At 49.6% G+C, this 71,044-nt stretch overlaps 1 protein-coding gene across 1 annotated transcript; it reads left to right on the plus strand.

Annotated features, from left to right (window-relative positions):
• Positions 1-5,002: 5,002 nt before the first annotated feature.
• utp18 (UTP18 small subunit processome component) lies at positions 5,003-34,760 on the plus strand. The gene is made up of 9 exons (XM_038777436.1): positions 5,003-5,158; positions 5,356-5,530; positions 13,770-13,870; positions 17,894-17,984; positions 18,735-18,858; positions 23,411-23,585; positions 31,905-32,047; positions 33,668-33,704; positions 34,529-34,760. Exons 1-8 carry the CDS (start codon positions 5,039-5,041, stop codon positions 33,690-33,692), a joined length of 954 nt encoding a protein of 317 aa, XP_038633364.1. The 5' UTR covers positions 5,003-5,038; the 3' UTR covers positions 33,693-33,704; positions 34,529-34,760.
• The last annotated feature ends 36,284 nt before the right edge of the window (positions 34,761-71,044 follow it).

Genomic DNA, 71,044 nt, shown 5'->3' on the forward strand with positions numbered 1-71,044 from the left:
GCTGTAGAAGGGGGAGGTTGTTGGGTGAGGACAGGAGTCGGCCATTGTTGGAGCTCAGCCGTGGCAGAATAGCCCCTTGGAGGAGGTGTGTGGGTTGGGGGGGGTTACTGTCACCAGTAGGACTGTCTGAAGGGTCCCTTTACAAGCGGAGGGACTCTTGCTTAATGCAGAATAGATGTCCCTGTCACCCATGTACCAGTAATCACCGCCCTTCAAATTCATTGACTGTGACCCTGTGACAAGTCTCTGTCTGCTGGAGCATCACATCAGGACAGAAAGATAGTCCGTTTAGCATAGTTGGACAATTGATAAGATAACTCCTGCGTGTTATTGCTGGACAGTTGGAGGAGCAGTTTTTGCAATAATCCCAACAATTCTGTTTGATTTTAATCACTCCGTTTTGAATTGAGATGGTAGAATCATGGTGCAGAAGAGAGGCCATTTGACCCATTGTGTTAAATCAATTAACCCGACTATCCTCAAACCTGCAAACGTTTCCCTGCCAATTCCCTTCTGAAAGTTGCATTCATAACTTGTATAACAAGTGTTATCCTCTTGCATCAGATATCAGGCAGGAATAGATGGATATCTGGGAGTTATTGTTGGCCTCTGCTAACTTTGAGGTTGAAGGGCAGGTCGCAGTGTGCCACCTGCTCTGCTCCACATGCGTGTGAGAGCAGCGTAGCCTGCCAACACCCGGAGCTTCCTTTCCTACTCACTGTGGAGAAGATCCTGTCCAGGCTTGTTGGCTTTCCTCCGTGATGTTGCTGAGAAAGTCAGTGTTGTGCTTGGGGAGTGCAGTGTTTGGAATTATTCAGCACATTACACCAGTTCTCTCCTCCCAGTTGTGACTCTCGAGATTCCAAACAACGCAGTTTAGGCGATGTCACAGAGTTTAGAAACATGTATTTAACTCGCACCGTTCTTGTACGCACCTGTACACCTCCCTGTTGTGTAAACTGTGTGGAGTATTGTGCCCTCTGCTGTATATAACAATGCTGATCCTGTAAGTGAAGAACAGGTTTGTTACACATTATGCTGCTCCCTCACCTAGGCTGACCAAAACAAATGATGAAAGGCCTTTTGGGATGCTCTTCACACACACACACACACACACACACACACACACACACAGTTCCATTGACCCAAAACAGTTTCCTGTCTCTCGTGGACTCTCGCCACCTCTGCTCCCTTTGTCTGATTTTTATTCTCATGTCAGTATTTTTCAGGAACTCTTTCTCGCTCTGTTATCTGCATTGAAAGGAATGCATAGGCCAGTGGCTGCTGTTCTGGGGCAGGTTTCACAGTGATGTTAGGCTGGAGAGGGCCATTCTGTGTGGGCTGGAGAAGGAAGAGACTCCCCTTGGGGGAAGCTTTTAAAGCAAATCTCCTCACGTTAAAAATAATGAACTTGCATTTCTATCGCAACTTTCACATCCTCGGGATGTTTCAAAGTGCTTCACAGCCAGTGAAATACTTCTGACTCGGAGCCACTGTTTAGGCAAATGTGACAACTCATTTGTACATAGCAGGATCCCACAAAGCAAATGAGAGAATTATCCAGTCAATCAGTTTCTGGCTGAGGAACAGAAGTTGGTCAGGACATGGGGCATCACCTTTTGCACTTTGAATAGTCACCTGTGATCTGTTAACCTGAATAGGCAGATCAGCCCTTAGTTTAATGTTTCATCTCAAAGACAGTGCCTCCAATGGGGCAGCCTCGGTACTGCCCACTGAGCAATGCAATATTCCTTCAGTACTGACCCTCTGACAGTGCAGCACTCCCTCAGCACTGACCCTCTGACAGTGCAGCACTCCCTCAGCACTGACCCTCTGACAGTGCAGCACTCCCTCAGTACTGACCCTCTGACAGTGCGGCGCTCCCTCAGTACTGACCCTCTGACAGTGCGGCACTCCCTCAGTACTGACCCTCTGACAGTGCGGCACTCCCTCAGTACTGACCCTCTGACAGTGCGGCACTCCCTCAGTACTGACCCTCTGACAGTGCGGCACTCCCTCAGTACTGACCCTCTGACAGTGCAGCACTCCCTCAGTACTGACCCTCTGACAGTGCAGCTCTCCCTCAGTACTGACCCTCTGACAGTGCGGTACTCCCTCAGTACTGACCCTCTGACTGTGCGGCACTCCCTCAGTACTGACCCTCTGACAGTGCAGCACTCCCTCAGTACTGACCATCTGACAGTGCAGCACTCCCTCAGTACTGACCCTCTGACAGTGCGGCTCTCCCTCAGTACTGAACCTCTGACAGTGCGGCACTCCCTCAGTACTGACCCTCTGACAGTGCGGCACTCCCTCAGTACTGACCCTCTGACAGTGCAGCACTACCTCAGTACTGACCCTCTGACAGTGCCGCACTCCCTCAGTCCTGACCCTCTGACAGTGCAGCACTCCCTCAGTACTGACCATCTGACAGTGCAGCACTCCCTCAGTACTGACCCTCTGACAGTGCGGCTCTCCCTCAGTACTGAACCTCTGACAGTACGGCACTCCCTCAGTACTGACCCTCTGACAGTGCGGCACTCCCTCAGTACTGACCCTCTGACAGTGCGGCTCTCCCTCAGTACTGAACCTCTGACAGTGCGGAGCTCCCTCAGTACTGACCCTCTGACAGTGCAGCACTACCTCAGTACTGACCCTCTGACAGTGCAGCACTCCCTCAGTACTGACCCTCTGACAGTGCAGCCAGCACTCCCTCAGTACTGACCCTCTGACAGTGCAGCTCTCCCTCAGTACTGACCCTCTGACAGTGCGGCACTCCCTCAGTACTGACCCTCTGACAGTGCGGCACTCCCTCAGTACTGACCCTCCTACAGTGCAGCATTCCCTCTGTCCTGACCCTCTGACAGTGCGGCACTCCCTCAGTACTGACCCTCTGACAGTGCAGCACTCCCTCAGTACTGACCCTCTGACAGTGCGGCACTCCCTCAGTACTGACCCTCTGACAGTGCGGCACTCCCTCAGTACTGACCCTCTGACAGTGCGGCACTCCCTCAGTACTGACCCTCTGACAGTGCGGCACTCCCTCAGTACTGACCCTCTGACAGTGCAGCACTCCCTCAGTACTGACCCTCTGACAGTGCGGCACTCCCTCAGTACTGACCCTCTGACAGTGCGGCACTCCCTCAGCACTGACCCTCTGACAGTGCAGCACTCCCTCAGTACTGACCCTCTGACAGTGCGGCACTCCCTCAGTACTGACCCTCTGACAGTGCAGCACTCCCTCAGTACTGACCCTCTGACAGTGCGGCACTCCCTCAGTACTGACCCTCTGACAGAGCGGCACTCCCTCAGTACTGACCCTCTGACAGTGCAGCTCTCCCCTCTGTGCTGCAGCTTTCTGCCGTCTTTCTCCATTTAAATACCATTCATCTCCTTTATTCTTCCTACCAACGTGCAGAACTTCACATTTCCCTACATTATATTCGATCTGCCACTTATTTGCCCACTCCTGTTTCTAAAATATTTTAATTGAAGATTTTCCATTTTTACAATACATTTTGCAACAAAACCAATATTTCTCTTGGGTGCTACACAAACCCCACATATCCAAATCACCAACCAGCCGTACTCACTCCTTTACCATGTTAACATCCCCAAACAAACAAAACAATCCCAAACCCCCCCAGCCCCCAGTAACTGATGGTAACTAAACCCTTAATGAACGGCTGCCCTTCAACTGACCCCTTGACGGTGACCGTGACTTTCTCCAGGTATAAGAATTCCATTAGATTCCCCAGCCATACCGATGCGCTGGACGGAGAAGAGGACCTCCACCCCAGCAGAACTCGCCTCCGAGCAATCAGCGAGGCGGAGGCAAGGACATCCGCCCTCACTCCAGTCTGCACCCCAGCGAGGCCGACACCTCCAAAATGTCGACCAGCTGACAAGGCTCTAGCTCAATATACAGAACTCAGCCTGGGAAGGTGCTGACCCCACACCTCACTATCTATAGGTCCCATCTCACTCTCCCACTTCACCATCACTCCTTTCACCAAATCCCAATCCTCCAACGCATCTACTGGTTCGCCTTCATCTATCCTACTCGTTACCACCTCAAAGAACTCTAATAAATTTGTCAGTCATGATTTCTCCTTCGTGAAGCCATGCTGACTCTTTGAATATATTATGCATTTCTAAATGTCCTGCTAATACCTCCTTTATAATGGACATTTTTCCAATGAAGAAAGCTATGCTAACTGGCCAATAGGTACTTATTTTTGGTCTCCCTTATTTTTTGAAAAAGAGTGTTACATTAACAGTTTTCCAATCCTCTGGGACTTTTCCAGAATTTAAGGATCCTTGCAAGTTAACTACCAGTTCATCCACTATCTCTGTAGCTACTTCTTTAATATCCTGGGATTCAATCCATGTCGGCCTTTAGCCTCATTAGCTTCCCCGCTACATTTTCCCAGTGATAGTTATTGTATTTATTTCTTACCCCTCTTGATTATTTAGTATTTTTGGAATGTTATTAATGTCGTCCACTGTGAAGACTGATGCAAAGTATTTGTCCAACTCCTCTTCCATTTCCTGGGTCTCCATTATTATTTTCCCCATCTCATTCTCCAAGGGGCCTATGCTCACTTTGGCGCCTCTGTTTTGTAACTGATTCCCAAGCGTTTGATTGCAAGAATGGTTGGGTGAGAAATACCTGACTTTTGGAGTAGTGCAATGTGGAAGTCAGCGCAGTGAGGTGTGAGTGTCTATCTCAGCTTGGACACGGTAAGGGCCAATACCATTGGCCTCACCCTCCTGGGTTAGGACAGGTAGATCAGGAGGAGTTAACTAGTTGACACTGCTGTGAGGCGTTAAAGGGACTGGCTGTGCTGCCCCTCACTGTTCAATATCTTTCCAAAATTCACTAGACTCGGAGATGAAGGACGGCTGATTGGATGAGCTGTTAGTACCTATGGGGCTATGTCCTGATGCAGGCAGGTGCCTTTGGGAAGATGTTACATGTATCTGTATGTGTGATTTCTTTATACTGATGGGTTTGATTGCTTCTCAATAGATAAAGATGTGTAAAAATGCCAATTACACTCGACCGTCAGATGCAAAAGTAACGACCACTCAGTTCCATCCAGCTGCTCAAGTGATACTAACTGCCGGTTTTGACCAGTCTGTCTCACTCTTTCAGGTACGATTCCCTGTTCTATCAGTACATTGACCACCGATACCATAACCTTGCAGTCTGTGTCCTTTCACATTGCAACATGATGTGAGTGAGCACAGCTGACGGTGGCCTAGGTGGGCATGTGTGGCCCACGGCGCGGGTGGATGCGGATTGTTGTGAGCCACACTGACTCAGACCAGCCAATGTTCATTCCGTTTCAGGTGGATGGAAAGACAAACCCGAAGATTCAGAGTATTCACCTGGAACGGTTTCCTGTATACAAAGCTCGCTTCAGCGCAGATGGAGAGCAGGTTATTGCCACAGGCATGCAAAACAAGATGTTCTACGTGTACGATATGATGGCTGGGAAGGTGGTTCCTGTCCACAATATCCGAGGTGAGAATTTCTGCCCATCTGAAAATATTGTTAGCTGAACAGCCAGCAATAATTATCACACGTTTCAATCCGAAGCCGCTGTTAATCTTTGACCCCTGAAGCTTGAATTTTTACAGAAGTCCTTTGTCAACTGGAAGTTTGTGCTTTAGATCAGAGAGAAGGGGAAACTACGCATACACAGCAAGTTTATTTAATTAATTTTTTTTAAACAAATGAATTTAGAGTGCCAGTGATTTTTATTTTTCCAATGATGGGGCAATTTAGCGTGGCCAATCCACCTACCCTGCACATCTTTGGGTTGTGGGGGTGGAACTTGCGCAGTCACAGGGAGAATGTGCAAATTGCACACTGACAGTGACCCAGAGCCGGGATCGATCCCGGATCCTCAGCGCCGTGAGGCCGCAGGGCTAACCCACAAAGGAACTTTAATTGTGGAGTGAACACAGACAGGTTTTGAAAGCGATGTTTGAAGAAACAGAGTGCAACAGAAAGGCAAAGTGGATTGAAAGGAGAGTTCTAAAGAACACAGGTGTGGCCAGTAAGAGATTGGCCTCGGGTGTAGCAGGGGGAGACCATGAGACCAGAGACTCAATGGGGGTTGCCTTGAAAATGCAGCAAAGAATACATTTCAGAAAAAATTAGATATGGAAAGAATGAGAATTATCTGCATCATTCCAACACAAGGGTATGTGAGTAACTGAGCTCTGAGTAATACTGAGCTCTGAGTAATACTGAGCTCTGAGTAATACTGAGCTCTGAGTAATACTGAGCTCTGAGTAACACTGACCTCTGTGAGTAACACTGAGCTCTGTAATACTGAGCTCTGAGTAACACTGAGCTCTGAGTAACACTGAGCTCTGTAATACTGAGCTCTGAGTAATACTGAGCTCTGTAATACTGAGCTCTGAGTAACACTGAGCTCTGAGTAACACTGAGCTCTGAGTAACACTGAGCTCTGAGTAATACTGAGCTCTGAGTAATACTGAGCTCTGAGTAATACTGAGCTCTGAGTAATACTGAGCTCTGAGTAATACTGAGCTCTGAGTAATACTGAGCTCTGAGTAACACTGACCTCTGTGAGTAACACTGACCTCTGTGAGTAACACTGAGCTCTGTAATACTGAGCTCTGAGTAATACTGAGCTCTGAGTAATACTGAGCTCTGAGTAATACTGAGCTGTGAATAATACTGAGCTCTGAGTAATACTGAGCTCTGAGTAATACTGACCTCTGAGTAACACTGAGCTCTGAGTAACACTGAGCTCTGAGTAATACTGAGCTCTGAGTAACACTGACCTCTGTGAGTAACACTGACCTCTGTGAGTAACACTGAGCTCTGTAATACTGAGCTCTGAGTAATACTGAGCTCTGAGTAATACTGAGCTCTGAGTAATACTGAGCTGTGAATAATACTGAGCTCTGAGTAATACTGAGCTCTGAGTAATACTGAGCTCTGAGTAACACTGAGCTCTGAGTAACACTGACCTCTGTGAGTAACACTGAGCTCTGAGTAATACTGAGCTCTGAGTAACACTGAGCTCTGTGAGTAACACTGAGCTCTGTGAGTAACACAGCTCTGTGAGTAACACTGAGCTCTGTGAGTAACACTGAGCTCTGTGAGTAACACTGAGCTCTGTGAGTAATACTGAGCTCTGAGTAACACTGAGCTCTGAGTAACACTGAGCTCTGAGTAACACTGAGCTCTGAGTAACACTGAGCTCTGAGTAACACTGAGCTCTGAGTAACACCGAGCTCTGAGTAACACCGAGCTCTGAGTAACACCGAGCTCTGATTAACACCGAGCTCTGAGTAACACCGAGCTCTGAGTAACACCGAGCTCTGAGTAACACCGAGCTCTGAGTAACACCGAGCTCTGAGTAACACCGAGCTCTGAGTAACACCGAGCTCTGAGTAACACCGAGCTCTGAGTAACACCGAGCTCTGAGTAACACCGAGCTCTGAGTAAACTGAGTGAGCTCTGTGAGTAACACTGAGTGAGCTCTGTGAGTAACACTGAGTGAGCTCTGTGAGTAACACTGAGTGAGCTCTGTGAGTAACACTGAGTGAGCTCTGTGAGTAACACTGAGTGAGCTCTGTGAGTAACACTGAGTGAGCTCTGTGAGTAACACTGAGTGAGCTCTGTGAGTAACACTGAGTGAGCTCTGTGAGTAACACTGAGTGAGCTCTGTAACACTGAGTGAGCTCTGTGAGTAACACTGAGTGAGCTCTGTGAGTAACACTGAGTGAGCTCTGTGAGTAACACTGAGTGAGCTCTGTGAGTAACACTGAGTGAGCTCTGTGAGTAACACTGAGTGAGCTCTGTGAGTAACACTGAGTGAGCTCTGTGAGTAACACTGAGTGAGCTCTGTGAGTAACACTGAGTGAGCTCTGTGAGTAACACTGAGTGAGCTCTGTGAGTAACACTGAGTGAGCTCTGTGAGTAACACTGAGTGAGCTCTGTGAGTAACACTGAGTGAGCTCTGTGAGTAACACTGAGTGAGCTCTGTGAGGAATACAGAGTGAGCTCTGTGAGGAATACAGAGTGAGCTCTGAGTAACACAGAGTGAGCTCTGTGAGGAATACAGAGTGAGCTCTGTGAGGAATACAGAGTGAGCTCTGTGAGGAACACAGAGTGAGCTCTGTGAGGAATACAGAGTGAGCTCTGTGAGGAACACAGAGTGAGCTCTGTGAGGAACACAGAGTGAGCTCTGAGTAACACAGAGTGAGCTCTGAGTAACACAGAGTGAGCTCTGAGTAACACAGAGTGAGCTCTGAGTAACACAGAGTGAGCTCTGAGTAACACAGTGAGCTCTGAGTAACACAGAGTGAGCTCTGAGTAACACAGAGTGAGCTCTGAGTAACACAGAGTGAGCTCTGAGTAACACAGAGTGAGCTCTGAGTAACACAGTGAGCTCTGAGTAACACAGAGTGAGCTCTGAGTAACACAGAGTGAGCTCTGAGTAACACAGAGTGAGCTCTGAGTAACACAGAGTGAGCTCTGAGTAACAGTGAGCGAGCTCTGAGTAACAGTGAGCGAGCTCTGAGTAACAGTGAGCGAGCTCTGAGTAACAGTGAGCGAGCTCTGAGTAGCAGTGAGCGAGCTCTGAGTAACAGTGAGCGAGCTCTGAGTAACACAGAGGGAGCTCTGAGTAACAGTGAGCGAGCTCTGAGTAACAGTGAGCGAGCTCTGAGTAACAGTGAGCGAGCTCTGAGTAACAGTGAGCGAGCTCTGAGTAACAGTGAGCGAGCTCTGAGTAACAGTGAGCGAGCTCTGAGTAACAGTGAGCGAGCTCTGAGTAACAGTGAGCGAGCTCTGAGTAACAGTGAGCGAGCTCTGAGTAACAGTGAGCGAGCTCTGAGTAACAGTGAGCGAGCTCTGAGTAACAGTGAGCGAGCTCTGAGTAACAGTGAGCGAGCTCTGAGTAACAGTGAGCGAGCTCTGAGTAACAGTGAGCGAGCTCTGAGTAACAGTGAGCGAGCTCTGAGTAACAGTGAGCGAGCTCTGAGTAACAGTGAGCGAGCTCTGAGTAACAGTGAGCGAGCTCTGAGTAACAGTGAGCGAGCTCTGAGTAACAGTGAGCGAGATCTGAGTAACAGTGAGCGAGCTCTGAGTAACAGTGAGCGAGCTCTGAGTAACAGTGAGCGAGCTCTGAGTAACAGTGAGCGAGCTCTGAGTAACAGTGAGCGAGCTCTGAGTAATACTGAGCTCTGAGTAATACTGAGCTCTGAGTAATACTGAGCTCTGAGTAATACTGAGCTCTGAGTAACACTGAGCTCTGAGTAACACTGAGCTCTGAGTAACACTGAGCTCTGAGTAACACTGAGCTCTGAGTAACACTGAGCTCTGAGTAACACTGAGCTCTGAGTAACACTGAGCTCTGAGTAACACTGAGCTCTGAGTAACACTGAGCTCTGAGTAATACTGAGCTCTGAGTAATACTGAGCTCTGAGTAATACTGAGCTCTGAGTAATACTGAGCTCTGAGTAACACTGAGCTCTGTGAGTAACACTGAGCTCTGTGAGTAACACTGAGCTCTGTGAGTAACACTGAGCTCTGTGAGTAACACTGAGCTCTGTGAGTAACACTGAGCTCTGTGAGTAACACTGAGCTCTGTGAGTAACACTGAGCTCTGTGAGTAATACTGAGCTCTGAGTAACACTGAGCTCTGAGTAACACTGAGCTCTGAGTAACACCGAGCTCTGAGTAACACCGAGCTCTGAGTAACACCGAGCTCTGAGTAACACCGAGCTCTGAGTAACACCGAGCTCTGAGTAACACCGAGCTCTGAGTAACACCGAGCTCTGAGTAACACCGAGCTCTGAGTAACACCGAGCTCTGAGTAACACCGAGCTCTGAGTAACACCGAGCTCTGAGTAACACCGAGCTCTGAGTAACACCGAGCTCTGAGTAACACCGAGCTCTGAGTAACACCGAGCTCTGAGTAACACCGAGCTCTGAGTAACACCGAGCTCTGAGTAACACCGAGCTCTGAGTAACACCGAGCTCTGAGTAACACCGAGCTCTGAGTAACACCGAGCTCTGAGTAACACCGAGCTCTGAGTAACACCGAGCTCTGAGTAACACCGAGCTCTGAGTAACACCGAGCTCTGAGTAAACTGAGTGAGCTCTGTGAGTAATACTGAGTGAGCTCTGTGAGTAACACTGAGTGAGCTCTGTGAGTAACACTGAGTGAGCTCTGTGAGTAACACTGAGTGAGCTCTGTGAGTAACACTGAGTGAGCATTGTGAGTAACACTGAGTGAGCTCTGTGAGTAACACTGAGTGAGCTCTGTGAGTAACACTGAGTGAGCTCTGTGAGTAACACTGAGTGAGCTCTGTGAGTAACACTGAGTGAGCTCTGTGAGTAACACTGAGTGAGCTCTGTGAGTAACACTGAGTGAGCTCTGTGAGTAACACTGAGTGAGCTCTGTGAGTAACACTGAGTGAGCTCTGTGAGTAACACTGAGTGAGCTCTGTGAGTAACACTGAGTGAGCTCTGTGAGCAACACTGAGTGAGCATTGTGAGTAACACTGAGTGAGCTCTGTGAGGAATACAGAGTGAGCTCTGTGAGGAATACAGAGTGAGCTCTGTGAGGAATACAGAGTGAGCTCTGTGAGGAATACAGATGGGCTCTGTGAGTAACACAGAGTGAGCTCTGTGAGTAACACGGAGTGAGCTCTGTGAGTAACACGGAGTGAGCTCTGTGAGGAACACGGAGTGAGCTCTGTGAGGAACACGGAGTGAGCTCTGTGAGGAACACGGAGTGAGCTCTGTGAGGAACACGGAGTGAGCTCTGTGAGGAACACGGAGTGAGCTCTGTGAGGAACACGGAGTGAGCTCTGTGAGTAACACGGAGTGAGCTCTGTGAGTAACACGGAGTGAGCTCTGAGTAACACGGAGTGAGCTCTGAGTAACACGGAGTGAGCTCTGAGTAACACAGAGTGAGCTCTGAGTAACACAGAGTGAGCTCTGAGTAACACAGAGTGAGCTCTGAGTAACACAGAGTGAGCTCTGAGTAACACAGAGTGAGCTCTGAGTAACACAGAGTGAGCTCTGAGTAACACAGAGTGAGCTCTGAGTAACACAGAGTGAGCTCTGAGTAACACAGAGTGAGCTCTGAGTAACACAGAGTGAGCTCTGAGTAACACAGAGTGAGCTCTGAGTAACACAGAGTGAGCTCTGAGTAACACAGAGTGAGCTCTGAGTAACACAGAGTGAGCTCTGAGTTGAGTAACACAGAGTGAGCTCTGAGTAACACAGAGTGAGCTCTGAGTAACACAGAGTGAGCTCTGAGTAACACAGAGTGAGCTCTGAGTAACACAGAGTGAGCTCTGAGTAACACAGAGTGAGCTCTGAGTAACACAGAGTGAGCTCTGAGTAACACAGAGTGAGCTCTGAGTAACACAGAGTGAGCTCTGAGTAACACAGAGTGAGCTCTGAGTAACACAGAGTGAGCTCTGAGTAACACAGAGTGAGCTCTGAGTAACACAGAGTGAGCTCTGAGTAACACAGAGTGAGCTCTGAGTAACACAGAGTGAGCTCTGAGTAACACAGAGTGAGCTCTGAGTAACACAGAGTGAGCTCTGAGTAACACAGAGTGAGCTCTGAGTAACACAGAGTGAGCTCTGAGTAACACAGAGTGAGCTCTGAGTAACACAGAGTGAGCTCTGAGTAACACAGAGTGAGCTCTGAGTAACACAGAGTGAGCTCTGAGTAACACAGAGTGAGCTCTGAGTAACACAGAGTGAGCTCTGAGTAACACAGAGTGAGCTCTGAGTAACACAGAGTGAGCTCTGAGTAACACAGAGTGAGCTCTGAGTAACAGTGAGCGAGCTCTGAGTAACAGTGAGCGAGCTCTGAGTAACAGTGAGCGAGCTCTGAGTAACAGTGAGCGAGCTCTGAGTAACACAGAGCGAGCTCTGAGTAACACAGAGCGAGCTCTGAGTAACACAGAGCGAGCCCTGAGTAACACAGAGCGAGCCCTGAGTAACACAGAGCGAGCCCTGAGTAACACAGAGCGAGCTCTGTGAGTAACAGTGAGCGAGCTCTGTGAGTAACAGTGAGCGAGCTCTGAGTAACAGTGAGCGAGCTCTGAGTAACAGTGAGCGAGCTCTGAGTAACAGTGAGCGAGCTCTGAGTAACAGTGAGCGAGCTCTGAGTAACAGTGAGCGAGCTCTGAGTAACAGTGAGCGAGCTCTGAGTAACAGTGAGCGAGCTCTGAGTAACAGTGAGCGAGCTCTGAGTAACAGTGAGCGAGCTCTGAGTAACAGTGAGCGAGCTCTGAGTAACAGTGAGCGAGCTCTGAGTAACAGTGAGCGAACTCTGAGAGGAATACTGAGCGAGCTCTGTGAGGAATACTGAGCGAGCTCTGAGTAATACTGAGCGAGCTCTGTGAGTAACAGTGAGCGAGCTCTGTGAGTAACAGTGAGCGAGCTCTGAGTAACAGTGAGCGAGCTCTGAGTAACAGTGAGCGAGCTCTGAGTAACAGTGAGCGAGCTCTGAGTAACAGTGAGCGAGCTCTGAGTAACAGTGAGCGAGCTCTGAGTAACAGTGAGCGAGCTCTGAGTAACACAGAGTGAGCTCTGAGTAACAGTGAGCGAGCTCTGAGTAACAGTGAGCGAGCTCTGAGTAACAGTGAGCGAGCTCTGAGTAACAGTGAGCGAGCTCTGAGTAACAGTGAGCGAGCTCTGAGTAACAGTGAGCGAGCTCTGAGTAACAGAGTGAGCTCTGAGTAATACTGAGTGAGCTTTGTGAGGAATACTGAGCGAGCTCTGAGTAATACTGAGCGAGCTCTGTGAGTAACAGTGAGCGAGCTCTGAGTAACAGTGAGCGAGCTCTGAGTAACAGTGAGCGAGCTCTGAGTAACAGTGAGCGAGCTCTGAGTAACAGTGAGCGAGCTCTGAATAATACTGAGCGAGCTCTGAGTAACACAGAGCGAGCCCTGAGTAACACAGAGCGAGCTCTGAGTAACAGTGAGCGAGCTCTGAATAATACTGAGCGAGCTCTGTGAGTAATACTGAGCGAGCTCTGTGAGTAATACTGAGCGAGCTCTGTGAGTAATACTGAGCGAGCTCTGAGTAACAGTGAGCGAGCTCTGAGTAACAGTGAGCGAGCTCTGAGTAATACTGAGCGAGCTCTGTGAGTAATACTGAGCTTGCACTGTTTTCTAACACTTAACTGTCATTCTTCATCACCTTGTTCATGGTGTGAGTTTTTGCTGAATGGGCCGAGGAGGAGGGAGAGCTTCCTGACACTGGTCCCTGCAGAATGGGAGCCTGCTCTGTTTTCCACAACGTAGATGAGAATGTGTCTTACTGTAAAGGGATTGCTCTGTGCATGTGTAGTAACTGGAGTGTAGTATTTAAAAAGCGTCATTCCCATTCAGGTGCCCTGATAGTCCCCTTCCTGATTATTCTAGGAAGGGCCAGGTTGCCACAGCAACACAAAGACATGTTGGTGTAACGTTAGAGCATTCAGACAGGTCACCAAGACTGTCAGCTGGGATTACTCAGCAGGTCTGGCAGTATCTGTGGAGAAACTGAGAGATAATCACCATGAAACGTTCATTTTGCTTCTCTTCACAGAAGCTGCCTGACCTGGTGAGAATTTCCAACATTTTCTGCTTTCCGATTTCCATCATCTGCAGTATGTTGATTTTGTACCCTGGCTTGCTGCTTTTCCCTGATTCCTGTGTTTGCTTTACTCTGCCGTTAAAGCTCTTTGGTGTTTGCATTTGTAGGGCTAAGAGAATGGAAAATTACCGAGTTTGAAGTTTCACCAGATGGCTTGTTTCTGCTCCTCATTGGGACCTCCGGGTATCTGCACCTTCTCTCCATGAAGGTAAGTTGCAAAGGATCAACTCTAATCTACTGGGACTGTGTAACACTGAGTTTAGTATAAGTGTGGCTATGATGACACTGTTTAAGTCACTAACTTCAGTAGAAAGCAGCAGATTGCACTTATATCGCCCTTTTAACTGAATAAAATATCTCCAGGCACTTCACAGAAGTGTTGAAGAACAACATTTGATTCCAGGCTGTGTAAAGAAATAAAAGCTTGGTTAAAGAGATAAGCTTGAAGAAACATCTTGAAGGAAGAAAGCAGTAGAGAAACGGAGTGAGGTTTAGAGAGGGAGCTCCAGCGCTCAGGGCCCAGCAGCTGAAGGCACGGCCGCCAATGGTGGAATGATTAAATTCAGAATTGCTCAAGATATTAGAATTGGGGGCAGCAGTGGGTAGCATCGCTGCCTCACGGTGCCGAGGTCCCAGGTTCGATCCCGGCTCTGGGCCACTGTCTGTGTGGAGTTTGCACATTCTCCCCGTGTCTGCGTGGGTTTCACCCCCACAACCCAACGATGTGCAGAGTAGGTAGATTGGCCACGCTAAATTAGTCATACTTTTTAAAAAAAATTTAGAGTACCCAATTATTTTTTCCAATTAAGGGGCAATTTAGCGTGGCCAATTCACCTAACCTGCACATCTTTGGGTTGTGGGGGCGAAACCCACGCAGACACGGGGAGAATGTGCAAACTCCACACGGACAGTGACCCAGGGCCGGGATTCGAACCCGGGTCCTCAGCGCCGTAGGCAGCAATGCTAACCACTGTGCCACCGTGCTGCCCCTGGCCACGCGAAATTGACCCTTAATTGCAAAAGAAATGAATTGGACACTCTAAATTTATATATTAAAAAAAAAATTGGAAGATTGTAGTGATCTCGGGATAAACTTACAGACAAACAAATTTAACGTGTAATTTTGCTTAAAGAAAGTCGCAATTGGTGTTAAATCTTGCAGCCTTTCCTCGTCACCAAAATTTGGAAACCTGTTGTAAATTTATTAGATGTGTCTCGTCTGAGTGGAGCTTCTGGACATTTGCCCATCAGTTAGTCTGGAGCAGGACTTTGACTTCATCAGTGAGATCGCTGAGAATCTAGACTCGGACATTCTGCTACTTAATCTCTCAGTTTTATTAAGAAAGGCAGCATGGCGGCGCAGTGGTTAGCACTGCTGCCTCACGCCTCTGAGGTCCCAGGTTCGATCCCGGCTCAGGGTCACTGTCTGTGTGGAGTTTATTCATTCTCCCCGAGTTTTGCGTGGGTTTCGTCCCCACAACCCAAAGATGTGCAGGCTAGGTGGATTGGCCATGATAAATTGCCCCTTAATTGGAAAAAGGTAATTGGTTACTGTAAAAAAAAATTTAAAGTTCACAAGAAGGTTAAAGTTCACATGTGCACACCATGTGAATACTGAGATTATGTGCCCTGTATCACTGAGAAAACCCACTACTGACAGGCCAAGTTAATTAGCTTTCAGCATTGCCTTGTTCATTATGCAGGTGGTTACCTAGATTAAATTGCAGTGTTATTACTTTGCTCTGAAAATTACAGGTCATCTGTCACATCAGATATGTGTCACCTGGGAATTGGCACAGCTTGAATTTTTTATGCCCATAGATTAGTTTGGGAATGACTGCTGGAGTTGGTTCTGTATTCATGCTGAGGCTGAGGACATGATTGTGTGGTCGCCTTGTCCTTTCTTATTCACTATGCAGCGCATATTCGCAACCTGTGACACTGCAGGATGTCCTCACAGTGCCTTACTGCTAGTCTGGCACCAGCCACGAGAGGAGGCCGTAAACTGGCATTCCCCCACCCCTCCCCTCCCACACAACCGCAGGATTTCCCCTGAAGGGTGAGGTTGAGGTTCAGAACGCCTGGTTCTCCAGGCGGATGCCTTTACCACTTTGTGTCTCAGAAAGAATCCAAAGTCGTTTCAGAGTTCAGAGGCGTGTCAGGCAGGTACTGGCTGCTCGGAAATGTCGTGATCTCTTTCCTCTACTTCCCAGCAAATGTTACTCGTGTTAGGAAATAGATGTAATTTAAAGTAATTTATATTTGTCTTCATGTGTATTAGGAATAAGATATAGCTTTAAGTTTGAACTTAATTAATATTTCTGCAGTTGAGAAGAATTTCCATTTTAGTTTCACATTAAAAGAGTTTTACAACTAAGGCAGTGCAGTGGTTAGCACTGCTGCCTCACAGCTCCAGGGTCCCGGGTTCAATTCCAGTCTCAGTTGACAGCCTGTGTGGAGTCTGTACGTTCTCCCTGTGTCTGCGTGGGTTTCCTCCGGGTGCTCCGGTTTCCTGCCACAATCCAAACGATGTGCAGGTTGGGTGGATTGACTGTGCTAAATTGTCCTGTGTTCAAAAAGATTAGGTGGGGTTACGGGGTAGGTTGGAGGCGTAAGTAGGGTGCTCTTTCCAAGGGCCGGTGCAGACTCGATGGGTCAAATGGCCTCCTTCTGCACTGTAAATTCTATGAAGACAAATATAGGGTATAAGAAGCTGTGTTGTTGCAACCAGGGGTCCACATAGAGAGCAAAAGCAGTTAGTTCAGTTTAGGGAAGGACAGTGTAATTGGAAGCCGGATTCCTGCCAAAACAGGCAGCAAAGGGACAAAACACAATTCCCAAACTGAAGCAGAAAATTCCAGAAACTAGGGAATGGGAAGAAGAAAGTTCCAGGATGAATATTTTATTTTCTTTGGGATGTGGGCATCGCTGGCTGGGCCAGCTTTTAATCCCCCTCCCTGAGAGCATTCAAGAATCAATCACATTGCTGTGGGTCTGGAGTCACATGTAGGCCAGACCGGGTAAGGACGGCAGATTTCCCCTTCCCGAAAGGACATCAGTCAACCAGGTGGGGTTTTCCGACAATCGCCATGGTTTCACGGTCACTTTTAATTCCAGATTTTTAAAAAATGAATGAAAATTTCACCATCTACCTTGGTGGGATTCGCACTCGGTGGGGCAGGGGCAGAGCATCACAGTGCCAGGGACCGGGTTCAATTCTGGCTTTGGGTGACTCTGTGCGGAGTCTGTACGTTCTCCCCGTGTCTGCGTGGGTTTCCTCCCACAGTCCAGAGATGTACAGGTTAAGTGGATTGGCCATGCTAAATTGTCCAAAGGATGGGGCAGGGTAGTTGACCTACGTAGGGTGCTCTTTCAAAGGGTCGGTGCAGAGTTGTTGGGCCGAATGGCCTCCTTCTGCACTGTCGGGATTCTATGAAGAGTGAGGAGCAAAGAGAGACTCCAAAAGAGACAAGTGAGGTGGGCTTGTGATAAACCAGAGATCGAAGTTGACCCAAAGGCTGATGACACTGAACACGGACAGTGGTGAACACAGCTGGGTATCTGAGGGATTGTGTGGAAAGGAAGCTAATTGGATGTGACGACCCAGGGGAGGAACATCGAAACAACAAGTTGAAACCCTGGAGGTGGATCCTTAGTGATGAGATCGGAGATAAAGTGTTGTTTGGCAGAAGATGCCCAGGTGTATTCTTGGAGAGCGGATGGAAACCCTCTTGTGAAAAGCTGAGTTTTAGTGAAAGCAGTTGGGTGGGAATTGATGAGAAATCTGTAGAAGCTGTTTGAGTGGTAACCTGTCAGTTCAGTGTTGGGTGTCTGACCACACAGTTTGCCTATTGGTGTGTACTCGCTGAGAATACTCCAGTATAAGATAAAGTTTGTAACTTGCGATATCCTTAAAATCTGTACGTATCTGTAAAGGTATTGTTGGGTGACAAAGTGGTATATTTTGTGAAAAGGTTCAGTCAGCTGACTCCGGTGACTGTTCAGTAGTTGCGTTCAGATGGGATCGTAACACCAGGAGTGGGTCTTTTCTTCCCTACCCCAAGCTCACACTAGGGATCGGTTCCTTTTTATGTGTTGTTGTGACCTGTGCATTCACCCACAGAGTTGCAAGCTGCACCAATTTTGTACGACAGTAAATGTTTCTGTTCAATTGATGGCCCAACATGTAGTGGCAGAAAATTCTAAATGTCTGTCCATATTCCTACTGCAGACTAAAGAATTTGTGGGTAGTATGAAAGTCAATGGACGGGCAATCGCAGCCAGCTTCTCTCCTGATGGGAGCATGATCTACACAAACTCTGGTAAGCAGATACTATGCTCTGGATTTATTAATAGGCTCGGGTGGGGCATAGGGAGGGAACCGGAAGGTCAGTAACAGACTAGGGGTCAAACTGGGATGTTTGGTATTGCAATGGTTAACCCCTTTCCTAATTAAGCAATTAGGAGATATGAAGGTTGTTTTATTAAAAATAGAAGGGTTGTCCTTTAATCTGAGAATATTGTACATGTAGAAGCATTAGTGGTTCGCTGATTTCTACATAATTTACAATAGTCCGAGATGACAAATTGACCATTTCAGTGTTGTGCTGTAATTTTGCAGCGAGAATCATTGATCCCATTGAACGGTGAAACAGGCTCAAGGGCTGAACGACCCACCCCTGGTTTAGCTCACTGAGCTAAATCGCTGGCTTTTAAAGCAGGCCAGCAGCACGGTTCGATTCCCGTACCAGCCTCCCCGGACAGGCACCGGAATGTGGCGATAGGGGCTTTTCACAGTAACTTCATTGAAGCCTACTCGTGACAATAAGCGATTTTCATTTTCATATTGTACCCGCATTCTTTTCCCAGTGGGACAGCTCATTCCTGGTATGATGCCTCGGAAGTATCAGACATTATGTAGAGCACTGTAAATGGGGCCAATTTATTGAACTTTACTGAAAGAGTGCTCTGGCTGAGCTGGTCTAGTAGCCGGCATTGACACTGATGGTTCTATTGGCTGGGCCAGAATTTTAGTCAATGTTTTAATGCAATACTTTGTGCTCTTGTTCTAGATGAAGGAGAAGTTTACATTTGGGACGTGAAGAGTAGGAAGTGTCTGACCAGGTTCATTGATGAAGGCTGCTTGAGAGGGACGTGTATTGCTGTGTCTCGGAACGGGCAGTATGTAGCTTGTGGGTAGGTGAAGCTTTGTGTCCCTATTTCCAACAATATTTTGACGGTAAAACAAGAATGCAATTGATATCTTTCCATATCTGCCAGTCTTTATCTTTCCAAGGTTTTCAGCGTCCTCCATGGATTCTCTGTCAGGCGCCCCTGATGATTGCGTTTCTCCAGAGCTTGGCTAAAGGTCATCGTAACTGATTCCCGAAACAAGGGTATTGCACCCGATCTAAATAATAGAGGGTGTCAAAACCCACCCAAGTAATCATCATCTTTGACGATCGCTCACTAACAAGAACGATTGTCCACTTAAGAAACTCCATATTATTGGTTATGGGTTCTGTAGGTTCTTCCATGGCTGATGATCCCGATCCTAGAGCAGCATCTTTGACCGCACATAAAACATAGAACAGCACAGATGTTGTGCCGAGCAATGATCACCCCACTTAAACCCACATACCCCTAACCCAACAATCCCCCCATTAACCTTTACACTACGGGCAATTTAGCATGGCCAATCCACCTAACCCGCACATCTTTGGACTGTGGGAGGAAACCGGAGCACCCGGAGAAAACCCACGCACACACGGGGAGGACGTGCAGACTCCACACAGACAGTGACCCAGCCGGGAATCGAACCTGGGACCCTGGAGCTGTGAAGCATTGATGCTAACCACCATGCTACCGTGAGGCCCTATATTCGGCATGTGTTTTCTGGAGATGCGATTGGTCCTTGGATTCAGGATTACTGGTATTCTTTTCTCAGGCTCCTCTTCCAGGCCTCCTCTTGCCATCGGGTATCCTCAAAGAAATATGTCTCTTCAATAGTAGATCTCTTTTGAACAAGGGTCTCCAGGCATTGTTGCCTATGATGCTGGTCATTGACTTCGGGAAGCAAAGTACTGTCCACACCCCTGTCTGCATCAAAGGGGCCGAGGTGGAGGTGGTTGACAGCTTCAAATGCCTAGGGTGCACATCACCAACAATCTGTCCTGGTCCACCCACGTCGACACTATGACCAAGAAAGCACAACAGAGCCTATACTTCCTCGGGAAACTTAAAGAAATTCGGCATGTCCACATTGACTTACCAATTTTTACAGATGCACTATAGAAAGCAACCAGTGGCAGCTGAGGATTTTGAGATTTCACGGTCCTGTCCCCATACGTCTCGTTGATGGCGGCAGGGCTAGTCTGTGTGTGGGGTGTGCTGGGTTCCTTTAGGTAGACACCTTTTAACGTGGGTGTGCCGTTGCATATCAGCAGACACATGGTCCAGTTCCAGTAGCAAGGGAAGCTCGTGACTGGGAATCTCCCTCCTGCTGCAGCCTTCATCCACCATCGCAGCCCTTTATACCATTCGAGTATCTTCCGTCTGATTCACCGTTGATGACTTGTTTTGGATTGCACTTTGTCTGGTTCCTCCCCTCTGACTCTGTCGCCATGGGCGACCCTGATAGGAGTTGAAGACTCCTGACGGCATTGCTCTCGGGATCAACGGAATGTTCAAGCCTCCACCGCGGCAAGGTGGTAATCCAAGGAAAGCACCTTAGTAAATGGGGGTATGAAGGATTGAACCAGGTTTGTGTAACAATGACTGCATTTACTTGCTGTGTCACTGTGGGAGCTCAGCTTCACTTCCTTAGACACTCCAGGTGATTACACTTCCTCCCCATCTCCTTGGTAATTGTCCATTTAAATAGTTTTTTAAATCTATTAAAACAGATCAGAAGTATTTATTCTGAATCCCAGCAGTGAATTGCTATTTGAGCTCCGATACACCCCAGGTTTCGGGAATCCCAGTGACAATTTGTGTCGAGAGATTTTGAGTTCTCTCTGATCCATTCCCTGGCCAGATACAAACCACTCAACAGATTTGATGCTAAGCTTTTTCAACAGGATCAGAAAATAGCACCATAATCCCCCGTTAATCCATGGTGGATCCATTACTTTGTGCTTATTGCTTTCAGACCTTAATAGTGGTGCCTGCAAGAGGATTACAATACAACCGTCTCATTAGAGTTACTGGGCAGGGCTGGGACTTTCTCTCTTCCTGTTACTGAACTGGGATTTAATATTAATTTTACTGTCCTTAATCAGCTTGTTCTAACTCTGCAATTCCATGGCTTCCTTTAATTTATTTCCAAGATAAATATCACTACCTCGCCAACCTTCAACCCCCTATCACAGTCCTTGTGTAAACTGAGCGATTACAGTACTTGCCCTTTTAATTCAAGGTTTCATGTGACTGCAGTTAGAAATGACCTTCAGCTCTGCTTATTAAACATGGAGAGCCACATCAGGGACCAGCTCTACTCGCCACATTTCCCCCACTTTGAGTTCAATTTGAGTTCTCTCTCCTATTGTCTTACTTTACTAGAAAACATGCATCGTTTTTATGTGCTGCAAATCAGCTTAAACTAATAAAAATTCAAGCCTGCACTCCACAGACCCGGTAAGTAAATTCTCACAGGTCAGAAATGTGACTGGATTTGATTGGGAAAATAATGGGCTTTAAGGATGAATCCAGGGCGTGAATCAGTTCCCAGGAGGTGTGTTAAGTGTGATTAGTCTGTCTCACCCAGTGAACCGTTCCATCGCCATTCCTATGTTGCAAATGCCTCTTTGAACATAATAATGGTCAGGATCTCATTGTATAGGTGGGCCACTGGGAAATGTCCTCTTACAGGTTAATACCACTATTAAGGTCTGAAAGCAATAAGCACAAAGTAATGGATCCACCATGGATTAACAGGGGATTATGGTGCTATTTTCTGATCCTGTTGAAAAAGTTTAGCATCAAATCTGTTGAGTGGTTTGTATCTGGCCAGGGTATGGATCAGACAGAAATCAAAATCTCTCGACACAAATTGTCACTGGGATTCCAAAAATGTGGGGTGTGTCGGAGCTCGATTCCTGGGATTCAGAATAAATACTTCTGATCTGTTTCAGTATATTTTAAAACTGTTTAAATGCACAATTACCAAGGAGATGGGGAGGAAATGTCATCATCTGGAGTGTCTATGGAAGGTGAGCTCAGCTCCCACAGTGACACAGCAAGTAAATGCAGACATTGTTACACAGGCCTGATTCAATCCCTTGTTGCTCTTGCCAGGATCTGTTACAATGCCCTTTATTACTGGGATCAGTTCCAAATGCCCTTATTTCAAGGGCTATGATGGCCCTCTGGATAAACTGATTGTTGGTAAGTGCAAATGCACGTCCTGTAAACTTGCCTGCTCTCCAGCATCCCCTCAGGGAGTGCTGCATTGCAGGAGGTGCCATCTTTAGAGTGTAGCCCTTCCAGCTCATGAGGCGCTCTTTGACTTGTTTTATGTTGCCCTTTTTTAAAATAAAGTTAGAGTACCCAATTCTTTTTTTCCCTCCAATTAAGGGGCAGTTTAGCGTGACCAATCCACCTACGCTGCACATCTTTGGGTAGTGGACGGGGAAAATATGCAAACTCCACACGGGCAGTGACCCGGGGCCAGGATCGAACCCTGGTCCTCGGTGCCGTGAGGCAACAGTGCTAATCACTGCACCACCGTGCTGCCCATTCTCATGGTGTCCTAATAACATTCCTTCCTCAACTCTCGCTCCCCAAGTAGTCCCTCGAAGCAAGGAGAATGCTTGCCACAGTGCCCCTGACAACAGTTTGCTTGTGGAGTTTTATAACATACACTGTAGCTATCACTAAGTTCTGGCTGAACCGGGAACTTACTACTTGCCATCCGAAATATTGGAGGGATTTAAAGGTCGTTAATCAACCTGTTTTGCCACCTTCCATGATCATCGGGTTCCGGCGAGGGTCTTGAACCCAGAGCTTCCAGTCAGGGGTAGGGGTGCAAGCCAGTGTATAACAACACTTTCCTCTACCCTCAGCTAACAAGTTCCCCAGGTTATCCATCACTGAGGATTTACCTGCTCTCCTGTCTTGATTTGTTGTAGACTAGTAAATTGATGAAGATTGTTCACTGGATTAGCTAACAACTCCATTATTATTAAACCATACGACTATCAGAAAGTGGAGCAGGCTCAAAGGACCTACTCCTCCTATGGTTTATTAGTTTAAAGGGTCGTTAGTGCGTGGAATTCTCTTCCCCGGAAAATGGTGGAGGCTGGGTCTGTAAATTTATTCAAGGCTGAGTTACACAGATTTTTATTAGGCAACGGAGTCGAGGGTTATTGTGGGGGCGAGACAGGAAAGTGGTGCTGAGATCACAACCAGATCTTCTGGAATGCTGGAGCAGGCTTGAAGGGCCGAATGGCCATTCCTCGGTTTCTAGATGGATTGTGGTCTTCGAGTGCGTCCTCTGTTCCTAGTGAACAGTGAAAAGAAGCTTCTTGTGCATCGAGTATGTTTAATTAGGTTGACTATGGAACCATGGTAATTCATTGCACATGAAGTGTTTCATTGTCTTCTGAGAGATGTGATAAGTTGCTTCATAAATACAGACTGGTTGCATCTTTCTAACCCAATGCTCTGGCATGGTTTGTGTTACTGTTATTCCTTCTAAATTTCTTGTTATTTAGTGGAAAGTTACATTTCACTTTGCTTTTACTGGCAGGTCAAGTTCTGGAATTGTGAACGTTTATACCCGCGATGCCTGTCTGCACCAGACTAACCCTAAACCTGTGAAAGCCATCAAGAACCTGGTTACTGCAACAACGTCATTGGCCTTTAACCCAACAACAGAGATGTTGGCAATTGCTTCTAAAGCCGCAGATGATGCGGTCAAGATGGTAGGTGGTGTTTCTGGACAATGTCCAGAGTAGAGGACAGTATTCTCAATTCGTTCTGAAGCAATGATATTAAAGTAACTGTATCCCCCCCCCCCTCCCTAACCAGTAACTGAGACCCATCAGAGGCTCTCTCCCTCTGATTCCCACACCATTCATTGGTTCTTTCCAAAACTGGAGCTCACAAATAAATATAATCGGGAATTCTGGAGAAACGTCTTCACCTTCTCCAGAGTAGTGAGAATGTGGAACTAAAGCAGGAAATGCTGGAAAACCTCAGTTGGTTTGACAGCACCGTGCGGTGAGTGAGCAGAGCTAACGTTTCCAGTCTGAGTGACTTTGTCAGAGCTTTCAGAGTCTTGGTGCAACCCGCCACCACTAGTTGAATTGAACAGTAAAGATGTATTTAGGGGAAGCTGGATGAACACATGAAGGAGAAATTAGTTGAAGGATATGTTGATGGAGTGGGCAGAGATTTGTATGGAACATAAGCCGGTGTTACCGGGGGGGAGGATGCCTGTTTCTGTGCTGTGCATTATAAAACCAGGTATTGATCAAGCCCTTGAAATGCACAGATGCCAGATGATGGGTCTAAGATAAAGCAATAATGTGTATGTCAGACGGGCTTGATTTGCTGATATTTTGAGTGGTGAGTCACGCAGCTCTGACCGAATGAAGGAGTCATGAAGCCCTTCTTTATACTTGTACTGAAGGCAGCTTTCTGGGAACAAGCTGCTTTCCAGTACCTCACCTGGTGTCCTTGGCTGAAAAAGAGTTCTACCTGTCACCACATCGTCTCAAAGTCATCTTCTTTTCCAACTAACTTACTAGGGGGAGAGAGATAAAGTGGACTATAAACATTAATCGAGAGGTGAATCTGCTGATAGAGTTGAAAGGAAGCGAGTACTGCCGGAGGTTGTTCGGTACAGGGTTTATTCCCCTTGACTTTGTTTATGGTTAATTCGGAATCATCTTGATAAATATCTTGACTAAGTGGCTGCTCCTTGTGTCAAAATAGACGGTATGAATGGGGGAATAATGCTGGTATCTGTATTCCGTCTCAGCTGCACAGGTATTTGGCTGCGTGTTGTGACATGCAACAAACAGGTCGTGAGAAACTAATGCTCCCTTAGGGTCTCCTTGCTGCAATGCATTTAAAAAAATATATATTTTTACAGTTTTTGGTAAGTAAGAAATAATAACACAAGAAAACAAGCCAAAAACAATAGTCCTCCCCTCTCCCTGCCCTACAGCTGACTGTGACCAGCTCTTTAAAGTTCAGACTAAACGGCTGACATATTTTATCAAACCTCTTTCATGGTGTAGAAACTTCACAAAATCCCCCATCCACACTGAGGCATTGGGTAGGAAAGCTGACCTCCATTTCAACAGAAGGTGCCTGTGAGCGATCAGCGAGGCGAAGGCTAATACATCTGCCCCTGCCCCAGTCCAAAGATGTGCGGGTTAGGTGGATTGGCCATGCTAAATTGCCCGTAGTGTCCTAAAAAGTAAGGTTAAGGGGGGGTGTTCTTGGGTTACGGGTATAGGGTGGATACGTGGGTTTGAGTAGGGTGATCATTGCTCGGCACAACATCGAGGGCCGAAGGGCCTGTTCTGTGCTGTACTGTTCTATGTTCTATGCTCCCGTCTGCAGCTCCGGCAAATCAGACACCCCGAATATGGCCCCTAAGGGACTGGGCTCCAATTCAGTTTGTAGACTCGCTGACATGGTGCTGAAGAAGGAGATCAAAATCTCACCAGCTCAGGACATGACCAAAATATATATACATGGTTTGCCGGGCCCTCCCACAGTGCTCACACCTATCCTCCAGCTCCTCAAACAGCCACCTCATCCGAGCCCGTTGGATGCACCCTATGTACCATCTTTACCGATATACGCCTAAGTCCTGCGCCCTAAGATGTGGCTTTCACCTCCGCAGGACTTCACACCACATCCCCATCTCCAATTCCGCCCCCAACTCCTCCCCCATTTGGCCGTAATCCCCCCTAATGTTGCAGTATCCTCTGCCAAGATCTTCCCATAAATTCCCGAAGTACTCCCCTCCTCCGGACCCATGAGCGACAGAATCCTTTCCAACTGCAGCGATGGCTGGGCTACCGGAAACGATGGGAAGACCTTCCCCGCAAAGTCCCGAACCTATAGAAAGTTTTCTAATTGGGAAAACCCAAACTTTTCCGACAGCTCCTCCAAACTTGCGAAGGGCCCCTTCAAAAACACATCCCTTCCACCTCCATGTCCACCTGGCATCTAATCTGCCGGCTCGTTCATGTGGTTAGCACAAATCGGTGCCAACCTTGACACTGTTCCTGATTTGAAAAGCTGCCGAAATGGTCTCCATATTTTCAATGTGACCGCCACTGGATTACCCGCGTATTTCCCTGGAGAGAATGGAAGTGAGGCCGTCGCAAACGCCCACAGCCTTGACCTCCGCCATGAACCTGACTCCACCGTCACCCAAACTGCCTCCTGGTCCCGCAGCAGTCCAATACCTTCTCCCCATTCGCCACCCAATAATAATATATCAGGCTCGGCAAAGCCAAGCCCCCGGACTGCCGATCCCGCGCCAGGACTGGTTTCACAATCATGGCTACCATGCCCGCCCTTTTGAAGGAAGAGCTCAATCTCTCCACCCCCACAAGGAACGCTTTCGGCAAAGAAAAGGGTAAACGTTAGAATAAAAACAAAAACCATAGCAGAATGTTGACCGTTACCGATTGACCTCGGCCTGCCAGAGATAGAGGAAGGTGGGGTGGCTTGGTGGCACAGGGTTAGCACTGCTTCCTCACGGCGCCGAAGTCCCAGGTTCGATCCCGGCCCCGGGTCACTGTCCGTGTGGAGTTTGCACATTCTCCCCGTGTCTACGTGTGTCTCACCCCCACAACCCAAAGATGTGCCGGGTAGGTGGATTGGCCACGTTAAATTGCCCCTTAATTGGGTACTCTAAAAACAATTTATTTAAAAAAGTGATAGGGGAAGGCTGTCCCACCTCTGTTGATCGACCTTAAACCTACTGGCCAAACTAGTAAAGTTCAATTTACAAAGCTGGGCCCAATCGAGAGCTACCTGCACCCCATGGTACCTAAAGTGAATGCCCATCAAATGGAACGGCAGCAACCGTTCCCATCCTTGGCAAGGTAACCGGAAAACACTAGCTTTTCTCCAAATTTGGCTTGCATCCGGAAAAAGCTCTAAATCGCTTCAACTAGGCCATTATCTCCCCTGGGAACTGGGTCTGCAACGTAGAGCGTCAGTGTGCAGCGACACTCTATTCCCCACCCCCCTCCACCTATCCGAATTCCTCACAGCAAGGTCCAAAGGCTCAATCGCCAACATGAACAGGAGAGGGGATATAGGGACCCTTGTCTCCATCTCCTGTGCAGCTGGAAGTATTTTGAGCTCACATTATTCGTATGGACGATGGCCGTAGTTTCCTTGTATAGAAGCTTAACCCACGACACAAACCTGGGCCCTATCGCAAACCACTCAAACACCGCGAACAGTTAGCTCTACTCAACCCAGTCGAAGGCCGTCTCTGCATCCAACGTCACAATAACCTCCTATCCCCCCATTTCCGATGGGGACAAAATCACATTCAGCAGGCACCACAGGCTGGAGAGGAACCACCTACCCTTTATGAAGCTGTTTGATCCTCCCCAAAAACCTGAGGAAGACACTCCAGCCTGCGTGCCAACACCGTCACCAAAACCTTTGCATCCAAATTCAGTAAAGAGATCCGCCAATACTACCCTCTTCCCCCAACAGCTTTGCAAGCATTGTTGAAATGTACTCAGTTGGCCTCGGGCCCTCCACCCACTTGGGCAGCCCCATGATCCTTAAATTCTGCCGCCGGGACCTATTTTCCAGTTCCTCAATCTTTGCTCTCCGGCCCTGTTCCTGTCCACCAGCGTTAGCAGCTCAGCTTCCAGCAAAGCCAGCTGGTCAGTACTGCCTTCACCGCTTCAACACCTCACCATGCTCCCACACTTCTCCAACTTCCTTCCAACGGCCTCCTTTATCAGGGCCAGTGAGTCTTACACCGAATGCTTAAAACTCTCCACATCTCCCTCCCAAACCGTTCCAAGTGTTGCTGAACTGCCGTTCGAATTCAGCCGCCATCACCTCCTCCAATGTACCCACTGTGATAGGAGTGGCCCCACCCGGCGAGCTTGGGCCCAAAATCTTCCCTCCCAGTGCCCTCTGCACTGTGTGCGACTCTGCTGGCAGACTAGTGATCACACCTCTCCCCCAATAGCCCTTTGTTTCTTAGTTATCCTTTAAGGGCAGCACAGTGGCACAGTGGTTAGCATTGCTGCCTACGGAGCTGAGGACCTGGGTTCGAATCCCGGCCCTGGGTCACTGTCAGTGTGGAGTTTGCACATTCTCCCCGTGTTTGCGTGGGTTTAATCTCCACAACCCAAAGATGTGTAGAGTAGGTGGATTGACCACGCTAAATTGCCCCTTGATTGGAAAAAATAATTGGGTACTCTAAATTTATATTTGAAAAAAGATATCCTTTAAGAACCAACTCTCAATTGGGACGAGTTTCCATACACATGTTTCCCAAAAAACAGGTAAGTATGGCTAAAAACCGAAGGTTGTGGAGGGAGCTACCTACCCAACATGTGACCTCCTCCTACATATCGCCGCTGGTAGTCCGCCACACTGTATTCCTAAAGCAACTGTGCAGCAAACGGGCTTAGCACAATAAAGGAAACATTAGAGGGGTCATTAATTGGCGTTCCAGTCAAACCCAACCCTTTCCTCACACACACACTTCCTGCAAAGGTAATGGTCCGGAATCCGGCCAGATTCCTCTCCATCCTTTCCTCCCCCTACTGCTGGAGTTAGTGACAGCACCCCCACCATCACTGAGATCAGAATAACTAGTTCCACAGATCAGAAACACAAGCTGCAACCTTCCTGGTTCATATGGAGGAAGATTCAGCTCCTCCAGCCTGTCCTGACATTCTATTAGATTATACCTGATCCGAATCCTAACTCCATGTGCCTGCTTTTCTCTCGTACTCCGAGAAACGTTTATCCAACAGATATTTAGCAATCTCCATTTTTAAATTTCTTATCCCCCCCCCCAACCAAACCCTGAACTGGTTTTTTTGGGGAGATATATATAAAATTGCTTATTGTCACAAGTAGGCTTCAATGAAGTTACTGTGCAAAGCTTCTAGTTGCCACGTTTGGGTGAGGAAGTGCTTTGTGACATCACCCCTGAACTGGCTGGTTCATCATGCAGCCGTATTGAAGTGGCTTCTTTCTTCGTGCTTGTAAATCGTTGAATCATCTAAAGCGCTTAATTAAATCACGGCTTCATCTGTTATACTTGAGGAGCACTAGCCTGAATTCCATGCTGGACAGTTCGGACAGCAGCCAAACTATTGTTACAGTGTCCTTGTTAAATAAAGTCTGACAAAGAGGAAGTTGCTGAGCTGAAGCCTGTTCATCGCTGTCCATTTCCTTTGATTAATGGAACCTTTCAATATTCTGCTACATTAGCATTGTCAAGTACAGTGAAGTGAAGGACTGACTTACACACGAGTTAATTTTTAATCAGCTATGGTAGTCTGCCTTCTGTCAAACAGAATCCTCATGATCTCATTGCTATTCAGCCGGCTCTCACACTGCTTGAGATCCTGAATGTTTGTTACACAATGCTGCCCTGTAGAGGGAAAATAGAACATTCAGGGATAGAATTGAAAATGTAGCTGGAGCTTTTTAATAATCTAATGTTGGGGGTTCCAAGCTGCTCCTACAGAGAGTGAGGAGGTATGTTCCCACCCCGTGTTGAAAACAGTGCAGCGGTTTATGTCCAGAATCTTCTCTGTTAGCTAGATTTGCTGCTTCTCTCGGTTAAGGTGGTTAGAGGCTGTGGGATCTCCGTGATTAAAGAAGACAGCTATTTCCAAGTGGTCTTCGCACGTCCAAGGAACTCTGGGATGGGAATGATATGCTTAGCCCATCAACATGCAGACAAACAGGGAACTGCAAAATAATCTATCCACGTCTAAAAATATGTCCATGGCAGCAAGTGTGTCTGTAATGGGTGCACGCAGCCAATATTCAGGCTGGCTCCTGATTTGCCTCAAATAAAAAACAAATCAGATCTGAATGCAGAGGAACCCTATCGAAGCGATTGAATCAAAGAGGAAGCTTCTGGATTTGGAGGAAACTCTGGTGGAGGAGCTGAAGGGCAAGTGGGAATAAGAGCTAGGAGGAGAGATGGAGACGGGTCTGTGGGCAGATGCCCTAAGCAGGGTTAATACCACCTCATCATGTGCCAGGCTTAGCCTGATACAATTCAAGGTAGTCCACTGTTCACACATGGCAGCAGCTAGGATCAGCAGATTTTCGGGGTAGAGGATAGGTGCGCGGGTAGCCCAGCAAATCACGTCCACATGTTTTGGGCACGCCCCAAGCTCAGAGGGTTTTGGCAGGGTTTTGCTGAGGCAATGCCCACGGTACTCAAAACACAGGTGGTGCTGAGTCCGGAGGTGGCGATCTTTGGCGTGTCAGAAGAGCCGGGGGTTCGGGGGGGTGAAAGAGGCCGACGTCTTGGCCTTTGCCTCCCTGATAGCCCGGAGACGGATCTTATTAATGTGGAGGGACTCGAAGCCCCCGAGTGTAGAGACTTGGGTTACCGACATGGCTTCAGCCTCGAGAAAATAAAGTTTGCCTTAAGAGGGTCAATGTTAGGGTTCACCCGGAGGTGGCATCTGTTCTTCTACTTTCTCGGGGAAAATGAAGATGTCAGCAGATGCAGTATTCCAGGGAGGGGGGAGGGCCGGGTTGTTGTTGTATGGTTGGGGGGGGGGGGGGGGGGTGATGATTGTGATGGGGTGGAAATGTTTATTGTACCATGTCCATGGCATTGATAACACACACCAATAGGTTATCTTTTAATCAGTCACATTAGGAACAAAGTAACAGCTTTACAGTTAACAGTTCAAAGAGTTCTTAAATGAAAGGGAAAAAACTCCAACTTACTCCCTACACCAACTGTATAATAATCTTTATTGTCACAAGTAGGCTTACATTAACACTGCAATGAAGTTACTGTGAAAATCCCCTAGTCTCCACATTCTGGCGCCTGTTCGGGTACACAGAGGGAGAATTCAGAATGTCCATATTCACCTCACAGCACGTCTTTCGGGACTTGTGGGAAGAAACCGGAGCATCCGAAGGAAACCCACACAGACACGGGGAGGACTTGCAGACTCCGCACAGACAGTGACCCAAGTCTGGACTCAAACCTGGGACCCTGGCGCTGTGAGGCAGCAGTGCTAACCACTGTGTTATCGTGCCGCCCATCTTCCCATTAAGCAAACCAATGTACTTCAAAGACTATTATAAATAAAGTTAACAATCAGATTTATTTACTTTTATCTGTGCAAAGACCTTGGAGAGATCCTTCCGGGAGCCTGCTGAAGCCCCGTCTCTGTCAGACTCCCTATAGCAAACTGCAACAGTGCAGACAGACCAGGCTCCACCCGTTAATTACAACATTCTTCTGTCTCCTGTTAAGATATCCCATGACCTGTTTATCCAAAACTAAACACCATCCCTTATACATTATCTGCATCTCTGGGATCATAGAATCTCTACAGTGCCGAAAGAGGCTATTCAGCCCATCAAGTCTGCACCGACCCTCCAAAAGAGCTTCCTAACAAGGCCCAAGCCTAACCCCGTAACTCCACCTATCCTTTTGGACACCGAGGAGTTTAGCCTGGCCAATCCACCGAACCTTCACATCTTTGGATTATGGGAGGAAGTCTCCTCCAAAATCAAAACCATGTTCCATTAACCATCAATCTGTAAGCAGATAAATGGTTAAAATAAATGATTACCTAACTTTTACAACCCCTTAATCATAGCTTTAGCACACTTACTGTCTGTATGTACTTTGAACAGTTTTTTTAAATAACATTACTGCAGCAGCTATAGTATATAACAATTTGCTACATTCATTACAAGTGTTAGTTAGTTCATAGTTGACTGAAGGAGGCAGCAATTTGCCAAACAAGCGACAGATCATGTTAAACACAGCTCCATTCCAACAACTCAAACTCATCAAACACATTCCCGATCTTTCTCTGCTTGTGCGCAACTCCCCAGGGTCTCGGCCTGTATAACATAAAATGAGACACCTCAGTCGCAGGCTGCGGAATTCATGTCAAGGGTTGCAGACCCCTGCAAATATTCAGAGTTTATCTGTTCGGCAGCACAGCGGATAGTATTTGAACCCCACTATCTTATTTTAACCAATAATTCTATATCCTCTCCTCCAGATCCATATACCGTCATTCACAGCATTTTCCAATTTCCCAGTGGCTGGCAAGAAGATCATTCACCTGGCACAGGAAATGGATTTCTCTCCCAGGGGTGGCTTCTTCTCCATAGCCACAAACCGAGGACAAGCCTTGTTGTACAGGTGTGTTGAACGTACAGCTCACAACATAGATCAATGCCATTTGAAGGGCCGAATGGCCTACTCCTATTTTCTATGTTAATTCCATCTGGACATTTTGTAACTGTTTTTTGAGTTGTGCATTAGTCCTTGATTCAGCTGCATTGCTTGAGGAGTGGATGATTTGGATGTTAACCCACCGTCCCTTGCCCTGTCTGTTAATCTGTTCTCCTTGGCGAGCTGGACGTTTCTGTCCATTTAGCTGCTGGGTTGTGCTGCAGTTTGCCACATGGAGCTTCTGGCCAGCTGCCCGTTCCCTCTCTAGTCTGTCCAGGTAATGTTATCAGTTTGTGAAGATCCTGTCCTCGTGTGATGTCCATGCTCGTGAGCTGCAAACAGGAGTTATCCCAGAGCAAATAAGATCCGGAATCATGGCTATTCCACTCCCTTCACAGTCCTGACCCCTCTACTGTCGGAGGATTTTCCGAAAATGCTGTCCCCCACCGGAGGAGTTTTAAATTTTATTTTCCTTTCTACCCGTTTTTCCCTCTGTTTGTTTCTCTTTCTGTGTTTTAATCATTTATCTTTCAGTATCTCTCTCTGTTTATTTATCTATATCTCTCTGCATATTATTTCTGCCGCTTCATCCCTGCCTCTATTCTATTTATTACTCTGCATCCACATGCATCTATCTGTCTTTACCTCGTTCCCATCGATGGAAATCCCTTTCTCTCTCTCTCTACCTCTCTTTGTTTTTCATTATTTCTGTATTTCCTGCACATTTCTTTCCCTCTCTTACTCCATACTCCTGAATCCCATGAACAATAAGGATCGGTGCCACTGTAACAGTGTTGGTGAATTAGAGAATGCGGTTTGTGTAGTTGATTTTGCAACAGTTTGTTAAGGAATAGAGATGCTGCTAGTTTCTACCATTAGATGTATAATTTCACTCTCCAACTGATACATAATGCAGGTTGTAAGTTTTTTCAAACAACGCTCCTTGCCTCCAATCATTGTCTTTCCTGATCCAAGGGTGCTCCATATCACAATGCGTGATCTTTAGATTACCAATCAGAGACCAAAATATCTGCAATGTAAAGATTGGGTCCTGTGCCTCAACTTTCCTACCTCAGTAAAACCATGAGAAGATTGCGAACAAACTACCTGATTAAAGGATGAAATCTGTCCACACCCAACAGACCATTGATGTTTGTTCATACAGTGAGAGCTCATTGTTTGTGAATTTGCTGTTTATTGAGGAGGGTTTTGCACCGGGAAATGACACTCCCAATTGTGATGAGGCACAGCACAGTTTGATCCACAGTGTTCCCAGCAGTATGCCTCTGGTGTACCACTGTGACAATGTCCCATTTCACCATGACCTCTCACAACCTGCTCCTAATCAGCAAGCTGCATCGATCCGTGATGACCTGTGTTGTACCTGCAGTCTAGACTCCCGACCCCTACACTCCTCTTTCCAAGTTAAATGTTCAGCGGGTGAAGCTAAATGGTCCGTGGACTTGACTTAAATTTCACTAATATGTGAAAGAAGATCCGTTGGTCTAAAATTTCCAGAAAGTTACTGTTCTTTGAAATATTTATGGTTGTTCAACTCAATTCCTAAATGATTTGGTCTCTTCCTAGGGTGAAGCACTATGCTGACTTCTAATTGGAGACTTTGGTGAGTGGATTGGCGTCTGTATTTCCTATTGTTGCTACCGTGTGCTGGGCGCAAGCGGGGCGGTATGTGCGGGCGGGATGGTGCGCGCAGGGCGTTGTGGTGCGTGCGGGGCGTTGTGGTGCGTGCGGGCTAACGTCTGTGCGTGCAGGAGGCTCTGTGTGGCTCTCTGTGTGGGCTGGGGGTGAATCTGGTCAATAAATGCCAGCCTTGCCTGCAATATACCCACATGCTGAGAATGAATAGCAAAGAAGGAGTGCAAAGACTCATTCAGTTACTTCATTGGCGGTTGACAATAGGTCATCAATCCCAGATCTGGACAGGGAGAGGTGCTCTCAGAGAATCTGACTCCGAGTCTCCCTGTTTTCCCAATTTGCACTCCCTCTCAGGATGGCTCCTCATGCAGGAGCGTTGAATTTGCAACTTTTCTTAAACCAACTGGGCAATAAATTGTGGGGTTCATCACCCTCGATTCCAATTGTCACGATCACCAACATCAGGCCAAAACCTAAACTTGGAAACAAAACCCCTCCCAACCATACAGACACAAAAGACAGATCATACAGCACAGAATGAGACCATTTGGCCCATCATGCCTGTGCTAGGTCTTAGAGCTATTCACTCCCTGTTCTTCACCCATAACCCGTAAATCTTTCCTTTTCGAGTACTTATCCAATTCCATTTTGACTTTTGTTTATTGAATCAGGCAGCGCATTCGGCATCACAACAACTCATTAAACTGCACCGTCTCAAAGCCACGTACATATCCTCCTGTACATGTTGATGGTAAATGAGATTTCTGCTGAAATTGTTTCTTGTTTTTTTAGAAGAAGAAAAGTTTCTATTTTGGACTTTAAGCTTTCCTGGCAGTCCCCTGGATACAGCCATCGCTTTTTACATGGCACTGTAGATTGAAGAGAACAATCTCATCATTCAGATCACCCTGTAAAGGAGCAGCTGAGGGTTCAGTCTGTGAAGAATGCTGAATATTTTATAAAGAAATGGAACCGTTTGTTTCTGTGAAATAAATTGGCAGAGTGTGATGGGGTTTCAGAGTTACTCTTGTCTCGACCGTTTCTGTGTAATAACCGGGATGTGTAACTGTGGTGTCAGTGTTGGTGTAGTCGGTTGCCCTGTAAAGGGACAGCACTGTGAGTGACAGAGCTGGCCCGGAATCTCCCTGTTTCAAAGCGCAGGTCTTTGTGAAGTTCATGGCCCCTCCACATGATCAGCAAATTCCAGAGAGTTGTTTTCCTGGAAGAGCCCTCGCTGCAAAGGAGCAGCGATCTTCCATTGCATTCCCAATGGGACACCATTCTTGTTACATTGCTGATGGGAGATCAGTTCTGCTCCCATTATATGAGTGGCCTTTGACTGAGAGTTTGTGCCATGTTAGAGTGCAGACAATCTGACTGGAGGCCAGCGTGTTGCTATCAAACAATGTTCTGCTGCATTTATTAATGGAAACCATTTAAAAACTGTCATTATTTAATTAAAAGTGATATTAATATATTATAATTCATTCCAAAGTATTTTCATATATAATTAATTAATGCCACGTCATATTTAATCTAAGTGCTTGGCAATTTAATCAGTGCAATTAAAATGACAACACACATTTAAGAGATAATTTAGAAGCAGAGAGATGTTTGCACTTCTAATTGGATAAGCGCTGACAATGTGTAAAATCAGAAAAGTCAAGATTTAATTGCATACAAATCCTATATATCTGTTAGAATTATTGATCTGATCAGAATGCAGTACGCAATCCACACAGCAAGTACAAGTATTTTTAAAATTTAATTTTTCAGGTACATCTCTTTCTAAAAAGATGGCTTTTCTGTAGTAGAACATACAGTGCAGAAGAAGGCCATTCGGCCCATTGAGTCTGCACCGACCCACGTTAAGCCCTCACTTCCACCCTAGCCCCGTAATTCAATAACCCCATCTAACCTTTTTGGACACAGGATAATTTAGCATGGCCAATCCACCTAACCTGCACGTCTTTGGACTGTGGGAGAAACCGGAGGAAACCCATGCAGACACTGGGAGAACGTGCAGACTCCGCACAGCCAGTGACCCAGCCGGGAATCGAACCTGGGACCCTGGCGCTGTGAAGCACCAGTGCTAACCACTGTGCTACCATGTTGCCCATAGTAGTTTCGGTCCTGTTTATATTTAATGATATCATAAACCTAGATTTTCCAGATTCATTTCAATGAATTGCACAAAGTGAATAAAAGGTTCGGGAGCAAGAGGACAGCGGAGTTGCAGAAACATGCATTGGCATCTCAATGTAAGTACGAGAATGAGCAATGGCAGGGTGCATCTCCCAGCTTGTGGGTAACTCTGAGTCAGAAAGCGGCCAAACCTCCGTGTGAAACCCAGGCCCGACATTCCCAGTGTAACACTGAGGGAGTGCCAGCGTGTCTCAGATGCTGATTTTGAGAAGAGACATTAAACCAAGACCCCCATTTCCTGACTCCGGTGGATGTAAAAGATCCCCTCCCCAATCACCCATACCCACGTCCCCAGTCCTAAGAGTTCTTGGTGTCTTGGCCAATATTCCCATCATCAACAACATCACTAAAACAGATGATTGGATTATTACTGCTTGTTTACAATCTAAACTTGGGAATCGAACTTGGGACCCTGGCATTGTGAAGCAGCAGTGCTAGCCACTGTGCTACCGTGCCATCCTAAACAATCGTAGGCAAAGTCTGACACAGCCTGAGTAATTAAAATTGGGAATGCACAAAAGGCCAGAATTGGAGGAGTGCCGTGTCCTCTGGGGATGTGGTACAGGCGGAAACGACAGAGAAGGAGCCCGTGGAGGGACTTGAAAACCAGGATGGGAATATTCAATTGAAGTTTTCAGTCCGGGAACCAGTACAGTGAACACGCAGTTGATGAATGAACAGGACATGGTGAGAGTTACGATACAGACAGCAGAGTTTTGTGTGAGCTTAAGTTCATGGAAGGTCAGGAGAGGAATGGAATTGGCAAGTCCAGAGGTAGCAAAGGTATGATTGAGGTTTTCAGCAGCTGTGGCAGTGATGATGAAGGATGATAGAGGGCGTCAGTGAAGATGTTTTGCAGGGCACACCTTAGGAGTGTCACAGTGGTCAGCGCTGCAAAAACATGTTGGAAAAGATTCTCAGAGATGAGATCTATGCACAGTTGGAAGTGAATGGTCTTATTAGTGACAGACAGCATGGTTTTGTATGAGGGAGGTCGTCTCACTAATTTGATTGACTTTTGAGGAGGTGACAAAAATGATTGATGAGTAAAGGGCTACATAAACTTTACTGAAGCATTTGATAAGGTCTCTCATGGCAGGCTGGTGTAAAAGATTAGATCACATGGGGTCGGGTGAACTAGCTGGATGGATCCAGAACTGGCTTGGCCATAGAGATAGATGGTAGCAGTGGAAGGGTGTTTTCCTGAATGGAGTTCTGTAACTAGTGGTGTTCCGCAGGGATCAGTTCTGGGACCTCTGCTCTTTGTAATATATATAAATGACTTGGAGGAAGAGGTAGCGGGTCTGGTTAGCAAGTTTGTGGATAATACTAAGATTGCAGGAGTTGTGGATAGTGATGAAGATTGTCAGAGAATACAGCAGAATATAGATTAGCTGCAAAATTTGGCAGAGAAATGGCAGATGGAATTTAACCTGGACAAATGCGAGGTGATGCATTTTGGTCGATCAAATTCAGGTGGGACTATAAAATAAATGGCAGAACCATCAGGACTATAGAGACACAGAGAGATCTGGGCGTGCAGGTCCACAGATCCTTAAAAGTGGCAGCACAGGTGGAAATGGTGGTGAAGGAAGTATATGGCATGCTTGCCTTCATAGGGCGGGGTATCGAGTATAAAAGCTCGAAGATTATGTTACAATTATATAAAATATTGGTCAGGCCACATTTGGAATACTGTGTCCAATTCAGGTCACCGCACTACCAGAAGGCCGTGGAGGCTTTGGACTGAGTACAGAAAACGTTTACCAGGAAGTTACCTGATATAGAGGATATTAACCATGAGGAGAGAACATAGAGCATACAGTGCAGAAGGAGACCATTCGGCCCATCGAGTCTGCACCGACCCACTTAAGGCCTCACTTCCACCCTATCCCCGTAACTCAATAAACTGGGATTGTTCTCCCTAGAGAGACGGAGGCTGAGGGGTGGCCTGATAGAAGTTTATAAAATTATTAGGTAATAGATAGAGTGAACAGTTGGAGGCTTTTTCCTGGGTGGAAATGACAATTACAAGGGGGCACAAGTTCACGGTGAGAGGGGAAAGGTTCAATGGAGATGTGCGGGGGAAGTTTTTTTACGCAGAGGTTGATGGTGGCCTGGAATGCATTGCCAAGTGAGGTAGTTGAGGCAGATACGTTAGCAACCTTTAATTGGCACATGAACAAACGAAGTATAGAAGGATACAGGTGGTTGGTCTAGATAGGACACATGATCAGCGCAGGCTTGGAGGGCTGAAGGGCCTGTTCTTGTGTTGTATTGTCCTTTGCTCTTTGTTGTTTCACAGTGCCAAGTACCCCGGTTCAATTCTGGCCTTGGGTGACTGGAGTTTGCACGTTCTCCCCGTATCTGCGTGGGTTTCCTCCGGGTGCTCTGGTTTCCTCCCACAGTCCAAAGATGTGCAGGTTAGGTGGGGTTACAGGGATAGGATGAGTGAATGGGCCTATGTAGGTTTGGTGTAGACTTGATGGGCTGAATGGCCTCCTTCTGCACTGTCTGGATTCTGTGGAGATTGCATCAGCCAATTTACACATGAAGCTCCCACCTGGTATAATAACTAAATAATCGGCTGGAATGATGTTGGTTGAGGAAAGGGTACTGGGGGACATAGTTTCAAAATAACAGCTCAGAATCTCACATCCAACTGAGATGTGGCCTTATTTAAATATCTTTACTGAAAGATAACTCCCACCAGTGCAGCCCTTCCCAGATTGCTGCACCGGAAAACAAATTACATATCCCTGGGAGAGATTTCTGTCAAAACTGGGAGTCTAAGAGATTGCGAAATGAAGTAAAATGCTGCTGACTGTGTGATTTGACCGGTGCTATTTCTGTATAATTGCTGTTTTTCTCACTCTTTATTTTTCTGGATCATTTTCTCCATTACATTGTCTCAGAATTACATCACCACTGAATCCTGGGAGGCTTACAAGCATTTGGCTGATTTAGTACAAATATTTTTCCCCAAACTTGATGTTTCGCTGTTCTGCTCGTGATGAAGACAGACACAGACACTCGCACCATGAGATTTCTGAGCTGTCAATATCTGAGGCTGCGTCTGTAACCTCTGTTCTGGAATCATGTTACACGCTGGGTCTCTCAATGGCATTTCTCATTCAGGAGCAGACAGTCGGGGCTTCAACAATGTATGGGGACTGCATTCAGTGACAAAGCTTCACTATAATGGAAGTTGCATTGAAGAGCACAGAGTATCTGGTATTTATGAGGAAAGGTTGAGGGAGCTTTTCTCTTTGGAGCGGAGGAGGATGAGAGGCGACTTAATAGAGGTTTATAAGATGATGAGGGGGATAGAAAGAGTGGACGTTCAGAGACTATTTCCTCGGGTGGATGTAGCTGTTACAAGGGGGCATAACTATAAGATTCAGGGTGGGAGATATAGGAGGGATGTCCGAGGTAGGTTCTTTACTCAGAGAGTGGTTAGGGTGTGGGATGGACTGCCTGCTGTGATAGTGGAGTGGGACACTTTAGGAACTTTCAAGCGGTTAATGGATAGGCACATGGAGCACACCAGAATGACAGGGAGTGGGATAGCTTGATCTTGGTTTCAGACAAAGGTTGGCACAACATCGAGGGCCGAAGGGCCTGTTCTGTGCTGTACTGTTCTATGTTCTATACAGTGTCACAAAATAATTTTGGTCTCTGGTTCAAACCTCGTCCTCCACTTCCATCTCTTGTATTGACATCCTTTTGACATCGTAAAACATCTCAATGTGTTACACAGGAGATAACATTTAACAAAGGAGGAGAGGGGTAATGAGATAGGCAAATAGATTGCATCAATGTGATGAGGACTGTTATTTACATGGAGAGTAACCACCAATTAGATTGTTGGCTCAATGGCCTGTGTTCCGTGCTGTAACTTTTCCACATGTGAGATCAGATTTGTGACCCAGCTGTGTTTATTACATTGAGTCACAAGATGGTGCTGTTGTATCAAACTTTCTACCGGGCCCACCAATTTGTTATTTTAATTGCCCATTCCTAATTATCCTCGAGAAGGTGGTGGTGTACTGCCTTCTTGAAGCGCTGGTGTAGGAACTGCTTTAGTGCTGTTAGGAAGGGATTCCAGCATTCTGACCCAGTGAAGAAGCAGCAGTTCCGGGCGGCGAGTGACTTGGAGGGGAACCTGCAGGTTGCCACGTGTCTTCCGAATCTGTCCTAGATAGTCGAGGTCCCAGGTTTGGAAGGTACTGTTGAAGGCGCCTTGGTGAGTTCCCCAGTGCATTTTGTGGATGGTACTGCTGCCACACTGAGCTGGTGATGGAGGGAGTGCCTGTTAAAGGTGGTGGGTGGGGTGCCGATCAAGCAGGGCTGCTTTGTCCTGGATGGTGTTGAGCTTCTCGAGTGTTGTTGGAGCTGCACTCATCCAGGCAAGTGGAGAGTATTCCATCACACTCCTGACCTGCGCCTTGTAGATGGTGGGAAGGTTTTGAGGAGTCAGGAAGTGATTTAATCTCTGCACATTTCCCAGCTTTGGCCTTGCTCTTGCAGCAAGGACATTGACCTGCTCTCATCTCAGACCTGAATCAGGGTGTTCCAATCAGCAGAGGAAATGTAGGCCAACTCCCTTCTTTCCCCACTCCTTGTTTGGCCCCATTAAGTTTTATTTCATAGATATGTGCTTGCCAATTCAGTGATTTTTAACTTTTAGTGCTGTGACTAAAAGACACAAACATCGGACAGTTTACCCCCCCCCCCCCCCCCTCCGACGCTATTCCCATAAACCTTTACGTTATTGGGATTTAGAAATCTGTCAATCTCTGCTTTAAATGTACTCAATGACTCCCCAATCTCTCTTCATAGGACAGCTACATTTTCGCGAGATTCTTGCAAAGAGAAGAGAATTGTTCTCATTGGGTTTAACCGGGTCTCAGTAAAATAATAAGAAAATGTCAGCTCCCACACGCACACGCACGTGATTGACATTCACACACGCAAATGCAGAGTGAGAGGATTGATTAGCTCAGTGTTCAAACTTTTTTTCCGGGGACCCATTTTTACCAACTGGCCGACCTTCGCGACCCACGCCGGCCGACCTTCGCGACCCACGCCGTCCGACCTTCGTGACCCACGCTGGCCGACCATCGCGACCCACGCCGGCCAACCTTGGCGACCCACACCGGCCGACCTTCGCGACCCACGCTGGCTGACCATCGCGACCCACGCCGGCCGACCTGCGTGACCCACGCCGGCCGACCTTCGCGACCCAACCTGGCCGACCTTCGCGACCCACGCCGGCCGACCTGCGCGACCCACGCTGACCGACCTGCGTGACCCACGCCGGCTGACCTTCGCGACCCAACCTGGCCGACCTGCGGGACCCACGCTGGCTGACCTTCGCGACCCACGCTGACCGACCTGCGTGACCCCCGCCGGCCGACCTTCGCGACCCAACCTGGCCGACCTTCGCGACCCACGCCGGCCGACCTGCGCGACCCACGCTGACCGACCTGCGCGACCCACGCTGACCGACCTTCGGGGCCCACGCTGACTGACCTTCGGGACCCACGCTGACCGACCTTCGCGACCCAACCTGGCCGACCTTCGCGACCCACGCCGGCCGACCTGCGCGACCCACGCTGACCGACCTGCGCGACCCACGCTGACCGACCTTCGGGGCCCACGCTGACTGACCTTCGGGACCCACGCTGACCGACCTTCGGGGCCCACGCTGACCGACCTGCGCGACCCACCATTTTCTCTTACCTTATTTGTTGCTGACAAAAATGGAGGAAATGGTTTTGGGTCCCTTTGGCCCTCGTACAGCCCCCTCCAATGGAACCTGTTGGATGAAGGTGAAGCCTTCCCGTGTCGGAAAGTATGGAGTCTCCATCTGTCCAAAGTTCTGCATTTTTTCCGGTAAATCTTTATCAAATGAACCCCACCCCCCCGAACTTGTAAAAAAAATTAAAAGAGTAAAATAAATGAATAAAAACCACTACAGGACACCCGCCCGCGGCCCACCCGCGGGTCGTGCCCCCAACTTTGAAGAACACTGGATTAACTGATACTGTAGAGTCCATTACGGATTAAAATGATACGGTTCTTGAAGGTTGATGACTTGGTTGGATCCACACTGAGTTCAGTGACCCAGCTAGTTTTGGCGTCAAGGTCAAATGTAGACAGACAATTTATTGCAGACTGGGTGAGTGCTTTGCGGAACATCTTTGCTCAGTCCTCAAGCATGACCCCCACCATCCTGTCGCTTGCCATTTTAACTCGGCACCTTGCACTCATGGCCACATGTCTGTCCCCTGCCTGATCCAACATTCTAGTGAAGACCCATGCAAACCGGAAGAACAACATTGCATCTTCTGATTCGGCACGTTCCAGCCTTCAGACTTAACATTGAGTTCAGCAACTTTAGACAGTAATTTCCCCCTCTACCTTAACATTTTGTAGTTTGGTGTCTGTTGTTTTTCAGCTCCCGGGTCGATCTCTGTCCCTGCCTGCTCAGTTCATTCCATTAACACATTCTGCTGTCTCACCTTTTCCAACTATTAATACTCTTCATCCCTTAATGACTCCATTAACACCCCCTTGTCTTATGTCCAATACAAATTTGTCCATGTCTCCTTTTCCCGCGACCTATCCCTAGTCTTTTATTCCGCCCACCTCCTCCAGCCCCTTTCCAACTATATCAGTCTGTACATTTCTACCTCGGTTCAGTTCTGTAGGAGGGCCATTTCGATTCTGTTTCTCCCCACAGATGCTGCCCAACCCGCTGGTTTATCCAACATCTTCTATTTTCAGACTTCAATTTATCCGTTCTTCTGGAGAAAGCTGTTCTTGTTTTCACTGTACCTCGGTACGCGTGACAATAAACAAATCCAATCCAAGACAGCAGCTGTTGGCTTGAGTTTTCTAAAGTCTCTGTCTGTGGCACCTGGATCGTCAAAATCAGCAGACAGCATTCAAAACTTAAAGTTAGGTGGGGAGAGAGAGAGCAGGAACCTCCTCTGGCACTTCCTCAGTGCCTTGTGCTGTGTCCAGAAGAGAACAACAAACACACCTTCCAGCCCTTGGTCTGTAGCCCTGTAGATAACAGCACCTGAAGCACAAATCTGGTGTCCTTGATTAATAAGGGGATCAGGGTTATGGGGAGAAGGCAGGAGAATGGGGATGAGGAACATATTAGCCATGATCGAATGATGGAGCAGACTCGATGGGCCAAATGATCTAATTATGCCCCTATATATTGAAAAGGTTAGTTGGTTGTCACTTGGCCCTTCCATTTGCCCAGTGATCTAACTATAATCATAGCATATGGATTCAGTTGCCTGGTTTACAAAATGAGATTACACCTGGGCAAATTCCTTTCATGGTCAAAGTGCCATTGTCCCATGGATTACGTCCAATGGATTGTCTCCACCTGGTTATGTATCCGGGTGATTGTTACGATGCTTTGCTAATGGGATAAGAGATGGCCTCCATTCAGACCCCTTCAAAGTCATTGTTCTTGGTGAGGCTTTGCGGGTGAGGCTTTACGGGTGAGGCTTTGCGGGTGAGGCTTTGCTGGCAGAGGCATCTCCACGTCAATGAGGTTTGACTGGAAGGTAGTGTCACAAATGTGCTGCCGTCTTTGTGATTTAACTCCCTGGAAACTGGCCTCAGTCTTTTTCAAAATTTAATTCGGGATTTCCAGCCAGTAAATTCGTAAAGTCATTCTCTATAAAGCATAGCTTTCTAACACAGGTATTTTTCTGACCTGTGAATGCCCAGTGTGACATGAAGCAGATCTTTAGAGAGTCGAGCTGATCTGTACAATATGAGAGGTTGATTTTGTTTCGGACTGTGAGGACAGAAACACAGTGGGTTCCGTGTGATGAATCTGTCAAACACAGTTTGACAACAAATCTCTGGAGTTTGCCAAAACAAATATTTCAGAGTTCCCACAGTCGCAAGTTGTTTGTAGAGCAGACCATCTCAGGCGGTTCTAGTTATCCGAGACGCCAGCTTGTTGATAGAAGCAGTCTATCCACTGTCCCTGATGCATTTTGGTATAATGTATGAGAGCGGCAATGATGCAGCTGGATTGTGGACGTCTTGGTGCACAAATCTTTGAGAGGGTAAGTTGGAAATACTGTAATTTCAAAAATAAATAGAGTTCTTGCCTTTATTAATAGAAATGGAGAGCATAAAATCAAGAAAGTTCTGCTAAACCTTTCTAAAACACTGGTTAGTGGAGGTGGTTAGCAGTTTCAAATTCCGAGGGGTGCACATCTCCAAAAATCTGCCCTGGTCCACCCACGTCGACACTACCATCAAGAAAGCACAACAGCACCTATACTTCCTCAGGAAACTAAGGAAATTCGGCATGTCCACATTAACCCGAACCAACTTTTACAGATGCACCATAGAAAGCATCCTATCGGGCTGCATCACAGCCTGGTATGGCAACTGCTCGGCCCAGGGCCGCAAGGAACTTCAGAGAGTCGTGAATACCGCCCAGTCCATCACACGAACCTGCCTCCCATCCATGGACTCCATCTACACCTCCCGCTGCCGGGGGAAAGCAGGCAGCATAATCAAAGACCCTTCCCACCCGGCTTACTCACTTTTCCAACTTCTTCCATCGGGCAGGAGATACAGAAGTCTGAGAACACGCACGAACAGACTCAAAAACAGCTTCTTCCCCACTGTCACCAGACTCCTAAATGACCCTTTTATGGACTGTCCTCATTAACACTACACCCTGTATGCTTCATCCGATGCCAATGCTTATGTAGTTACATTGAGTATCTTGTGTTGCCCTATTATGTATTTTCTTTTATTCCCTTTTCTTCCCATGTACTTAATGATCTGTTGAGCTGCTCGCTAACTGTGCTAAGCACTGTGCTACCGTGCTGCCCTGCCAGTAACTTTGAAAAACAAATTCAATAAATAACCAAAGAGACATTTCCTGGGTGATTCCCCCCCCCCCCCCAACCACACACAAACTCCTCCCCCCCCCCCCCCACCACCACCACACACAAACTCACACATTTCAGGCAGAGGGCCGTATGCGCCCCCCAAGCCCACCTCTCCCCATTATCCACTTGCTGTCAACAACAAGCTAATTAAAAATCTGTGAACCATCCAATTGAAATCCATTGAGACTCCATCTTCCGCTCACTCTCTGCCAGGAATCTGTTCCATGTATTCGCTGGGGTTTGAATTAACAGAATTCCCCGTGCACATCCCGGTTTACTTTGATGTCCTTAGACTGTAATTGGGGCTTTGTGCTGCTGTTTGCTGCCGAGCTTTATTCAGAGTGGCAGCAGTAAAGATTCTGAAAGGTACGATTCAGCCATTGGATTAGTGAAGCTTGGGAGGGGGGCTGTGTGTGTGTTAGGGGGGGGGGGGAGGGGGGGGGTGATCACCTCTCTCTGTCACTGGGTGTCACAGAGGGCACTGTGCCAGCTGTGTTCCTCAGTCACTGGGTGTCACAGAGGGCACTGTGCCAGCTGTGTTCCCTCACACTGGATGTCACAGAGGGCACTGTGCCAGCTGTGTTCCTCTGTCACTGGGTGTCACAGAGGGCACTGTGCCAGCTGTGTTCTCTCTGTCACTGGATGTCACAGAGGGCACTGTGCCAGCTGTGTTCCCTCTGTCACTGGGTGTCACAGAGGGCACTGTGCCAGCTGTGTTCCTCTGTCACTGGGTGTCACAGAGGGCACTGTGCCAGCTGTGTTCCCTCTGTCACTGGGTGTCACAGAGGGCACTGTGCCAGCTGTGTCCCTCTGTCACTGGGTGTCACAGAGGGCACTGTGCCAGCTGTGTTCCTCTGTCACTGGGTGTCACAGAGGGCACTGTGCCAGCTGTGTTCCTCTGTCACTGGATGTCACAGAGGGCACTGTGCCAGCTGTGTTCCTCTGTCACTGGGTGTCACAGAGGGCACTGTGCCAGCTGTGTTCCTCTGTCATTGGGTGTCACAGAGGGCACTGTACCAGCTGTGTTCCTCTGTCACTGAGTGTCACAGAGGGCACTGTACCAGCTGTGTTCCTCTGTCACTGGGTGTCACAGAGGGCACTGTGCCAGCTGTGTTCCCTCTGTCACTGGGTGTCACAGAGGGCACTGTACCAGCTGTGTTCCTCTGTCACTGGGTGTCACAGAGGGCACTGTGCCAGCTGTGTTCCTCTGTCACTGGATGTCACAGAGGGCACTGTGCCAGCTGTGTTCCTCTGTCACTGGGTGTCACAGAGGGCACTGTGCCAGCTGTGTTCTCTCTGTCACTGGGTGTCACAGAGGGCACTGTGCCAGCTGTGTTCTCTGTGTCACTGGGTGTCACAGAGGGCACTGTGCCAGCTGTGTTCCTCTGTCACTGGGTGTCACAGAGGGCACTGTGCCAGCTGTATTCCCTCTGTCACTGGGTGTCACAGAGGGCACTGTACCAGCTGTGTTCCTCTGTCACTGGGTGTCACAGAGGGCACTGTGCCAGCTGTGTTCTCTCTGTCACTGGGTGTCACAGAGGGCACTGTACCAGCTGTGTTCCTCTGTCACTGGGTGTCACAGAGGGCACTGTGCCAGCTGTGTTCTCTCTGTCACTGGGTGTCACAGAGGGCACTGTGCCAGCTGTGTTCCTCTGTCACTGGGTGTCACAGAGGGCACTGTGCCAGCTGTGTTCCTCTGTCACTGGGTGTCACAGAGGGCACTGTGCCAGCTGTGTTCCCTCTGTCACTGGGTGTCACAGAGGGCACTGTGCCAGCTGTGTTCTCTATATCACTGGGTGTCACAGAGGGCACTGTGCCAGCTGTGTTCCCTCTGTCACTGGGTGTCACAGAGGGCACTGTGCCAGCTGTGTTCCTCTGTCACTGGGTGTCACAGAGGGCACTGTGCCAGCTGTGTTCCCTCTGTCACTGGGTGTCACAGAGGGCACTGTGCCAGCTGTGCTCCCTCTGTCACTGGGTGTCACAGAGGGCACTGTGCCAGCTGTGTTCCTCTGTCACTGGGTGTCACAGAGGGCACTGTGCCAGCTGTGCTCCCTCTGTCACTGGGTGTCACAGAGGGCACTGTACCAGCTGTGTTCCTCTGTCACTGGGTGTCACAGAGGGCACTGTGCCAGCTGTGTTCCTCTGTCACTGGGTGTCACAGAGGGCACTGTGCCAGCTGTGTTCCCTCTGTCACTGGGTGTCACAGAGGGCACTGTGCCAGCTGTGTTCCTCTGTCACTGGGTGTCACAGAGGGCACTGTGCCAGCTGTGTTCCTCAGTCACTGGGTGTCACAGAGGGCACTGTGCCAGCTGTGTTCCTCTGTCACTGGGTGTCACAGAGGGCACTGTGCCAGCTGTGTTCCCTCTGTCACTGGGTGTCACAGAGGGCACTGTGCCAGCTGTGTTCCTCTGTCACTGGGTGTCACAGAGGGCACTGTGCCAGCTGTGTTCCCTCTGTCACTGGGTGTCACAGAGGGCACTGTGCCAGCTGTGTTCCTCTGTCACTGGGTGTCACAGAGGGCACTGTGCCAGCTGTGTTCTCTATATCACTGGGTGTCACAGAGGGCACTGTGCCAGCTGTGTTCCTCTGTCACTGGGTGTCACAGAGGGCACTGTGCCAGCTGTGTTCCTCTGTCACTGGGTGTCACAGAGGGCACTGTGCCAGCTGTGTTCCTCTGTCACTGGGTGTCACAGAGGGCACTGTGCCAGCTGTGTTCCCTCTGTCACTGAGTGTCACAGAGGGCACTGTGCCAGCTGTGTTCCTCTGTCACTGGGTGTCACAGAGGGCACTGTGCCAGCTGTGTTCCCTCTGTCACTGGGTGTCACAGAGGGCACTGTGCCAGCTGTGTTCCTCTGTCACTGGGTGTCACAGAGGGCACTGTGCCAGCTGTGTTCCCTCTGTCACTGGGTGTCACAGAGGGCACTGTGCCAGCTGTGTTCCTCTGTCACTGAGTGTCACAGAGGGCACTGTGCCAGCTGTGTTCCTCTGTCACTGGATGTCACAGAGGGCACTGTGCCAGCTGTGTTCCTCTGTCACTGGGTGTCACAGAGGGCACTGTGCCAGCTGTGTTCCTCTGTCACTGGGTGTCACAGAGGGCACTGTGCCAGCTGTGTTCCCTCTGTCACTGGGTGTCACAGAGGGCACTGTGCCAGCTGTGTTCCTCTGTCACTGGGTGTCATAGAGGGCACTGTGCCAGCTGTGTTCTCTATATCACTGGGTGTCACAGAGGGCACTGTGCCAGCTGTGTTCCCTCTGTCACTGGGTGTCACAGAGGGCACTGTGCCAGCTGTATTCCCTCTGTCACTGGGTGTCACAGAGGGCACTGTGCCAGCTGTATTCCCTCTGTCACTGGGTGTCACAGAGGGCACTGTGCCAGCTGTGTTCTGTCAGTGACGTTATGTACAGTGATTCTTGGGGAATTACTTTCATGAATCTGGGAATTTAAAAAATAAAATCAATGCAGGGAGGCAGTTTGGAAATATAATCGATGCCGTGTTTGTGATGTGTGGAATGTTATGTTAACCTCAACAGAACAATGATCCGCTGAGCCTGTGTCGATAGTCTCCCACAGTCTGTACAGCATAACCAATGTTGCTGCTGCTTTAGCGAACACCCTGCCTTTCCTGCACTACCGCTCCACTATTTATATTCTCCCCCTTATTCACATTTATCATATTTACAAGAACAAATAATCAACAATAACAACAAATACAATGGCAATCCTCGAGCCAACAATCCCCTCATCCCACCCACTCTCAAACACCTCCCAACATTCCGACTACAAAACACCAATGAAAAAGAACCATCCTTAACTCATACATTCCAACCCCCCCCCCCCCCCCCCCGCCCAATGTTGGATGTCATCCAATTCATTAAAATGCATGATGAACAAGGCCCATGAGTTGTAGAACTCTTGCATCCTCCTCCTCCTCAAACTTTACTTTCTCGAATGTTAAGAACTGCAGCAGATCACCAGGCTGAGGTACAGTGTGGAGAAACCGACCTCCACCCCAACAGAATCCGCCTTTGGCCGATTAGCAAGGTGAAGGTTAAGATATCTGCCTCCGCACGCGCTTCCAACCCGGCCGATCCAGTACGTGGAATATGGCTTCTAGGGAACCTGATTCGAGCCTCACGCGCACCGCTTTTGAGATTACCCTAAAGACCTATTTCCCCCTTAATCAATTTTAATCTTAATCTTCTTAATCAATCCCTTTGTCCTCCTTTGCTGGTTATAAACTACTCCCAATCCTCAGGTCTGCTGTTTTTTTCTGGCCAATTTGTGTGCCTCTTCCTTGAATCTAATACTTTAATTTCCCTTACAAGCCATAGGTTGGCCACCATTTACGTTGTATTTCTGCATCAGATAGGAATGACCAATTGTTGCTGTTCACTCATGTGCTCTTTAAATGTTTGCTACTGCCATCATCCCTTTAAGGGGCTGGTTTAGCTCACTGGGCTACATCGCTGGCTTTTAAAGCAGGCCAGCAGCACGGTTCAATTCCCGTACCAGCCTCCCCGAACAGGCGCCGGAATGTGGCGACTAGGGGCTTTTCACAGTAACTTCATTGAAGCCTACTCGTGACAATAAGCGATTTTCATTTCATTTTTCATTCAAGTAACATTCCCCAATCCATCAGAGCCAACTCACACCTCAAACGGTCAGAGTTTCCTTCACTTAGATTCAGCACTCTAGTCCCAGAATCAGCTATGCCACTCTCCAAGTTGATGAATAATTCTGTCACATTCTCTCGCTCATTTCCAAGGGGCCTCGCACAACCAGATTGACAATGATTCCGTTCTCATTATACAATACTCAGTCTAGGGTGGGCTGTTATCTAGTTAGCCCCTCAACGTATTGGTCCAGGAATTCTTCCGCTATGGTGTGTTACAGACGCCTGGTCAGCTCCCAACAGCGGCTAAAAGACTGGACCAGAGCCATAACCTTTTTAAGTTTTAAGACAGTGTGGAAAGATTGATTTATTCCCGGAGTGATAATATCAGAAATAAATCTTGGTTATTTTATAAACAAACGTTATTAAACAAAAGAAAATAAAACAATATTTAAACCTTTAAACTTCAATCCCAACAATAGTGGATTACATACAGTTTCTTATCCTTAACACACTAGTTCCCATTAATCAGCACTTTATCAGAACATGCAGCTTTCATGCCACATATACAGACAGGCAAAGACAATACTTGCATTTACGAAGCAATGTTTCTTCTGTTAGGGACATTTGTTCTGAACCCTTTTCCAAAGCCTGTCTCGGAGGCAATATTCATGACGGTCGATTTCCAAAGCCTTCTGCTGTTCCTGTTCAGAACAGGATTCTGTTCCTCTCTCAAAGCTCTGCCCAGCCCCTCAAACAAAGGTTCTGTGGGATTTCCAGACTGCAACCTATCATCGTTATCTTGGCTGTTTGATAGCCCACTCCTGTTTATACAGAAGAACAGAACCATGTGATTGATATTCAACTAACCTCCCATTGACTGACAAAGAAGCCATCAGACACGGTAATGGGCTAATAGCTGGTCAGACAGGAGTGTCCCAAAGGACAATGGAGCTGGGACATCTTGTGTAGTCCCACTAACAACTTTAAGCCTGACTGGGACGATGTGACTCGACCAGGTGTGGGCTTATCCCTCTAATTCTGTGCTAGCAGGTTTTTCTTCCCTCGGTCTGTTTCAAAAAAAATAAATTTAGAGTACCCAATTATGTTTTTCCCCAATTCAGAGGCAATTTAGCATGGCCAATCGATACCCTGCACATCTTTGGGTTGTGGGGGTGAAACCCTCGCAGGCACAGGGAGAATGTGCAAACTCCACACGGACAGTGCCCCAGGGTCTGGATCGAACCGGGGTCCTCAGCGCTGTGAAGCAGCAGTGCTAACCACTGTGCCACCATGTCGCTCCCCTCAGTCTGTTTAACCACTAAATTGCCTGCTGCATCTCTCATTTCTGGACCCAAGTTCCTGATATCTCCCTCGTGTAGCAATTGTTACTAATTTGATTTTCCCAATCTATATGCAGGTTAAAGTTACCCATGATTACAGATGTTCCTTTATCACATGCGTCTCTAATTTCCTGTTCAATACAATTCCCAACATCAGCTTTGTAGTTTGGGGGTCTACGTAGAACCCCTGCTAACGTTAATTTGCCCCTTGGTGTTTCTGAGCTTGACCCAGACAGATTCCACATCATCGGAGCGAATATCCTTCCTCACTATTGCCTTAAACACGAGCTTTCGGAGCGCAGCTCCTTCCTCAGGTGAATGGCGAGGTTCCTCGCCATTCACCTGAGGAAGGACCTGCGCTCCGAAAGCTCGTGTTTGAAACAAAGCTGTTGGACTTTAACCTGGTGTTGTAAGACTTCTTACTGTGCTCACCCCAGTCTAATGCCGGCATCTCCACATCATGACTACTGCCTTAATTTCCTCTTTAACCAGTATCGCCGTTTCCTTTTCGCCAGTCCTTCCTAAATACAGAATATTCCTGAATGTTCAATTCCCACCACTGGTCACTCTGTAGCCATGTCTCTGTAATCCTGACGATATCACACCCATTTACAACAATTGTGCGATTAGGGGACATAGCCTCAAAATAAGGGGAAGTAGATTTAGGACCGAGTTTAGGAGGAACTTCTTCGCCCAAAGGGTTGTGAATCTATGGAATTCCTTGCCCAGTGAAGCAGTTGAGGCTCCTTCATTACATGTTTTAAGGTAAAGATAGATAGTTTTTTGAAGAATAAAGGGATTAAGGGTTATGGTGTTCGGGCCGGAAAGTGGAGCTGAGTCCACAAAAGATCAGCCATGATCTAATTGAATGGCGGAGCAGGCTTGAGGGGCCAGATGGCCTACTCCTGCTCCTAGTTCTTATGTTCTTATGTTCTTATTAATTAATCCACTTTATTGTGAATGCATTAAGGCACAAAGTCATTAGGGTTGTCATTTTAACAGCCCCAAGCCCATTCCCTTTAGTTTTCACTCTGAATCTGGTTCCTGGTTTCTCTGCCTATCACTTTTCTTATTCCTCTTTCTGTCTTTGTTCCTGTCCTTGATTTCCCCTCCTCTGACTCGCTGCGTAGGTTCCCACCCCCCTCTTATTTCAGTTTAAACCCTCCCCAGCCACTCTAGCAAATACCCACCTTGGACATCAGTTCCAGTCCTGCCCCGGTTTAACCCGCCCAGTTTGTACAGGTCTCACCGCCCCCAGGTCCCAATGCCTCAGGAATCTGAAACCCTCCCCCTCACACCATCTCCTCAGCCACATATTCATCCGGAACGTCCTGCTATTTCCCCTCTGGCTAGTACGTGGAACTGGTAGTAATGCTGAGATCACTACCTTTGAGGTCCTACTTTTCAACTCACTTTGTAACTCCCTATTTCTGCTTTGAGGACCTCATCCGCTTTTTTAAACCCGATGTGGTTTGTACCAAAGTACCTTGTGTTGCTGATTGTATCTCCACCGATGTTAATTCCCTCACAGTCAGAGAGTTTTACAGAATGAGTCCCTTCGGCCCATCTTGCATATGTCAGCCATCCTATCCTAATCCCATTTTCCAAAACTATATCTGTAGCCTTGTCTGCTATTGAGTTTCACATGCTCATCTAAATGCTTCTGAAATGTTGTGAGCTCCCCGCCTCCACCCCCCTCTCAGGCAGCGAGTTCCCCATTCCCACCCCCCTCTCAGGCAGCGAGTTCCAGACTCCCACCCCCCTCTCAGGCTGCGAATTCCCCATTCCCACCCCCCTCTCAGGCAGCGAGTTCCCCATTCCCACCCCCCTCTCAGGCAGCGAGTTCCAGACTCCCACCCCCCTCTCAGGCAGCGAGTTCCCCATTCCCACCCCCCTCTCAGGCAGCGAGCTCCCCATTCCCACCCCCCTCTCAGGCAGCGAGTTCCCCATTCCCACCCCCCTCTCAGGCAGCGAGTTCCCCATTCCCACCCCCCTCTCAGGCAGCGAGTTCCCCATTCCCACCCCCCCTCTCAGGCAGCGAGTTCCAGACTCCCACCCCCCCTCTCAGGCAGCGAGTTCCCCATTCCCACCCCCCTCTCAGGCAGCGAGTTCCCCATTCCCACCCCCCTCTCAGGCAGCGAGTTCCCCATTCCCACCCCCCTCTCAGGCAGCGAGTTCCCCATTCCCACCCCCCTCTCAGGCAGCGAGTTCCCCATTCCCACCCCCCTCTCAGGCAGCGAGTTCCAGACTCCCACCCCCCTCTCAGGCAGCGAGTTCCCCATTCCCCACCCCCCTCTCAGGCAGCGAGTTCCCCATTCCCACCCCCCTCTCAGGCAGCGAGTTCCCCATTCCCACCCCCCTCTCAGGCAGCGAGTTCCCCATTCCCACCCCCCTCTCAGGCAGCGAGTTCCCCATTCCCACCCCCCTCTCAGGCAGCGAATTCCCCATTCCCACCCCCTCTCAGGCAGCGAGTTCCCCATTCCCACCCCCCTCTCAGGCAGCGAGTTCCCCATTCCCACCCCCCTCTCAGGCAGCGAGTTCCCCATTCCCACCCCCCTCTCAGGCAGCGAGTTCCCCATTCCCACCCCCCTCTCAGGCAGCGAGTTCCCAAATCCCACCCCCCTCTCAGGCAGCGAGTTCCCCATTCCCACCCCCCTCTCAGGCAGCGAGTTCCAGACTCCCACCCCCCTCTCAGGCAGCGAGTTCCCCATTCCCACCCCCCTCTCAGGCAGCGAGTTCCAGACTCCCACCCCCCTCTCAGGCAGCGAGTTCCCCATTCCCACCCCCTCTCAGGCAGCGAGTTCCCACATTCCCACCCCCCTCTCAGGCAGCGAGTTCCCATTCCCACCCCCCTCTCAGCAGCGAGTTCCCCATTCCCACCCCCTCTCAGGCAGCGAGTTCCCCATTCCCACCCCCCTCTCAGGCAGCGAGTTCCCCATTCCCACCCCCCTCAAGGCAGCGAGTTCCCCATTCCCACCCCCGCTCAGGCAGCGAGTTCCCACATTCCCACCCCCTCTTAGGCAAGCGAGTTCCCAGATCCCACCCCCCCTCAGGCAGCGAAGTTTCCCCACTTCCACCCCCCTCTCAGGCAGCGAGTTCCCTGACTTCCCACCCTCCTCTCAGGCAGCGAGTTCCCATTCCCACCCTCCTACTCAGGCAGCGAGTTTCCCCATTCCCACCCCCGTCTAGGCAGCGAGTTCCCCATTTCCCACCCCCCCTCTCAGCAGCGAGTTCCAGACTTCCCACCTCCCCCTCTCAGGCAGTGAGTGCCCCATTCCACCCCCCTCGTCAGACAGCGAGTTCCACCATTCCCCACCCCGCCTCTCAGGCAGCGAGTGCCCCATTCCCACCCCCCTCTCAGTGCAGCGAGTTCCCGACTTCCCACCCCCCTCTTCAGGCAGCGAGTTCCCCATTCCCACCGCCCCTCTCTAGATTCGGGCGAGTTCCCCATTCCCACCCACCTCTCAGGCAGCGAGTTCCAGACTCCCACCCCCCTCTCAGGCAGCGAGTTCCCCATTCCCACCCCCCTCTCAGGCAGCGAGTTCCTGATTCCCACCCCCCTCTCAGGCAGCGAGTTCCCCATTCCCACCCCCCTCTCAGGCAGCGAGTTCCCGATTCCCACCCCCCTCTCAGGCAGCGAGTTCCCCATTCCCACCCCCCTCTCAGGCAGCGAGTTCCCCATTCCCACCCCCCTCTCAGACAGCGAGTTCCCCATTCCCACCCCCCTCTCAGGAAGCGAGTTCCAGACTCCCACCCCCCCTATCAGGAAGCGAGTTCCAGACTCCCACCCCCCTCTCAGGCAGCGAGTTCCCCATTCCCACCCCCCCTCTCAGGAAGCGAGTTCCCCATTCCCACCCCCCTCTCAGGCAGCGAGTTCCAGACTCCCACCCCCCTCTCAGGCAGCGAGTTCCCCATTCCCACCCCCCTCTCAGGCAGCGAGTTCCCCATTCCCACCCCCCTCTCAGGCAGCGAGTTCCAGACTCCCACCCCCCTCTCAGGCAGCGAGTTCCCCATTCCCACCCCCCCTCTCAGGCAGCGAGTTCCCCATTCCCACCCCCCTCTCAGGCAGCGAGTTCCCCATTCCCACCCCCCCTCTCAGGAAGCAAGTTCCAGACTCCCACCCCCCCTCTCAGAAAGCGTTCCTGACTCCCACCCCCCTCTCAGGCAGCGAGTTCCAGGCTCCCACCCCCCTCTCAGGAAGCGAGTTCCAGACTCCCACCCCCCTCTCAGGCAGCGAGTTCCCCATTCCCACCCCCCTCTCAGGAAGCGAGTTCCAGACTCCCACCCCCCTCTGAATGGCAACGATTTTCCTCAAAGCTTCACCAAATCTCCTATTCCTTACTTTAAATTTGTGCCCCTGGTTATTGACCCCGCCGTGAATGGTAAACATTTCTCCCTATCTACCCTATCTGTGTCCCTCATAATATTGTTCACCTCAATCAGGTCCCCCCTCAGCCTTCTCCGCTCCAAGGAAAACAACCCCAGCCTAACCAGCCTCTCTTCACAGCTGAAACTCTCCAACCCAGGCAACATCCTGGTGAATCTCCCTCCGCACCCCCTCCAGTGGAACTTCACTCTTCCCATGGTATGGGGACCAGAACTACACATAGTACTCTCGCTGTGGCCTAACCAGCATTTTATGCAGCTCCATCATAACCTCTTGGCTTTTATATACTCTGCCTCGGCTAATAAAGGTAAGTATCCATTTGCCTCCTCAACCACCTTATTTACCTGTCCTGCTGCCCTCAGGAATCTGTGGACATGAACCCCAAGGTCCCTCTTGTCTCCTGTACATCCTCGCATCCTACTGTTCATTGTGTGTCCCTTGTCTTGTTAGTCCACCCAAAATGCATCACCTCACACTTTTCAGGGTTAAATTCCATTTGCCGTTGTTCTACCCATCTGACCAGTCTGTAATCTAAGTCTCCTCGCTTTTTAACCACACAACCAATTTTCGTGTCATCTGCAAACAGACAGATCATACCCCCACATTCACATTTAGATAGTGTATAGTACAAATAGCAAGGGCCCCAGCACTGATCCCGACAGAACACTATTGAACAAAGGGTTCAAAAAACAACCTCCCACCATCACTCTCTGCCTCTAGACATTAAACCAATTCTGGGTCCAATTCGCCAAATTGCCCTGGACCCATGGGTTCTTACCTTCTTGATCACTCTCCCATGTGGTACTTTGTTAAAAGCCTTACTGAAGTTCATATGGACTACATCAACTACTCTGCCCTGATCTACACACCTCAAAAAATTCAATCAAATTTGTTGGACATGATCTCCCATGACAAAGCTAGGCTGACTATCCTTGATTAATCCTGTCTCTTTGACAGTGTGAGGGAGCTGGATTAACATCAGTAGAGATACAGTCAGTAACACAGGGTGCTGGGGGGGGGGGGGGGGGGGGGGGGGGGAGGGGTTACTGAGTGACAGTGTGAGGGAGCTGGATTAACATCAGTAGAGATACAGTCAGTAACACAGGGTGCTGGGGAGAGGGTTTACTGAGTGACAGTGTGAGGGAGCTGGATTAACATCAATAGAGATACAGTCAGTAACACAGGGTGCTGGGGGAGAGGGGCTACTGAGTGACAGTGTGAGCGAACTGGCTTAACATCAGTATAGATACAGTCAGTAACACAGGGTGCTGGGGGAGAGGGGTTACTGAGTGACAGTGTGAGGGAGCTGGGGGAGAGGGGTTACTGAGTGACAGTGTGAGGGAGCTGGATTAACATCAGTATAGATACAGTCAGTAACACAGGGTGCTGGGGGAGAGGGGTTACTGAGTGACAATGTGAGGGAGCTGGATTAACATCAGTAGAGATACAGTCAGTAACACAGGGTGCTGGGGTAGAGGGGTTACTGAGAGACAGTGTGAGGGAGTTGGATTAACATCAGTAGGGATACAGTCAGTAACACAGGGTGCTGGGGGGAGTGGGGTTACTGAGTGACAGTGTGAGGGAGCTGGATTAACATCAATTGGGATACAGTCAGTAACACAGGGTGCTGGGGGAGCGGGGTTACTGAGTGACAGTGTGAGGGAGCTGGATTAACATCAGTAGAGATACAGTCAGTAACACAGGGTGCTGGGGTAGAGGGTTACTGAGTGACAGTGTGAGGGAGCTGGATTAACATCAATAGAGATACAGTCAGTAACACAGGGTGCTGGGGGGAGAGGGGTTACTGAGTGACAGTGTGAGGGAGCTGGATTAACATCAATATACAGTCAGTAACACAGGGTGCTGGGGGGGGGGGGGGGTTACTGAGTGACAGTGTGAGGGAGCTGGATTAACATCAGTAGAGATACAGTCAGTAACACAGGGTGCTGGGGGGAGAGGGGTTACTGAGAGACAGTGTGAGGGAGCTGGATTAACATCAGTAGAGATACAGTCAGTAACACAGGGTGCTGGGGGAGAGGGGTTACTGAGAGACAGTGTGAGGGAGCTGGATTAACATCAGTAGAGATACAGTCAGTAACACAGGGTGCTGGGGGGAGAGGGGTTACTGAGTGACAGTGTGAGGGAGCTGGATTAACATCAGTAGAGATACAGTCAGTAACACAGGGTGCTGGGGGAGAGGGGTTACTGAGTGACAGTGTGAGGGAGCTGGGGGAGAGGGGTTACTGAGTGACAGTGTGAGGGTGCTGGGGAGAAGGGTTACTGAGTGACAGTGTGAGGGAGCTGTATTAACATCAGTAGAGATACAGTCAGTAACACAGGGTGCTGGGGGAGAGGGGTTACTGAGTGACAGTGTGAGGGAGCTGGATTAACATCAGTAGAGATACAGTCAGTAACACAGGGTGCTGGGGGAGAGGGGTTACTGAGTGACAGTGTGAGGGAGCTGGATTAACACCGATAGAGATACAGTCAGTAACACAGTGTGCTGGGGGAGAGGGGTTACTGAGTGACAGTGTGAGGGAGCTGGATTAACATCAGTAGAGATACAGTCAGTAACACAGGGTGCTGGGGGAGAGGTTACTGAGTGACAGTGTGAGGGAGCTGGATTAACATCAGTAGAGATACAGTCAATAACACAGGGTGCTGGGGGGAGAACGGGTTACTGAGTGACAGTGTGAGGGAGCTGGATTAACATCAGTAGAGATACAGTCAATAACACAGGGCGCTGGGGGAGAGGGGTTACTGAGTGACAGTGTGAGGGAGCTGAATTAACATCAGTAGAGATAGAGTTAGTAACACAGGGTGCTGGGGGAGAGGGGTTACTGAGTGACAGTGTGAGGGAGCTGGATTAACATCAGTAGAGATACAGTCAGTAACACAGGGTGCTGGGGGAGAGGTTACTGAGTGACAGTGTGAGGGAGCTGGATTAACATCAGTAGAGATACAGTCAATAACACAGGGTGCTGGGGGGGAGACGGGTTACTGAGTGACAGTGTGAGGGAGCTGGATTAACATCAGTAGGGATACAGTCAGTAACACAGGGTGCTGGGGGGGAGGGGTTACTGAGTGACAGTGTGAGGGAGATGGATTAACATCAGTAGAGATACAGTCAGTAACACAGGGTGCTGGGGGGAGAGGGGTTACTGAATGACAGTGTGAGGGAGCTGGATTAACATCAGTAGGGATACAGTCAGTAACACAGGGTGCTGGGGGAGAGGGGTTACTGAGTGACAGTGTGAGGGAGCTGGATTAACATCAGTAGAGATACAGTCAGTAACACAGGGTGCTGGGGGAGAAGGGTTACTGAGTGACAGTGTGAGGGAGCTGGATTAACATCAGTAGAGATACAGTCAGTAACACAGGGTGCTGGGGGGAGAGGGGTTACTGAGTGACAATGTGAGGGAGCTGGATTAACATCAGTAGAGATACAGTCAGTAACACAGGGTGCTGGGGGAGAGGGGTTACTGAGAGACAGTGTGAGGGAGCTGGATTAACATCAGTAGAGATACAGTCAGTAACACAGGGTGCTGGGGGGAGAGGGGTTACTGAGTGACAGTGTGAGGGAGCTGGATTAACATCAGTAGAGATACAGTCAGTAACACAGGGTGCTGGGGGAGAGGGGTTACTGAGTGACAGTGTGAGGGAGCTGGGGGAGAGGGGTTACTGAGTGACAGTGTGAGGGTGCTGGGGAGAAGGGTTACTGAGTGACAGTGTGAGGGAGCTGTATTAACATCAGTAGAGATACAGTCAGTAACACAGGGTGCTGGGGGAGCGGGGTTACTGAGTGACAGTGTGAGGGAGCTGGATTACATCAGTAGAGATACAGTCAGTAACACAGGGTGCTGGGGGAGAGGGGTTACTGAGTGACAGTGTGAGGGAGCTGGATTAACATCAGTAGAGATACAGTCAGTAACACAGGGTGCTGGGGGAGAGGGGTTACTGAGTGACAGTGTGAGGGAGCTGGGGGAGAGGGGTTACTGAGTGACAGTGTGAGGAGCTGGATTAACATCAGTAGAGATACAGTCAGTAACACAGGGTGCTGGGGGAGAGGTTACTGAGTGACAGTGTGAGGGAGCTGGATTAACATCAGTAGAGATACAGTCAATAACACAGGGTGCTGGGGGGGAGAGGGGTTACTGAGTGACAGTGTGAGGGAGCTGGATTAACATCAGTAGAGATACAGTCAATAACACAGGGCGCTGGGGGAGAGGGGTTACTGAGTGACAGTGTGAGGGAGCTGAATTAACATCAGTAGAGATAGAGTTAGTAACACAGGGTGCTGGGGGGAGAGGGTTACTGATGGACAGTGTGAGGAAGCTGGATTAACATCAGTAGAGATACAGTCAGTAACACAGGGTGCTGGGGGAGAGGGGCTACTGAGTGACAGTGTGAGGGAGCTGGATTAACATCAGTAGAGATACAGTCAGTAACACAGGGTGCTGGGGGAGAGGGGTTACTGAGTGACAGTGTGAGGGAGCTGGTATTAACATCAGTAGAGATACAGTCAGTAACACAGGGTGTTGGGGGAGAGGGGTTACTGAGTGACAGTGTGAGGGAGCTGGATTGGCATCAGTAGAGATACAGTCAATAACACAGGGCGCTGGGGGAGAGGGGTTACTGAGTGACAGTGTGAGGGAGCTGGATTAACATCAGTAGAGATAGAGTCAGTAACACAGGGTGCTGTGGGGGAGAGGGGTTACTGAGTGACAGTGTGAGGGAGCTGGATTAACATCAGTAGAGACAGTCAGTAACACAGGGTGCTGGGGGAGAGGTTACTGAGTGACAGTGTGAGGAGCTGGATTAACATCAGTAGAGATACAGTCAGTAACACAGGGTGCTGGGGGAGAGGGGTTACTGAGTGACAGTGTGAGGAAGCTGGATTAACATCAGTAGAGATACAGTCAGTAACACAGGGTGCGGGGGAGAGGGGCTACTGAGTGACAGTGTGAGGGAGCTGGATTAACATCAGTAGAGATACAGTCAGTAACACAGGGTGCTGGGGGGAGAGGGGTTACTGAGTGACAGTGTGAGGGAGCTGGATTAACATCAGTAGAGATACAGTCAGTAACACAGGGTGTTGGGGGAGAGGGATTACTGAGTGACAGTGTGAGGGAGCTGGATTGGCATCAGTAGAGATACAGTCAATAACACAGGGCGCTGGGGGAGAGGGGTTACTGAGTGACAGTGTGAGGGAGCTGAATTAACATCAGTAGAGATAGAGTTAGTAACACAGGGTGCTGGGGGAGAGGGGTTACTGAGTGACAGTGTGAGGGAGCTGGATTAACATCAGTAGAGATACAGTCAGTAACACAGGGTGCTGGGGGAGAGGTTACTGAGTGACAGTGTGAGGGAGCTGGATTAACATCAGTAGAGATACAGTCATAACACAGGGTGCTGGGGGGGAGACGGGTTACTGAGTGACAGTGTGAGGGAGCTGGATTAACATCAGTAGGGATACAGTCAGTAACACAGGGTGCTGGGGGGAGGGGTTACTGAGTGACAGTGTGAGGGAGATGGATTAACATCAGTAGAGATACAGTCAGTAACACAGGGTGCTGGGGGGAGAGGGGTTACTGAGTGACAGTGTGAGGGAGCTGGATTAACATCAGTAGGGATACAGTCAGTAACACAGGGTGCTGGGGGAGAGGGGTTACTGAGTGACAGTGTGAGGGAGCTGGATTAACATCAGTAGAGATACAGTCAGTAACACAGGGTGCTGGGGGAGAAGGGGTTACTGAGTGACAGTGTGAGGGAGCTGGATTAACATCAGTAGAGATACAGTCAGTAACACAGGGTGCTGGGGGGAGAGGGGTTACTGAGTGACAATGTGAGGGAGCTGGATTAACATCAGTAGAGATACAGTCAGTAACACAGGGTGCTGGGGGAGAGGGGTTACTGAGTGACAGTGTGAGGGAGCTGGATTAACATCAGTAGAGATACAGTCAGTAACACAGGGTGCTGGGGGGAGAGGGGTTACTGAGTGACAGTGTGAGGGAGCTGGATTAACATCAGTAGAGATACAGTCAGTAACACAGGGTGCTGGGGGAGAGGGGTTACTGAGTGACAGTGTGAGGGAGCTGGGGGAGAGGGGTTACTGAGTGACAGTGTGAGGGTGCTGGGGAGAAGGGTTACTGAGTGACAGTGTGAGGGAGCTGTATTAACATCAGTAGAGATACAGTCAGTAACACAGGGTGCTGGGGGAGCGGGGTTACTGAGTGACAGTGTGAGGGAGCTGGATTAACATCAGTAGAGATACAGTCAGTAACACAGGGTGCTGGGGGAGAGGGGTTACTGAGTGACAGTGTGAGGGAGCTGGATTAACATCAGTAGAGATACAGTCAGTAACACAGGGTGCTGGGGGAGAGGGGTTACTGAGTGACAGTGTGAGGGAGCTGGGGGAGAGGGGTTACTGAGTGACAGTGTGAGGGAGCTGGATTAACATCAGTAGAGATACAGTCAGTAACACAGGGTGCTGGGGGAGAGGTTACTGAGTGACAGTGTGAGGGAGCTGGATTAACATCAGTAGAGATACAGTCAATAACACAGGGTGCTGGGGGGGAGAGGGGTTACTGAGTGACAGTGTGAGGGAGCTGGATTAACATCAGTAGTGATACAGTCAATAACACAGGGCGCTGGGGGAGAGGGGTTACTGAGTGACAGTGTGAGGGAGCTGAATTAACATCAGTAGAGATAGAGTTAGTAACACAGGGTGCTGGGGGAGAGGGGTTACTGAGTGACAGTGTGAGGAAGCTGGATTAACATCAGTAGAGATACAGTCAGTAACACAGGGTGCTGGGGGAGAGGGGCTACTGAGTGACAGTGTGAGGGAGCTGGATTAACATCAGTAGAGATACAGTCAGTAACACAGGGTGCTGGGGGAGAGGGGTTACTGAGTGACAGTGTGAGGGAGCTGGATTAACATCAGTAGAGATACAGTCAGTAACACAGGGTGTTGGGGGAGAGGGATTACTGAGTGACAGTGTGAGGGAGCTGGATTGGCATTAGTAGAGATACAGTCAGTAACACAGGGTGCTGGGGGGAGGGGTTACTGAGTGACAGTGTGAGGGAGATGGATTAACATCAGTAGAGATACAGTCAGTAACACAGGGTGCTGGGGGAGAGGGGTTACTGAGTGACAGTGTGAGGGAGCTGGATTAACATCAGTAGGGATACAGTCAGTAACACAGGGTGCTGGGGGAGAGGGGTTACTGAGTGACAGTGTGAGGGAGCTGGATTAACATCAGTAGAGATACAGTCAGTAACACAGGGTGCTGGGGGAGAAGGGTTACTGAGTGACAGTGTGAGGGAGCTGGATTAACATCAGTAGAGATACAGTCAGTAACACAGGGTGTTGGGGGAGAGGGGTTACTGAGTGACAGTGTGAGGGAGCTGGATTAACATCAGTAGAGATACAGTCAGTAACACAGGGTGCTGGGGAGAGAGGTTACTGAGAGACAGTGTGAGGGAGCTGGATTAACATCAGTAGAGATACAGTCAGTAACACAGGGTGCTGGGGGAGAGGGGTTACTGAGTGACACATTTCTACAATGATCATTTCCAAGTGCTGTGTTGTGGGAGGTAACTTCTAAATGGAAGTTTGAACTGAGGTGTGACTTTGGGGTATCAATGGTTGTTAAAGATTCCACTAACCCTAGGAAGGAAAGCAGGTTGCCTGGTTAACATTCCTCCCTCAACCAGGTGCGCCAAAAACAGATTTACTTCCCCATATGGTCATTTCCTGTGTGTGGGATCTTACTTTGCACAAAATGACTGCACCCCAGCTCAAAGTGATTTCACAGCATATTATTGGAAAAGAGTTATTTAAATAGGACCCTGTGTCCTGTGTTACTCTGTGTTCAATATGAGTTACAGGGGTAGTGGTATACAATACAGACACATTGGTTTCATTACTCTAGCCTCATTTCCCCCAGAAATGTTGGGCGGGATTCTCCCATTGGGCGGCTAAGTGCTGACGGTGGTGTAAAAACGGGAGTGTTTTACTGCGGTGTCGGTGCCTATCCCGGGACCCCATTCTGCCGCCCACAGGGGCTAACACGGTGCTGGAGTGGCCCATCCCGCTCCAGCTGCCGATGCCTGAACTCGGTGCCGCGGGGTCCGTGCGTCCGCAGTGGCCTTCTTCCCCGCCCCAACGCCAAATGGTGCAGGGCTACAGGAGCCGGCGTGGAGGAAAGGAGGCCGGGGGACAGAGAGGCCGGCTCACCGATCGGTCAGCCCCAATCGCGGGCCAGGCCACTCTGGAGGCACCCCTTCGGGGTCTGACCCCCCCATCCCCCCCCATCAGGCCGCCCCCGGACCTTTCAAAGCCGAGGTCCCGCCAGCTCAGAGGATGTTAGAAAGCCGCCGGCGGGACTCGGCTTTTTGGTGTGACGGCCCCTCGGCCCACCCAGGCCTGAGAATCATCGCGCCAGCCGGGATTCTCCAATCCCCGGCCGGCGCCTCCCCCACCACACCGGCCCCATTGGCGCCAATTCTCCGCTCTGCGACCTGGCCGGGGGTTGGAGAAACCCGCCCGTTATTTGTCTAATGATAGATCTGACAATGTCAGCAGAACAGAGCAGCAACCAGAGAGGACAGGCAGGTAGACTGCATCACAGAGATTGAGGGACAGTGTGAGAGTTGCATTTACTCAGGTTTCATCCTGATCAAATTCAGACTTTCAGAAACCTCCACCCTCCTCATAATTCATTGCCCATTTACACTGAGACAGGAGAGGGAAAGAGGTAAAATAGAGGACTCAGAGACAGGGCGGGAAAAAAGACAGTGATCAAGAGAGAACAAGAAGCAGAGACACAACAGAAAGATTGGGAGGCAGAAAAAACTGAGATTGAGAAAAATAGGTATTTCTCCTTATCTGCCTGTCTGTCTCTGTCTGTCTGTCTCTGCCTGCCTGTCTGTCTCTCTCTGCCTGTCTGTCTCTGCCTGTCTGCCTCTGCCTGCCTGTCTCTGCCTGTCTATCTCTGCCTGTCTGTCTCTGCCTGCCTGTCTCTGCCTGTCTGTCTCTGCCTGCCTGTCTGTCTCTGCCTGTCTCTGCCTGCCTGCCTCTGCCTGTCTGTCTCTGCCTGTCTGTCTCTGCCTGTCTGTCTCTGCCTGTCTCTGCCTGCCTGTCTCTGCCTGCCTCCCTCTGCCTGTCTCTGCCTGTCTGTCTCTGCCTGTCTCTGCCTGCCTGTCTCTGCCTGCCTGTCTCTGCCTGTCTGTCTGTCTCTGCCTGTCTCTGCCTGTCTGTCTCTGCCTGTCTATCTCTGCCTCCCTGTCTCTGCCTGTCTGCCTCTGCCTGTCTCTGCCTCACTGTCTCTGCCTGTCCGTCTCTGCCTGTCTGTCTCTGCCTGTCGGTCTCTGCCTGTCTGTCTCTGCCTCCCTGTCTCTGCCTCCCTGTCTCTGCCTGCCTGTCTCTGCCTGTCGGTCTCTGCCTGCCTGTCTCTGCCTGCCTGTCTCCGCCTGTCTGTCTCTGCCTGTCTATCTCTGCCTGTCTGTCTCTGCCTGTCTGTCTCTGCCTCCCTGTCTCTGCCTGCCTGTCTCTGCCTGCCTGTCTCTGCCTGTCTGTCTCTGCCTGTCTGTCTGTCTCTGCCTGTCTCTGCCTGTCTGTCTCTGCCTCTCTGTCTCTGCCTCTCTGTCTCTGCCTCCCTCTGCCTGCCTGTCTCTGCCTGCCTGTCTCTGCCTGCCTCCCTCTGCCTGCCTCCCTCTGCCTTGCTACATTGTCTGTTCTGCTGACCTTGTCTGTTCTATTATTAGACAGATTAATTACCTCAAAATTTAATTTCTGGGGAAAATTGTGTTATAATAATGAAACAGGGAGAAAGTGAGACAGAAGCAGAGGAAAACTGGACAGGTGAGAGAGAGAGAGAGAGAGAGAGAGGGAGCAGTGGTAGTGAGTGAAGGGAGTGAGGGGTAGAGCTCCTGCTGGAGGTCAGAGCTGGGGGTAATGGGGTCCTTGCCAATCAGGCAAATGCAGCCCCAACCATGAGAATGCAGAAACTGTTGCCATGGCAATGCGAGTCAAACATGGCCACTTCCTGAACACTTGGTATTTCTAAAACTGACAATTGTATATAATATTTGTTCTGCATTGCTTTCAATCTAATTGACCTTGACTGTGAGATACACACACATCGTGAGGGACTGTGAATTCTTTCTCTAGATTGTGAGCTCCTTGTGAATGGATTGATTTTACCACATCACAGAGAATAGAAGGCTAGCTCTCTCAATTTATCAAACTCAACACAGCAATTGTTCACCAGCTAACATAGAACACGGCAGTACCCTTACCACTCTCCTCCTCTGATCTTCCCTCACTCCCTCTCTCACTGCCCTCACCCTCCCTCTCTCCCTCCATTCATGTCCCCTTCCACACCTCTCTCTTCCATTAGAGATACAGTCAGTAACACAGGGTGCTGGGGGAGAGGGGTTACTGAGTGACAGTGTGAGGGTGCTGGGGAGAGGGGTTACTGATGACAGTGTGAGGGAGCTGGATTAACATCAGGAGAGATACAGTCAGTAACACAGGGTGCTGGGGGAGAGGGGCTACTGAGTGACAGTGTGAGGGAGCTGGATTAACATCAGTAGAGATACAGTCAGTAACACAGGGTGCTGGGGGGAGGGGTTACTGAGTGACAGTGTGAGGGAGCTGGATTAACATCAGTAGAGATACAGTCAGTAACACAGGGTGCTGGGGGGGGGAGGGGTTACTGAGTGACAGTGTGAGGGTGCTGGGGAGAGGGGTTACTGAGTGACAGTGTGAGGGAGCTGGATTAACATCAGTAGAGATACAGTCAGTAACACAGGGTGCTGGGGGAGAGGGGCTACTGAGTGACAGTGTGAGGGAGCTGGATTAACATCAGTAGAGATACAGTCAGTAACACAGGGTGCTGGGGGAGAGGGGTTACTGAGTGACAGTGTGAGGGAGCTGGATTAACATCAGTAGAGATACAGTCAGTAACACAGGGTGCTGGGGGGAGAGGGGTTACTGAGTGACAGTGTGAGGAGCTGGATTAACATCAGTAGAGATACAGGGCGGGATTCTCCGTAGCCCTTCGTAACGCGGGTTGCCTGCGAAAAAAATCGGTGTTAATCACTCCGGCGTCGGGGCCTTCTTTAAGGCCGCTATTTCTCCGTTCCCGGAGGGGCTAGCAGCTGACTGACGCGATACGCGTCAGTTTCTCCAGCTGCGGAAGTGGTGAGACCCGGCGTATTTTGGAGGAGGAGGAGGAGAGACAGACCCGGCAGTTGGGGGGGGGGGGGTGGGTGGTGTGTTCCCGGCATTTTGGGGGGGGGGGGGGGTGGTTCCGGCATTGGGGGGGGGGGGGGGGGGGGGAGGTGTGTTCCGCATTTTGGGGGTGGGGTTTGGGGGCAGCGGCGGGCAGAGAGGGGGGGCGACGGATGCCCGGGCCAACGCACCGTCGCCCCCCCCCCTCTGTACGCCGCTGCCCCTACCCCAACCCCCCCTCACCACCCCTACCTCAACCCCCCCTCACCACCCCTACCTCCCTCCCCACCACCCTACCTCCCTCCCCACCACCCCTACCTCCCTCCCCACCACCCCTACCCCCCTCCAACGCCGGGTCTTTCCCCCCCCCCCCCCCACGCCGGGTCCCCCCCCCCCCCCAACGCCGGGTCCCCCCCCCCCTCACGCCGGTACCCACACCCCGTCCCCCTCCCTCTGAAGGCCGGTACCCACACCCCCCCTCTCTCCTCCGCCCCCCCCTCTCTCTCCTCCTCCCCCCCCCCTCTATCTCCTCCTCCCCCCCCTCTCCTCCTCCCTCCCCTCTCCTCCTCCCCCCCCCTCCCTCTCTCCTCCTCCCCCCCCTCCCTCTCTCCTCCTCCCCCCCCTCTCCTCCTCCCCCACTCCCTCTCTTCCTCCTCCCCCCCTCCCTCTCCTCCTCCTCCCCCCCCTCCCTCTCTCCTCCTCCCCCCCTCCCTCCTCCTCTCCTCCCCCCCCTCCCTCTCTCCTCCTCCCCCCCCCTTCCTTCCTCTGTTAGTGGGGGGGGGGGTGCGGCGTTAGTGGGGTGTGGGGGTGCGGCGTTGGAGGGGGGGTAGGGGTGGTGAAGGGGGTAGGGGTGGTGAAGGGAGGGGGTTGGGGTAGGGGCAGCTGCGTGCAGAGGGGGGGCGACGGTGCGTTGGCCCCGGGCATCCGTCGCCCCCCCTCTCTGCCCGCCGCTGCCCCCAAACCCCCCGATGCCGCAACCCACCCCCCCGATGGCCGCAACCCACCCCCCCGATGGCCGCAACCCACCCCCCCGATGGCCACAACCCACCCCCCCGATGCCGCAACCCCCCCCCGATGCCGCAACCCACCCCCCCCTATGCCGCAAACCCCCCCCCGATGCCGCAACCCACCCCCCCCATGTCCGCAACCCACCCCCCCCTAGGCCGCACCCACCCCCCCCCGATGCCGCAACCCACCCCCCCCCGATGCCGCAACCCACACCCCCCCCCGAGTGCCGCAACCCACCCCCGACACTGAACGGCGTCAACCATCATCATGGTTGACGCCGTTTTAAAATCAACTGTGATTTTCGCCGACGTGGACCCGTGGCCACGTCGGCGGACTTCGGCCCATCCGGGCCGGAGATTTAAGGTCAGTGCAAAAAAAATGAAATCCCGCCGGCGCCAGCCTGTTTCACAGGCTGCCGGCGGGATTGCACAACGCCGGTTTTTTACCGGCGGGAGAATTCGAAAACCTGCGGGAGCGGAAATAACGCCGCTTCCCACCAATTCTCCGACCCTGGCTTGGGGGCGGAGAATCCCGCCCACATTCAGTAACACAGGGTGCTGGGTGGAGAGGGGTTACTGAGTGACAATGTGAGGAGCTGGATTAACATCAGTAGGGATACAGTCATAACACAGGGTGCCTGGGGGAGAGGGGTTACTGAGTGGACAGTGTGAGGGAGCTGGATTAACATCAGTAGGGATACAGTCAGTAACACAGGGTGCTGGGGGAGAGGGGTTACTGAGAGACAGTGTGAGGGAGCTGGATTAACATCAGTAGAGATACAGTCAGTAACACAGGGTGCTGGGGGGAGAGGGGTTACTGAGTGGACAGTGTGAGGGAGCTGAATAACATCAGTAGATATAGTCAGTAACACGGGGAACTAACTCACACCAAGGCCTAATCTCTTACCCACCCATACCAACAAACTCTCACCAAGTCTTGCTCTTATACAGTTTGCAACCCGCTATGTTAGCTTTATTGGTAGAGGAATTGAGTTTCGGAGCCATGAGGTGATGTTGTCAGTTGTACAAAACTCTGGTGCGGCCGCATTTGGAGTATTGTGTCCAGTTCTGGTCGCCACATTATAGGAAGGATGTGGAAGCATTGGAAAGGGTACAGAGGAGCTTTACAAGGATGTTGCCTGGTATGGAGGGAAGATCTTACGAGGAAAGGCTGAAGGACTTGAGGCTGTTTTCGTTAGAGAGAAGAAGGTTAAGAGGGGACTAAATTGAGGCATACAAGATGATCAGAGGATTAGATAGGGTGGACATCGAGAGCCTTTTTCCTCGGATGGTGATGTCCAGCACGAGGGGACATAGCTTTAAATTGAGGGGAGATAGATATAGGACAGATGTCAGAGGTAGGTTCTTTACTCAGAGAGTAGTAAGGGCGTGGAATGCCCTGCCTGCAACAGTAGTGGACTCGCCAACACTAAACGCATCCAATGGTCATTGAATAGACATATGGACGATAAGGGAATAGTGTAGATGGGCTTTAGAGGGGTTTCACAGGTCGCGCAACATCGAGGGCCGAAGGGCCTGTACTGCGCTGTAATGTTCTATGTTCTATGTTTCCCAGATAAGTTGCTTCTTGATTTTCTGGGTGGCAGGGCGGCCTCACGGCACCAAGGTCCCAGGTTTGATCCCAGCCCCAGGTCACTGTCCGTGTGCAGTTTGCATATTCTCCTTGTGGCTGTGTGGATCTCACCCTCACAGCACAAAAGATGTGCAGGGGTAGGTGAATTGGCCACCCTAAATTGCCCTTTAATTGAAAAAAAAAAGAATTGGGTACACTAAATTTATATTAAAAATGCTACATCTTGATTATAAATTTCCCAACCTTGCTTTCAAATCTCCACATGGCTTCCCGCTCCCTGTATCTGGGATCGCTCCCCCCCCCCCCCCCCCCCCCCCCTCCGGCCACTGCCCTCCTCCACCTCTGGCCTCTGCCACATGCCTGATTTTATTGCTTCAATATTGTTGGCCGTGCCTCCAGCTGCCTGTGTTCCAGCTTTGGAATTCCTTCCTTAAACCCCTCGGCTTTGCCTTCCTCTCTCCATCTTTAAGATGTTCCTTGAAACCTCCCTCTCTGGCCAGGATTTTGGAGATGTGAGCTGCTATCCCCAATGTGCCTTGGTGTTAATTTCGTTTCATTAGGTTCTGTTATTAGACCTTGGCCTGTAATACATCATTTAGTGCCCCAGATAAATACAGGTTATTGTTATTCTGTGACCAAATAGAAACCTTCTTGTTTGCGTAAAATCCTAACTCTCACTCAGATTACGAGATAATCCAGTAAAGTAGCTAATCCTTTGCCAAGACACTCACTGTTTGAATAACTCTGTGTCCGTTCCTGTCTGATGCTTCATTGCTACAAACAATCGCTGATTATTAATTATCTCCCCCCGGGGCAGAGTTTATCCCATTTTCACTTTGGATTTCTCTACATTCCCTAATGCTGCAAATCGCACCCCACCACTTTACATTTCATGTCTCTTCATTTTCATTCAGAATTTAATTTTTCATTAGTGTGAGGGATGTGAGTGCAGAGGAAATATAATATCCTCCACCTTTTACATCAATTGGCAGCACGGGGTTAGATACAGAATAAAGCTCCCTCTACATTGTTTCCATCAAAACACTCCCAGGACAGGTACAGCACGGGGTTCGATACAGAGTAAAGCTCCCTCTACACTGTCCTCATCAAACACTCCCAGGACAGGTACAGCACGGGGTTAGATACAGAGTAAAGCTCCTTACTACACTGTCCCCATCAACATTCCCAGTACAGGTACAGCACCCGGGTTAGATACAGAGTAAAGCTCCCTCTACACTGTCCCCATCAAACACTCCCAGGACAGGTAACAGCCACGGGGTTAGATACAGAGTAAAGCTCCCTTTACACTGTCCCCATCAACACGCCCAGGACAGGTACAGCACGGGGTTAGATACAGAGTAAAGCTCCCTCTACACTGTCCCCATCAAAACACTCCCATGACAGGTACACATGGGGTTAGGATACAGAGTAAAGCTCCCACTACACTGTCCCCATCAAACACTCCCAGGGACAGGTACAGCACGGGGTTAGACACAGAGTAAAGCTCCCTCTACACGGTATCCCATCAAACATTCCCAGGACAGGTATAACACGGGGTTAGATACAGAGTAAAGCTCCCTCTACACTGTATCCCATCAAACATTCCCAGGACAGGTACAGCACGGGGGTAGATACAGAGTAAAGCTCCCTCACACTGTCCCATCAAACATTCCAGGACAGGTACAGCACGGGGTTAGATACAGAGTAAAGCTCCCTCTACACTGTCCCCATCAAACACATCCAGGACAGGTACAGCACAGGTTAGATACAGAGTAAAGCTCCCTCTACACTGTCCCCATCAAACATTCCCAGGACAGTACTGCCAAGGGGTTAGATACAGAGTAAGCTCCCTCTCCACTGACCCATCAAAAACTCCCAGGACAGGAACAGCACGGTTTGAGATACAGAGTAAAGCTCCCTCCTACACTGTCCCCATCAAACACTCCCAGGACAGGTACAGCACGGGGTT

Source organism: Scyliorhinus canicula, chromosome 18 (genome assembly GCF_902713615.1).
Source record: "Scyliorhinus canicula chromosome 18, sScyCan1.1, whole genome shotgun sequence".
Classification (NCBI taxonomy): Eukaryota; Metazoa; Chordata; class Chondrichthyes; order Carcharhiniformes; family Scyliorhinidae; genus Scyliorhinus; species Scyliorhinus canicula.

Excerpts from the sequence above, each read along its gene's own strand:
- utp18 (XM_038777436.1), top strand. The coding sequence starts at position 5,039 with ATGTGTAAAAATGCCAATTACACTCGACCGTCAGATGCAAAAGTAACG. Across the intron at positions 17,985-18,734 it reads CATGATCTACACAAACTCTG|ATGAAGGAGAAGTTTACATT; the intron begins GTAAGCAGATAC and ends CTCTTGTTCTAG. Across the intron at positions 32,048-33,667 it reads GGACAAGCCTTGTTGTACAG|GGTGAAGCACTATGCTGACT; the intron begins GTGTGTTGAACG and ends GTCTCTTCCTAG.